Source organism: Pollicipes pollicipes, unplaced genomic scaffold (assembly GCF_011947565.3).
Source record: "Pollicipes pollicipes isolate AB1234 unplaced genomic scaffold, Ppol_2.1 Scaffold_6138;HRSCAF=7277_pilon_pilon_pilon, whole genome shotgun sequence".
NCBI classification, from domain to species: Eukaryota; Metazoa; Arthropoda; class Thecostraca; order Pollicipedomorpha; family Pollicipedidae; genus Pollicipes; species Pollicipes pollicipes.
In genome coordinates, this window is record NW_023596818.1 from 6,213,458 (window position 1) to 6,279,455 (window position 65,998).

At 62.1% G+C, this 65,998-nt stretch overlaps 1 protein-coding gene across 1 annotated transcript; it reads right to left on the reverse strand.

Moving 5' to 3' along the window:
• Positions 1 to 10,525: 10,525 nt before the first annotated feature.
• On the reverse strand, positions 10,526 to 58,028 carry LOC119105918 (Krueppel-like factor 6). Its single transcript, XM_037229478.1, has 3 exons — positions 57,899 to 58,028; positions 31,005 to 31,554; positions 10,526 to 12,267 (listed from the first exon to the last, which is right to left on the reverse strand). Exons 1-3 carry the CDS (start codon positions 57,998 to 58,000, stop codon positions 12,083 to 12,085), a joined length of 837 nt encoding a protein of 278 aa, XP_037085373.1. The 5' UTR covers positions 58,001 to 58,028; the 3' UTR covers positions 10,526 to 12,082.
• Positions 58,029 to 65,998: the final 7,970 nt, after the last annotated feature.

A 65,998-nucleotide genomic window follows, 5' to 3' on the forward strand; every position in this document is an offset into this window, starting at 1 on the left:
GAGAGAGAGAGAGAGAGAGAGAGAGAGAGAGAGAGAGAGAGAGCTGCCCACGGGAAGAACCATTACCCGAAGACTTCATTGATCACGAGAACAGTGGCAGTACTCACATGCTCACTCGCCAACGCTACAAAGTTAAGAGACGCAGTGTATTGACACCAGGTGAGTCATGCTGTTTCATCGGTTTGCAAGCAAAGCCTTCACCTGGACCATATTTTTGTTGTGACTTGGCACAGCACAGGTTCTATTCCTGACTTGGTGTAGGCCAAGGGTCAAAGGCCATTATTGATATCGCCTGTATGGAAAGCAAGCACGTAACCTTATGCTAGAAATCTAACCTCTCGAACATTTCAAACCACCCGCTTACCGATGTTGAATGCACCTTGATTTGCAACCTAGAAAGCTATCGCTCTATCGTGGCCTCCGGACCTTTCGAGTCGTTAGAAGTCTCAAACGAACCTCGAGTTTTCCTTTACCAATCAAGCCCGCGGTCAGCACCACTGCAGTGAACGCTTCTGAGCACCTCATGGGCTACGTGTGTTTATAGGGTAATCATGGCATTCGTTAGTCTTCACTTAAGCAACGACCTTACGCCACCAAGCCACGCCCGCAGCAAACCAGAATCCTTTATCTGAATAACTGACCTGACAATTAGCCCCAGGCATTATACCGCCGTCAGCTTCAGCCTCTAATCATCAATTTCTGAATTGAGTGCCGGATGAAGAGCGGGCCCCCACATCCACTCAATATCGACGGAGGCCATTCAGTACTAGTTTCCGGAGCTCTTCGCAATCGATAGCGGGCCGGCGGCCGGCTGTGACCTCTGACCCCGGCGGGTCAGTGCGCAACTGGAGGTCATGACCCGCCGGCGCCGGGCCGGAACCGCTCTCCGATCGGCAGCCGGGCCGGGACTGCCCCCGCCGCGAGCTGAGAGTGGACCGTAGTTCCGCTGCGGGTGTCGCGACGGCGGCAGGCACGGCAGCCGCGGCCGGGACAGCCGGCCTGGTGCCAGGCCGGCTGAAGTGACCTGAGCTGACCGCGGCTGATCCGACCCGGCCTGCCCCTGGCACGACTAGATCGGATGATCTGGCCTGACCTGACCTCGGTTGACCTGAATTGACCTGTTCTTGGCTCGCCCAGGCCGGCTGACCCGACCTGGCGTGGTTCTGGCACGGCTAGACCGGCTTGTCTGGCCCGACTTGACCTCAGCTGACCCGACCTGATCGATCCTGGCATAGCCAGACCGGCTGACCTGACTTGACCCAACCCCGACACTAACAGGCCGACTTATCTGCGGTGATGAGGACCCTGATCTGATGCGTACGTCTTCACAGCTACCGATCGTTAACTGTAACGTAACGAGCCAACGTGCCTTCTCAGAAAGTAGAGCACAGCCTTTCTGATGCGTGTCACACATTACTTGAATGCCGTAAATCCGGGAAGCTCAGTAATTCATAGCGTAAATACAATTTTCGAATTCACGGTAGCCAAGTGCGTGCAATACTGTCATACATTTATTGCGATTTCAAAGGAAACCTGCAGATATAGCCGCCATAAAAAGTAGCGCAGAACTTGAGCTTCCTCATGCATGGCACATCTGAGTGAAGCGAACAGGGGAAAGAGAACGCATTACCGAATACCGGGTGAATGCCTGCTCGGACAGGAAAGGCGTCAATGGCGCGGTACGTGCACTACTTGAATGGCATGCAGCGCATACGGTGCCGTCTAGCGGACGGAGTCTAAACTATGACTGGAATTCGATCGCAGCCGAGCACCGTGCGCAGCGTTTCGCCCATATCTGCTGACAGGCGGGTGCACTACGCGCCGCCGGCTGTTCAGGGCACGTGCGCGGATCGGCGCACGTTGTCGGCGCGTGTCCGCGCAGCACGTGCGCCGCACCGCGGGTCAGCGGCGCCGCGGACGGTGGCCGTCCGATGCCGGGTCACGCCGCGGCGGCCGCGAGCGGCGCCGCCACGCAGACCGCGAGTGCAACAAGACAGACTCCCCACGGGCGGAGAGGCATGGTGTGGCAGGCCGGGGGTACATCACGACAGACTCCCCACGGGCGGAGAGGCACGGTGTGGCAGGCCGGGGGGTACATCACGACAGACTCCCCACGGGCGGAGAGGCACGGTGTGGCAGGCCGGGGGTACATCACGACAGACTCCCCACAGACGGAGAGGCACGATGTGTCAGACCGCGGGTACAACAAGACACACTCCCCACAGACGGAGAGGCACGATGTGTCAGACCGCGGGTACAACACGACAGACTCCCCACAGACGGAGAGGCGCGTTGTGGCAGAGCCCCCGCAATGCAGTGAAGTACAGCGCGGCTGATAAGACGACGACGGGCAACAGCGACAGGGGTGGGGAACACAGCACAGCACAGGTCGCGTTCGGGGGGGGGGGGGGGCAGCATGGCAGAGAATCGCGCTTGGGCGGACGAGGAGCACGAGGTCTTCATGCAGTTCCGGACTCCGGTGTTGCAGAGCCAGACTCCGACTGAATGCCATCGTCTCTCACCGATTGAGTGGCGCGGCATCAAAAGAGCCGACCGTTGGGAAACCAGCAGACTCGGTCAGAACTGCAAAATAAATCAGCAGCACGTCTTAGTGCCAGTGCAGCCGCGAGTGAAACCTGGGCGAGACCGGACGATTACTGTATTAAACCGCGGATTTATTAAACGCGCCGGCGAATGGTGTATGACATAATAATGCGGTGACCCGTGTCTGACGGGTCAGACCGCCCGACCGCCCACGTGGTGTGTGGCCCGCGGCCTCAGTACCCTCCCAGTACATGGTGCACAGCGACCCGGTGGGAAAGGCACCAGGCTTCATGTGCGGGACCCACGAGGCCCATTCAGGCAGGCTCTTTTGTGTGATTTGTCCTCGTTACATGTAAAGCGCAGATAGCTGAAAAAGTTCAGTGTTTAGGACGCTTGTACCGTCAGGTGATTAGCCTGTCAATTATTCCACAAACGGGACCGAGATAATTTGGCGGTGGGGGTGTAATGGCATGTCAGCATTGTTGCTTACAGCTGAATCGCCGTCTATCTGATCATTCGGCGTGCCAGAGTGGTCTCAGTATCCACAGAAGCCCTCAGATCAATGTACGTGCTCGTTAGCACGTTGTTTGGTTACACCTGACTGCCCAAATATAACCAGCTGTTCGTCATGCAGATCATTTACGCTCTGTTGCACGCGGCCAAAGCGTTGCTGCGCCAAATCGCGGTTGCCGTAACATGGTGCAGGTCGAGTGGCACGCAGATGTGCAACACGTATAGCTTATTTGCAATGGCCATATGCAAGCATCACTCTCCTGCATACTGATGAGCTGCACCATGAAGGACGGCCGCGGCATTCCGCGTAGTTTGAGATGTTTGCAGGCTGTACAGACCATGCAACATATGCATGGATGTATGTGCATTACGCCGTACCTGCCAGCGACGAGGGCTGACTGTACCACCGCCTGACCAACTCTATCGCTGTCTTCCCTGATAAGAGCACTTGGCCATCCACATCACGTGATGCGGCACCTTCTCTTATCGTGCGATACATTTATTGAGAGCTCGCGGACGATCGGTCTCAAGCCACTCCATTGCGATGGAGTGGCTTGATGGACCTTTTCACGATGCATCGCGGCAGATGTCGGTAACCGGTCCCCATTTGCGGTGCCGTCTACACAGTTATCACGTGGGCTAGCGCGTGCCCGCTCACAAACTGCCGCGCTCCATCCCCCAAGCGAACGTAATCCGATCCGTACACACGTGCTGACAAATCCAGCTAATGTCCTCCGCGCAGTTGTTCCTGTGGTGCTCATAGCCACCTACCGGCCTCCGCACCCGGCCACCAGAACTGTCGATTCAACAGCTGATGGTAGATGGCTCAGCGCTCCAATGTATACATCGCCGAGGATGCGTTCGCCGCGGGTGTGTGACGACGAAGAGAGAACCTGACAGCCCGAACACGGCTCAATGTCTGATCACGCCCCACTGAGGACTAAAGGTGGGACTCCGTATATGCGCCTCGTCAACGCTGCGCATGGCGTGATGCACGTGAGTCCGTTGCCAGACCTCGTCCTTTGTGCACCATGCCAATGCAGGCGCTGGTGGCTGCCTGTCATGTATCCCGAAACGTCCTCAGTTTTTTGCTCATCGAAGCAACAAGCGAGTTCTTACCAGTGGCTAAGAATGTCCGAGGGGGGTGCGCATTGACTCAGCGTCTGGCCGCGACCGCGGCAGGCCAGTTCCGCCGGCGTTTTTGGCCAAACGAGCGGCCCGGATAAGCCGTGCATTCCGCCGGCAGACATGCCTGCATGCCTGCCCCTGCCTCGCCCGTATATGGCGAGGCTCCTGCCGTAGGAAGCACGCCGCCGCCGTATCAGTCGGCCTGGTCTGTGCGGCGTGGTCTGGCCGGGTCTGGTGATGTCTCACAGGCTGGATTGGTCCTGTGCTGTTGGGTCTGCCCAGCATGTAATCGTCTGCAGTCCACCCCGCGCCAGACACTCCGTCTGCAGTCCATCCCACACTAGACACTCAGTCTGCAGTCCATCCCACACTAGACACTCCGTCTGCGTCGGATCGTCCGGCCGCGGAACCCCCTTCGCACCAGTGCAGGGGCGCGGCTGTCGGCCGGCGTGTTTCTCAGCGGCAGCTGGCCGGCTCGGCCCGGCTGCAGCCGGCAGCTGGCGCTCCTCAGCCGCCGCCGCCGCCGCCCAGCCCCGCCGGCCGCCGTCCAATCTGCGCTGTGTTTGACAGCATCCTGAGTGGACCATTGCGCCGGAGAAGTGGCCGAACATTGAGTGCATGTGCGGCCTCGGCCTGGCAGCCCGCGGAAACAATGGAGTCGAACTAGCGCAGCTCGCGGAGCTCATCCGTCCCGAATGTGTGCGTGTCAGGAATATTGCGGAGTCGGGCCGCCGTGCTTCGTGATCCTACCTATGTGTTAAGCTGGTCTCCGACTTGCGCTCACTATCTCCCTCTCGCTTCCCCATTTCTGTCGAGGTGATGGAGCGTTGGTCGTGCTTCCCAGCGATGCGTTTGCAAAAAATTTCTAACGGACTGTACGTGCTGCTTGTATATGACACCGCTAATTCAACATACTGGGACCTTACGGCTGCTCGCTGAAGCAACAGCAGGTACCAGACTTGTGCTCCATACGGGACCGATAGCACGTGTGTGTCATTTTGTCCTCAACGCCTCGCAGACCGGAAGGTTCGTTGCCTTCCGGTTCGCGAAGCGTTGACTGCGAAATGACGCACACGTGTTATCAGTGCCGTAAAACGCGAAGGACTAGGCCAGGCCAGCGGCGATGAAAGGTTTCTGTACAGGGAGATGGAACATACTGTCTTTCTTGGTTTTTCCAGAGAAGGACTGCCTTAAGTGACCTGAGATGATCCGCTTCGTCCTCCTCTACCCGGACCTGGAATGGTTCAGTAAAACATTGTGGTAACACGGACTCCTGCCGACGCCGAGCACGAGTCTCCTAGGTGCAGCGCAGCATTTCCTTTTGCATACTAACAACATGTCTGACGCGACGTAACGCTAATAAGGTTATAACGGATGAAAGTGTTCCGTCACGTACATGCTAGCAGAACATCCGATAATGGAGCCAATGTTCTTCGAGAATCCAAGAAGCTGACTGATCTCGGTGGTCAAATCTGGTCTGTACCAAAGAAGGTTCACGTCACGGAAGGGTCGGAACAGACAGCTGTTGTCCGGTTCGTTTCTTGACGTCGCTGCATCCAGCGCCGGCACGTGTGCATTGGAATGGGCCTACGGAACATGGCCTCACATATTTATAAACATCCCAGGAATGCGAACGATTTCCGGTTGAATCCCTGGAAAGGTCTGATTCTACCCTCCCGCAGTGTTTTGCATGCTACTGCTATCCTTCTCACCGCAACGCCCCGAACCCTTGGAACTTGCCATAAAATCGATTTAAACGCGATGTGCAAAAATTACAGCAAAATGGGGCCGGCAGGGGCAGTGGAGGTAAACTGCCGAGATTGAAGTGTAACAAGCGCAAGTTTGTATCAAGTTTCGCGTTTCCGTTATATTTCAGGGTAAAATGAAGATCGCAAATTCACTCATTCAGTCGTATCTATCGAGAGGTAGCGCAGAAGGGGGTAGGGGAGGTGGCCAGTTGCCCCGGAGATTTAAGGAGACCTTTGTACCCAAACTGAAAAGTTCGCAGAAAAACATATGACATTAAAATTCGTGGAGGGTCAGCGACCTACCTGCCGAGTCGCAGAACAGCGTCGCATGTCCAACTCCGTGGGCGAGCCAGTGATTTCATCAGCCTGGAGAGAGTCAAACTTCCTTGAATCCAGCTGAGTCATGGAGTCATGCGGCCGGCCGTGGGCGGCCGAGTCGGTGATGTCAGCAGCGGGCGCGCCGAGTCAGACGTCATTTGTAATCCGGCTGGCGCAGCCGAGTCGGATGACATCACCCAGGGGTGCGGCGCCACAGGGGGGGGGGGGGCGAGTCATCGACTCACCTGAGCCGCGGGCCGCTCCTCTGAGGCGGCGGCGGCGGCGGCCGGCGCCGTCACGGCAGGGGCGGTGGGCGGGAGGGCGGACGGGGGTCGCCTGACGGGTCGGTGAGTCAGGCGCCCGGCGGGAGCCGGTCAGCTCCTGACCGCCGGCACTGAGTGAGAGTGACGCACCGCCGCCGACGCGCCGATGACGCCTCCACGGGCCCCACTGAGCCAGTCTCGGAGTGGCGCCGGCCCGCAGTACTGACCGCTGGCACCGCTTCCCCAGCGGGCCGCAGTCGTGCGCACCCGCTGGGGAAGCGGTGCCAGCCGGGTCGCGCCAGGAAGGGAACAGGCGGCGACATAGGGGCCGCCGCGTGCGTCATGGTCTCACATGACTGTGGCGGAGGTCGAGACCGGTCGCTGGGTTCATCTGAGGACGACCGGCGTCCAGCTTGCATGACAGAGAAGCTGCCTTTTTGTGAGGTTCACAAAGGCAGCGGCTCGGGGGAGTGGAAATGCTACTCACGTTAGCAACGTCTCGCCGCTAATTGGACCAAGCGGTCAGCGAGACCACTTTGTTCAGTGACCAGTTGTGACATACGCACTCCGTATATGCAGGTGCATCCTGCCATTACTTTTAGTAGCATTTCCGTGGTAACACAAACATGTCAGCAGATACGCTTTTTCGCGGGAGCGGCAACTAAGGCGTAAAAATCTACCTGAAGCTGTCTTACCCACTCACTTTCTGGCATATTGCAGGGGATCAACGGAGCGGTACGCCTGGCACGGGAACAAAGGCAATTTCTCTTACCGGCGCTCACCGCAGCGATGAAATACCGCCTGCAGCTTAAGCATTTTTTTGCGCGCTGTTTTTAGGGCTAAGCTAGCTGAAATTACTTTATTTTTCAAACCCTGCGGCAGATTGAAGCTTCTACTCATGACGTCTGACGATGTGATCTTTCTACTCATGACGACTGACGATGTGATCTTTCTACTAATGGCGTTTGATGACGTGATCTTTCTACTCATGGGGGTTAACGACATGATATTTCCACTCATGACAACTGACGACGCGATCTTTCTTTCATGGCGATTGGTGACGTGATCTATGACCCCTTTCACGAAGCCGCACAGCTGACTTTCTGCTGAAAGGTGACGAATAGCGCTTGTTTCTGGTGGCGTGATATTGTATGGTTAGCAGCTTCGGCTCCTGCATGGGGGCCCGGGTTCGAACCCCGGTGGAGCCATCACTCCTGCGCGCTAATATGGTCTCTTCAGCCGCTAGAGGTCTGTAAAGGGCTGCCCGATGACGTGCGTCGCGCCCCTTTCTACTAAATGCTCTTCGAAGACATTTTCCAGGCTGTTCCTCGTGACCCTATCACTCTGACGTGCATTACTGTCGCTCAGACTGATTTGGCAATGTCCTGTCATCCAGGGTCAAGCTAGGTAAAACATTTACTTTTTTGACCAGATTTAGCCTTTTGGAGGTGATGCGATTCAAACCCTAGCGATGTATAGCCTAGCGTATATTTGAAAGCTTTGGAAAGCCATGCTAACACCACTTACCTAGTGGCGTGGCTTGTTTAGTTCTTGTTATAGCTAGACTAACGAATACTGCATTATCCCCACACCGCAGTTGAGCGAGCTTTTTCAAGAGGTATTCCAAACCCTTCCTTTATGATCACAGCGTACTAAATTTTTGACATGATAGGGAGTAGCTACGAGGTTCTAATTTTACTTGTAGGCTTATTTGACATGTCAAAGGTTGCATTCACCGCTTTTAAGATGCACCTAGCCGATAATGCTTCACGAGAGCTATGTTATGGAATTTTCCCCGCGGCTCCAGCTTGCTTGATTTTTAATAATCTTAGGGTGTCTCGGAGGCTCACTCTTGGAGCGAGTTAGCGAAAAACAATAAACATTTTAGTATCAGGCCTAAGGGAACGCATGCTGAAAACTGCGCCCGGTCATGGCAATTGACACGGTGCATAGTTCCATGGTCGTTGCCATGGCAACGAGACGCACTAATGTACACCACAAGAAAGCGTGCAAACTTCGACAGACTAGCTGAATGGCCCGGCGGCTTTGAGTGGGAGCCAGCATTGCCTTGTGGTTAACTGGTCAGATGGAATGGATTAAAACTTGACGTAAGTTTAGGCGTCTGTAAACTGGCAACCGGTTGGTGATGGGCATGACCACTACTGGAGGCCGTGGGGATCCAAACCCTAATGCCCTTTTGCAGATTAAGCCCCTGTTCTTTGCCATATAAAATTGTATGCGAACAAAATCTGAGTGAAGTCACATTTGAGGTGTGGTGTCGTTCATGTCGAGGGTGTTTATTACAGCAAAAATACTTCAGCTGTTCGGAGCTGACTAGGGCTAAAAAAACTAAGATTCAGATCCAGCCTTTTTGCTCGTTTCAGGAGGAACCAAATAAGAGCAGTTATGTTAGAAAAATCCATTTAAAAAGAGACCTGTGAAACATTCCTCCTTTTCAGTCCTGATCCAAAAAAAAAACAGCGGCTTATTTGTAGTGGTAACCGGTTTTTCTAACCTTCCTGTCACGAACGGCTTGTTAAACTCAGCCATCCTTGAAGCGCAAGGTACCACGCAATCCTCGTGGTATCTTATCTGATGCCCTATTGTTTGTTTGATTTTCTCTGTATCGAGCGGTATCTGTCCTCTAGCACCGTGTCTCCAAGCCCCGGAGTTCGCGAGAACCGCTTCAAGATACCGCGGTCGCCAGAACGCGATAGCTCCAGCCGATATCTGTGTGAGGCTGCACACTTGTGCATGACTCACGCACCGATCCGGGGGGCCGGAAACTAAAGAAGAAGCACGGCGCGGCGTGCCTCGTGTGAGACTACTTCGATTGTTTTACGGCGCGTATCGTGCGTTGGGTTCATGCTCGGCACCAAGATCCTGATCATGCTCGGCACATGCAAGTTGCGGTTGGGGAAGCGAAGTCGGCTGACAGCGCGTCCCACGGCGGCGACGCCGCGGTCCCCAGGCAGCACCGAGCCGGCCTCCGCGAGCGGTCTTGTGCGGACTGTGCGCCGATGTCACCCCTCCCCCACCCCCGTGGTTGTTCGGAAGCTAGGGCTGCGGCCGCCCCGCATCAGCGGCGCCCTTCAGAGTCGCGCCAGCTGACGATGGTACACTGGCCGAACCGGAGTCGCTGTGTCTCGCCTCGTCTCCCTCACTGGAGAGCGTCCCGTCTCCTTCCCTGGAAAGCGTCCCGTATCCTTCGCTGGAGAGCGTGACATCACCTTCGCTTGAGAGCGTTTCGTCTCCTTCGCTTGATAGCGTCTCGTCTCCTTCGCTAGAGCGTGACGTCACCTTCGCTTGAGAGTGTCTCGTCTCCTTCGCTAGAGAGCGCCTCGTCCCCGTCATACGATAGCTCGAGCCCTCGGTGTACCCCGGAGACGATGCTAAAGGCGGATGGCTCGGCCTGATGGGTGTCGGGTTGAACAGAGCCACCGCAGGACAAATACTCTAGCAATGTCACTTCTGCGTGGATGACATTTATTCACGTATCTGAGATGCGTCACTTACTGTGCCAGTCCGCTGCTAGTTTGGACTTTTGAACGATAGTGAGCAGTGACGTCATTACAGCTGTCGCCAGTCCCGCCTCCTCTGTCCTCAAATCGCAGATAAAACGCATCGGCATCACTTTCGGATTTATGGCTTTGAAGATCGGCACAGAAGGCATGTCCGAAGTAGACCCAGATAGACTGACAAGCGGGTAAAGCTCGGCAATGAACGGGGGGGGGGGGGACGGCTGGGTGGGCGGGTGGGTGGAGAGGGGGTAGATGTAGAGAGAGGGGCGGAATCACATGTGACATGGAGAGAGAGAGCTAAGGGGCAGCAAGCGTTAGAACACCAGGGGGGGGGGGGGGCTCACGTGTACATGGCAAGAAGACTCAGCGGAAGGCGGGGGAGGGGGGGAGGGCGGCGGGGGCTCAGGTGTGAAGGAGAGCGGAGAGACAGACCCGCTCTGCAGTTTGAGATCAGCCGAGCGGAGGATGGGACCAGCGGTAGGAGGTTCGGCCGAGCTCGGGCTCGCCGTACGCGGCTGGGGTCCGCGCCGCCCTCCCCAAAACACGGCCGGCGCGGCGCCCCGTCACGTGACGCGGCACGAGCAGCAGCGGCACACACACACTCACAAGCACATAATACACGCGTCCCTTGGATTCGGCGAGACGTGACAATGCGTCAATGGATGAACAATGGTTGATGTCTAGACAAACGACTCGAAATGCATGCTGAATGTTCAGTGATGGTGATGACACGTTAGTCGCATCTTAATTTTCTACAAACGCAAAGGTTTCAACCCTCGAGGGCTGACAACATCACGTTAAGCAAGTGTACAAATTTCACAAACACCCGAGCCGGAAAAAAACACCTAGCTCAGCTACCTCCATATACGAATCCGTAATCCGGTATGGTACACACATAGGCGATTTCCACGTTGCTCAGCAAGGTGCCACATAAATCAGGAGCACCGACATCACCAAAAACCTCCAAAAACCTGGTCGCAAGCCACCGATTGCCAGAAGTGAGACATCGCATTCCAATGGAAGCGTTTCGTGCCTGGTAAGACAACATTTTGATTCAGTCACAGCAGCAATTGACAGCGTAAAGAACGCAAATGGAAAACAGCGATCAAAATAAGCACACCAGCTTCGTTTCAAGATCAAACATCAACAAAAACAATTGATATAAATGGGACGCAGAAGCGTGACACTACTAGCGCACGACCAGCGTCGGACGCACGCACGCACGCACACACGCACGCGCCCTCGCCAGTCACTGACGCCCCAGAGGGACGCATCCCATCACAGTTTCACCCCGCCGCATCCGACACAGTCGGCTAACAGGCAGGTTTGCACTTCATGTTCTTCCCCCACCACCGCCGACTTTTAAAGCTTCGCTGGCTTTGAACCATGAACAGCACGCGGCGGCAGGCGCATCGCGGTGACCTACGCACGTGCTGCCGTTCGTTCGGATCTCCTGAGACCGCACCACCAGCCGCCGTCTGCACCGCAACCGCCAGCGACTCATTCGGTGACAAGAGGACAGGAAGGCCTTCTACGAACATCCGTCTGCTTTGGTCTATTACAACTTTTTTAAAAATTTAGTGGAGCTGGCAGAAATAATGACTGGTCGGCGGCCATATGGTTCGTCGATGGATGGGGTCATGGTAAATCGGTAAACGTTCGTGGAACATTGGGAATTTAGGTACCAGTGGAGCAAATGAGTAATTACCAGCCACGACACGACTTGATGAATGTGGATGCGCAACTTGAATGACAGAAGTCCTCTTTAAACTTCGCAACTTCCCGAACGAAACTTTCACGAGCCGGCGAGCGCGTACGCACACGCACACACGCAGACAGACACACAAACGGGTGCTGGCGGTCCGCGGACATCCGCGGCGGACTAGCTGTAGCTCACACCGGCGCCGTGCCTCGCTGGCGGCCCGTACAAAAGCCGGCGGCGGGTCGGGGTGTGGCCCGGGCCGGGCCCGCCAGCCGGCGGTGGAATGACAGTGGCAGTGTAGTCCCTGACGGCGGCCGACCGGCCAGACGGCGCCGGCGCCGGCGATCATAGCTCGGCCTGGTGGCGCTTCATGTGCAGCGCCAGGTGGTCCGACCGCGAGAAGCACCGGTCGCAGCTGTGACACTTGAACGGCTTGGCGCCCGTGTGCTTGCGGTAGTGCCGGGTCAGCTCGTCGGAGCGGGCGAACCTCCACTCGCAGCCCTCCCAGGAGCACCGGTACGGCTTCTCACCTGCAACAGCGCAGACACGGTGTCCAGTCAGGTCAGGTCAGGTCAGGCCAAGTCAGGTCACGGGACGCCGCACATGGTGGGCGGCGCGGGACGCACATTAGACCAACGACCAACAGACATCACCAGCAGCAGACAACACGAGTCCCCACCTGATCTCAAAAAGCGCCAGAATTAAGTCCAGCAGCGCTCAACAAGAAACCCGCGGGGTTGAAGCCGCCTCCAGGTCCGCGATGAAAGTACAGCGGTCGGATGCTATGCAAGGAGGCGGCACATCATGGGCAAACGTCAGCAGAAGCGACGACGCTTCTGAGTGGATTTGGACTGGTCCACGTCGTAACGTGCGCCACGCTGTCTGCCGCGGCACGATGCTGTCACACAAAAGCTCTCCAAGGCACGACGCCCGCGGGCTGCGCGGTCGAGGCCAAGACAACATGACGTGGGACCCATTGTCGGGCCGGCCTGGGCGTCACGGACAACCCCAGAGCGTGACCCGGCGACGCGGCCCGAGCTCGGCCGGGTCGCGGGAGCCGGGGTCCGGCGGCGGCAGCTCCGAGGCGCCGCCCGCGAGCGGCGGCCGCCGCCGCCAATCACAGCCGCTCGTAACAATCACACTGACGCCGCGCGCCGGCGCCGGGGGCCAGGCGGCGGCGCACCGGGCGCCAACACCCGAAACGCCTCCCCGGAGCTGGCGGCGCGAACACAAACAACTGCACCATTATCTATCGGCGGGAGTGCCGTTTTAATTAGCGGAGGCGGAGCCGGCACGTCGTCGTCGAGCAAGGCATTTCATGCAGATGAGAGGCAGTGAGCGCCGTCGCCGCTCCCAGCAGACGGACGCCGAGGCAAAATAACGCCCCTCCCGCGCGGCACCGGGAAATGCCCTTGTATGGGCCTTTTATGAGATGTGTTCGGCGCATAACAATGAAGCAAGGGGAGAGAAAGTAGCGGATCTCTCTCGAGCTTTTTGTGCGCCCGCGCCGCCCGAAACGCAAGGCCCCTGTTCGACCCAAGAGCAAGGACCTGCGCCGGGCCGCTATCGGGAGTCCATCCGCCTGCGACCCGGTGTTGCAAGAGACCGCTGCGGCGGACGCGACACGGGTAAAGGCCGCCTCGGTTTTAGCACGAACACGGAGTCTCTGTTGTCGCCGGCACCGCCGATCGCGGCTGGCACAATGGGGGTCGAAGAGGCGGCGGACGGGACTCGGGCGGTCGCATTCCACCACGTAACGGTCCCGCAGGGCCTCATGCCTACGCATACGTGTTGGGGGCCGAGTGGGCGCGCGTGGCTGACGAGGGGAGAGTGGAGAGAGGGCGGGAGCCGGAGGGCGGAGGCGGCCCCTGCGGAGAGCCGGCGAGAAGCTGTGACACGGAGGAGGACCGACGAGACGCGATGACGAGAAGACGAGGACGACACCGGACGGGACGCCCGACCCTGACGAGACAGACACGCCAGACAGATCGCCAATCGCCAGTCAGAGCCGTTTGTCACGCCAAACAGGTAAGATCGTTAGCATCTGGACCGACCTGGGCTGTGTGTTCGGACGGCGTGTGGGCTGGGTTCCGGCGCGGACAGGACGCACGCCGGCGAGGTCGGCGGGCGCCCGCCTGCCGAACGCCACTCACTACAAGACCGGTGATAACGCAGCGGCGCGCTGCCGCGCCAGTTATGGAGCCGTGATGTTTGTCAGGCCCTCGCTGTTCTCCTGATTGTTCCCGAAAAGGTCCGGCGACCGCGCGCGGTTCTGGGTCTCCGTTGCGCCAGATCGTGACGCAACGAGGCAAAAATGGTCGCTTGCTTTGAGGAGTCCTGGGTCGTTGCGTTGCGTCATAGCATCGCAACAGGGCGGATGCCGCGTGCGCATCTCAGATAAGACGGCATCAGCGCGGCCAGCCAGCATGTGGCCAGGCCGTCACAGCTTGCTTAAGCCTGAGGATGGCGAGCACAGCTCGGTCGCAGTACCGAACCCTGCCGGCTGAGCTGGTGAGGTGCGGTCACGGCGCTCCGGCGGCGTCCGACCACGGCCGGAAATGACCGGAACAACTGACCCGGTGACGAGCGCTTGCGAGAACGGTCGCACCGATTCGGTGACATTGCCGCCGCGCCAAACGGATGCCGTCCGACATGAGGCACGCTGAAAATAATGCACTTGCAAACCGCTTCAACGCGGTTAGCGGCTCATCAGTATACTAATGGCAATGCTCACGGTCATGCAGCCGTTATTACCGGTTTGGGACGCAACATCCGCCAACGGGGGCGCCATCAGCGCACGCACACGGACCGCGGCCTACATTTTCGAGGCCGCCGCCGGCCGGGCCGGGGCGCTCCTAAAAACTGCCCCTCCGCTGTCGTGCCGCAGAGCGATTTGCATGCCGTTCAGCGGCCACCCTCGTCCGGGCGCGGCGGCGGGGGAGGCGGCCGCCCACCGCCGGTGCATGCATCAATGAACGGGGCCGGCGCCGGACGCGTGACGGGCACGACAATCGTGACACCCCTCCCCCTCCCTGCCGCCGGCGGCGGACGCCACCCGTGCACCAAGCGGCGCCCCGCACCCCCTCCCCCCCGCGGCCCCGCGGCCCGTCACGTGACCCGCCGCGGAGTGCCATGAGGGGCGGCCGCAGACGGCCGGCCGAAGGTCGGGTCGCTGACCCCGATGTGGGTCGGGCGGCGCGGGCGGGGTGAAAGTGAAAGGCAGCCGCGGGTCAGCCGGCGTCGGAGGCTGCCAGACAGAGGATGCACGCACGCGTCGCGTCCGGCAGCGGCGCCCATTACCGGCCTGCGCTTCGCTCCCACCGGCCGCCGAGCGCCGGCCAGGCCCACCCGCCCCTCCCCCGCGCCGGGGGACAGTGGCGACGAGCGGCGATGGGCGGCGCAGCGCCGTGGCCAGCCGGCTACGAACAAAAACGCAGGCGGCGCTCCATGGCCGTATAAGGCGAGCGCCCAGGCGGCCCGTGAATCAGCTGTTCGGCCCTGCACGCAAGCCCTCACACGTGCAGGACGTGCGCCAGTCCCCTCGCACTGGCGCTTCTGCTGATGATGAGTCACCTGCGGGGGCGCCGGTCCTCCGCGGAAATGGGATCAACGCGTACGGACGCCTGTCCCAGATGCACCGGCCGCAGGCCGACAGATGTTCTGATAATGGTCCCGACATCACGACAGCGTTTCTGGGGTTCCAGTGGGATTCCAAGACTAATTCATGATCCCAGAACGAACGTGATGGTCCTGGGACCGCGGCCTGCTGGGAAGCCACGAGCCAGCAGCCAGCAGCAGCTGGGAAGCCAGCAGCAGGCCGCGGCCTGCTGCTGGCCTGCCTGCCGCGGCCGCGGCCGGCTCGTCGTCCGCGCCTTGCCAACTACGCCAGACCTCAGGGCACCTCAGGGCGGCATTCCCAAGGCTTAACACTCCGGGCTGCCGTTTAATTATAACCACATCTGCCGGCAAACTCTGAGCACCCCCCACGGGCCGCTGACTACTTAAGAGTACTCCAGCCGCTCTCAGCACGCTGTGGGCCCTCTTCGGCGTCGTTTACCGCCGGAGGAGGCGGCCCCGCCGCCGCACCTCCGACACCTCGGCCCGCCGCGGGGCCCGCTCGATGCACACAACGGGAACAAGAGTTTATGACCGCATCGGCAACGGCGATGGCTTCATCCCGGCGGCGGCCCCGACCAGCCGGGGATAACCAGCCATATTAACGGGCGCTGTTTACTAAATGATGGCCCGAGGGGAGGCTAGCTAACAGCCAACTTCCTGCGCCTCCCGGCGGCCGGAACGGGGGCGAGAGCCACGGAAAATAGCGCCTCCGACCGCCGCGCTGGGAGCCAGACAGACGGGCGCGGATATGACCCAGGCCAGGCGCTACGTCGCCATCGTCATCTACGCCGTCAACGTCATCATCCAGCCATCCAGCCGGAGTAAACCTCGATCATCTAAAAAACATCGGGGCAAAAAGATAATACGGCATGTGCACGACAGGCACCTGAAGCGACAGCGCTTGGGCGAAGGACAAGACTTCGTGCCGCGCCGTTTTCCAGCGGCATTTGCACAGGGAGTACAAACAGTGGCAGCCATTGTTACCTCACTCAGGCTTTTGTAGCTTCACTTAAGCTTTTGACGACGCCTGCAACAAAGGCGGCCACTTGTGTCGTCTCACACGCTCACTGTTGTGGGGGAAACCAGAACAGAGGCGGCCGTGAGTCGCAAGCAAACAACCCCGCAGCTGGAGCAACCATCTGTCCCTGCAAAGCATCACGCCATGCAAGGCAAGCAGATGTCCCTTCGTTCGCCACGGCGTCTTATGACGTCATTTCAGAGCAGTCTTGTTCGTCGGCCCGCTCGGAGAAACAAAAACAAAGGCGGTCGCAGATCGCGAACAAACGACCCCGCAACTGAAGCAACCATCTATCCCTGCAAAGCATCATGCCATGCAAGGCAAGCAGGTGTCCCTTCGTTCACTATCGCGTCTCATGACGTCATTTCAAAGCAGTGTAGTTCATCGGCCGGCACCCAGCGCTGAGACGGCTGCTGACTTGAGCCCCTTCCCCCCCCCCCCCCCCCCACGGACGGCGTGTTTACGTATGCTGCATTCGGCCAAGACAATCAGACGCTACCGACCGTGTGATGAGCAGGGGGGAGGGGGGGGGGGGTTGTCCGCCGCTCCGACCCCGCAGCCCGGCCGAGCAGGGTACGCCCGACGTGCGCGCCCGACGCGCACGACCCAAGACGACACGCCGCCGAGGCGTCGCGCGCAGCTGACAGAAGGAGACTCTGGCACTCATTCATAGGATTCGTGCAATTTGCAGCGGCATTGCCGGCCGTTCGGTCGCGAGCATGACTATAGAAACGCAGCCAAGCCTTGTTGCCAGGCTGGGCCCGGCCTGCAGAAGCCGCCGCGAGCTGCTGACCCTGAGGTGACCTGTTCAATCAGGATAAAAGCCCCAGAAGGCCGCCTGGCAACACCCGCCGTCCGGACGACGACTTCGACGACTTCGACGCGGCTGCGGTCCGGGCTGCACTCCGGCAACCGCCCACACGCTGGGCGTCCAGTGTCATTGCGGTGAAACCACGACACCAGAGACCAGCGAACCCACGTGACACCCCCCCCCCCCCCTCCGTCCTCCTGGCCCGGATGCCCCGGTGCAGCAGTCGTTCCCGACCGCAGCGACCAGCCGCTGTGTAGGCTCGGCGCCGGGGGCTGAAGACAAGCAAAACCACAGCGCTGCGGAAACGAACGCGGCGCGCGGCGCGGCGCAAGCTATCCGCGCCGGCGCACAGTCGCCAGAATGCGGCGCAGGCGGCTTCTGCGTCGCCCGGCTGACGTCACAGCTGCCATATTCCGTGACAGCGGCCAGATAAGGCCTGACTCACTCGCCAAACCCGTGGCGGCCGTGCAGCGGCGCAGCCTTGGCGCGCTGATGTCATGCCGAGCGAGCCGGTTTGGACCGGGCGACCGCCGCTGCCGCCGCCGCCGCCGGAAGCGGGAGACAGCGCGGACGGGGCGGGGGCGCCGAGCCGGGCCGCCGGCCGCGCGCGAGCGGCCGCGGCAGGCGCGCCAGACCGCGCTCCGTCACGGAGAGGCGGCGTTCGTCTCGGCCCAGGTGGCTCAGCCTGCGCTGATGGCGGCACCGCGAGCCGCGGCAGGGTCAATGGGGTGAGATGGGGTGACAGGCTCGTGGGGTGGGGCGACAAGCTCCTACGTCAGGCTCCAGAGGAGCTGGGGAGTGAATGAACACTCGGTGTGACCTCGCCACATCCCTCGGAGTCCCGTGACAGGACGGCATCTGGGTGAGTTAAGGAAAGACAGGTGCGTGGCGCAGCATGAGCAGACGCGAGCATGGGCCGTCATGCCCAAACGGCCAAGGTCGTGTCCCAGACATCTGCATCGTCTTGTACTTTCAGCTCGGCAGTGTCATAACACGCTGGGTGACTTCGCACAGAACGAACTTTCTGCCAGCTCCATCTTTAAACGATTGTTACGAGCCATTCCGCTCGTGTTGAATATCTAATCACTGAAGTACGGAGCTCTTTCTGGTTTCGCTTTCAGGCAAATCCATTTAATTCCTCTCCAGCTCCGTCTAAAAATAGGGAGACCGTAACAAGGTTATTTCTAAAATGGATTTCCACGGTCATTGATGAACTCATTAACTTCCCAATCCTAATGGCGCCTTTCCGTCTGTTCGGCTCGCCGCCGGCCGACGGGGCGCCGACACTGATCCGGGCGAGTCCAACATCGCCGACGCGAGGGGCGGCCGCTCCCGTGGGGCAGGATATCGTCGCCCGCCGTTAATTGAAAATGTCGCAGACGGTTGGCCAAGTCGCACAGGTCCGTCGGGTAACGGTTCTGTGGACAAGGGCTTTGTGCCGTAATTTTTGACGTGATAGGAACTACCCGATTCAAGAAAACCTCCAATTGCCGTGCTAATTACACGAGACAATGGATGGCGTAAAAGACACCCTCAGAAAACCACACGCATGCCGGAGAATGGACAACGCCATTATCAACGCCCTCGCTCTCAAACGCACACGCACGCAGGCTCCAGCGACGCACGCCCAGTCTATAAATGCAGTGCGGTGCATTCACAGGCACGACACACACACACACACACACACACACACACACACACACACACACACACACACACACACACACACACACACACACACACACACACACACACACACACACACACACACACACACCACACACACACACACACACACACACACACACACACCGCCATCATGGCGGTGCCAATGAATAGGATTTACACACAGCAGGTAACGTCAAACGACAGGCTCTCCTGGGCGGCCCCAGGAGCAGGCTCTCCTGAGCGGTCCCAGGAGCAGGCCCTCCTGAGCGGCCCCAGGAGCAGGCTCTCCTGAGCGGTCCCAGGAGCAGGCCCTCCTGAGCGGTCCCAGGAGCAGGCTCTCCTGGGCGGTCCCAGAAGCAGGCTCTCCTGGGCGGTCCCAGGAGCAGGCTCTCCTGGGCGGTCCCAGGAGCAGGCTCTCCTGGGCGGTCCCAGGAGCAGGCTCTCCTGGGCGGTCCCAGAAGCAGGCCCTCCTGAGCGGCCCCAGGAGCAGGCCCTCCTGAGCGGCCCCAGGAGCCGGTCCTGCCCGCCGAACGCCGGCCCACTCAGATGTCGCCTCGAGCGATGGTCGGGGTCGGTCGCCCTCTGACACGGCGTTGACATCGAGGGGGTGGTAGATGATAGCAATTCTGGAGGCCATTGCCATTGTCAGCTTTTGCGGGGGGGGGGGGGGCAGTCTCCAGGTAATAAGTGGAATCAGCCTCATTTGGGGAATCATCCCGCTCCGCTCACCCAACAAGAAGTTATCCTCAAAGCACTAGTCAGTTTGTCATGACTCGCCGAACACACGCGACCGGAGCCCACCCCGGAACACTCCGGGTCAGCCGGGTCAACAGAGGTCACGACTCGCAGGTCGCTCGAGCGGAGACGCTCTCTGGACGGCTGCCGCCTCCTCCGTTACCCGCGGCCCAGCGCTGCCAGATCCCCGCCGGATGGCCGTCGGCCGCGGCCTCCAAAGCTGCCAGATCGTCACTGTCCGCGCTGCCAAGCCCGGCCGGCAGAGGTGCCGCCCCGGGCGCGTCGGCGGGGCGCCGGCCGCCGCGTAAACAGAACGGATCGGGCTGCGGGCCGCACAACCCGCCGCCGCCGGATGTCAACAGGTGACGTCAGAGCGCGACCGCGCGCCCCGCGGAGGCGCCCCCATCCCGGGCCACGCACTCGCCAGCCAGAACAGCGCGCCACGCCAATCTCGAGACCTCGCCGCGCGCCGCGTACAGATGCTGACACTGATCGACTGGCGAGGAGGGAAAGTAGAGCGGGCCGACTTTCCTTATGCTGAGCGGAGAGGAAAGGTCTGGGGTCGACCGCGTCGGCGCGCGCCCCGCCCCCGTCCCGTTCTCAGATCTCGTCACAGATACGCGTGATGAACGCCATTGCCGTGCGAGGCCGCCTGGGGTAGCCCCTCGCAGTGCCAGAACCGCCCGCAGCTGCCGGGGCAACGAGTTCCCCCCCCCCAAGCACCTGCACGTGCAGTGCTACGGTGGCGTCTGCACCCCCCCCTCCCCCATCACCAGGGGCATTTCCGTGCGGCTGGGTCGGCCCCCAGCGCCAGTGACCGCGATCGGACGCTTCGACGGCGGAGAAGCCCGGTGGAATCGCCACGACAGCAACGCTCCGCCAAACTCCCTGCGGACCGCCGGTGCCGTGCCCTGCCTGCGGACCGACGGCGCCGTGTCCCTTGTGCCCGGCAAAATGATCCACTGGATCCGATATGCCACTAACTTTCCGTGCATAGCAGCTGGGCGCCCCTGACCAATTGGCGATCTTCGCCGCGGATCAGCGGGTCCAAGGCAGGGGAAGCACGACCTACCCGGCTGGGAGAGGACCCCTCCTGACTTCACCGGTCGAAAACAGATCTCCCAACTTCCCGGTCGGAACAGGACCCCCAACTTACCCGGTCGTGAGAGAACTCCCCGCACACAGAGTGACTTCTAGCAAATTAAGAAATGAAAGGTGAAAAACGTCATCGAAGGGACGCTGAAGATAGGGACATCAATGGAAATTACAAACAATTGTAATCGTTGATAAATGCCGTTTACGTACCACGAGAGAGTCATTACGCAAGACTGCACTGGCACCAAAAGCCCAGACTCAAGACACGGTCGCATAACAACCTTTTACCAGAGCATATTTCGTGTGTTTGCTGAGTAGGGCCCCTTTTCGGAGTCCCTGACCTCGACGCCAGCGACAATTGCCGCCGTCCTCCAAAGCACGTGCGCCTCGGACAAGCGACTAACCCCTGTCGCAACCCTTTCCGGTCGTCCGAAATGCACCGGCGCCGGCGGAAGTCACGCCGTCTGAGAATGAAGACCGTCACTGTTGCTCGCAGAGCGGCACATGACGAGGACAACACTTTGACACACATAACTGGCCGGACGCCGCTATCTGGCAGGCTGCCGGAGACCCGAACCCAATTCCGGTCCGACAGTCAAACAGTGAACTCCTTTCTGACAGTCGAACATGCCATCCGCGATGACGACAGCGCGAGAGCGGCGCGTGAGGCGAGCTCAACTTCAGGACACGTGACAACTGTCGCGCGCCGTCAATGAGCCCACGTGACAGCGGGCCGTGAATCGGCGCCGCGTGACCTCGGTGTGCGCGGACGCGGACGTGGCCTCCGGGCACGGCCGCCTGTCGAGGGCCTCAATGGCCGGTACGGTACGGTCGGCGTCAACAACACTGTTGAGCGGCGATTAGATTGGGACAATCGGCGCGATCGGCAGAGCGGGGCAGAGCGGGTCGACCCGACCCATCCGTACCGGCCGGGGGGATGGGGAGCACTGAACCACTAGTACCTCGTTCCAGCTGGGTCAGGTCACACGTCGCCACCAGCCCCCCCCCCCCCCCCCCAGCGGGGTGCAACGAAGGCCACCGGCACATCGGCCGGCCCCGAACTCTCCAGCACCAGCTGGCGCCGGAGTCGGCGCCGCCGCGGTCAGCAGTGCCCCCGCGGGCCCGTCGGTCGGCCGGGGCCGCGGCCCACCGGTGCGGGCCTGCAGGTACCCCTCCCTCCGTCTCTCCCATGCTGTCCCCCAGCTGGCAGAGCGCGCCCTCCCGTACGGATCCCCAGCGGCCGGGACGGCTCCACGTGCGCGGTCTGCTGCAGAGGGAGGCCAGGCCAGGCCGGCCAGTGGACAGGGCGGCGGGTACGGCACATCCGGGGCCCCTCCTCCCCCCCCCCCCACCCCTGTCGCTGCTGCTCGGCTGCCAGTGGGCCATCAGCGCCAGCTGTCTTCACCGATGCCGCCAGGCCACAGCGCAGGCCGTGATACTTTGCACGCAAAAGGAGGCACGTGCCACGTCGACGGCCTGGAGCGCATCTGAGACGAACCCGCATTACGTCAGAGCATGCCAATTTAAAATGTACCACAAGACCCGAGCATAATTGAAGAAAGAGTGACTTGCAAATCCATGTGCCAAGTTCAACACGCCTTGATGCGGCACAAGGGCATACACGGACCTGAGGTTCGCCCTGGCAAGGAATTGATAAAGGGGTACGTCGATATCGATAAAGGGGGTATAATCGATAAAGGGGTACGTCGTCAAAATGCGGATCTAAGGATGTGTGTGTGGGGGGGGGGGAGGGGGAGGGGCGCTCTCCCCTTGGCTGGGGACGTCTCTCCAACAGCGTGCCGCACATGACTCGTTCCGACACATGGCTACACGGCTATCCGGATGCTAACACTGCTTGTCGCCGACTGACGCAAGACCACGGTGCGAAAACAAATATCACCGTCACTGGAGGCTGGCTGCCGAGCCATGCCGCCACCAGTGCAGAGGACAGCGCCGCCTGGTGCGCCAGCATCCCCCGCGGTCGGCTCTCCAGACTGACTGAGCTGGGCGACGGCGGGCCACGTCGCCAGAGGGCCCCGTGCGCATCCGAGCATGGAAAACTGCCGCAAAAACTAGCCGCCATCGGACAGGACGTGGTGAAGAGCACGACACGCTGGCCGTCGTGCGATGACTGCATTAATTCAATCGGTAGATAAGTCAATATCAAATATCCCTTAGCAATGTTTTCACCCCCAACTGCCACATTGATCCAGTTCCCATTTCCTTCTTCCTTCTTTTGTCTTTCCTAATCTGCTCTCACGCATTGCCACGCGATGCGTGACGGTATTCCTGGTTGACCCATATCGTTCGGGGCGGGCCGTGCTGTCGTCAGCCGTCGAGTGCCTTTTGACGCTTCCTTTCACCCTCGTCCAGACGCCGTCGCTTCCTGCTGCGTTCTCCTCGCCTCTGACCTCCAGACCTGGCTTCGAATCATCTGAAGCGAACATAGCGTGTCCCAAGGCTACCCTCGGCAGTTCACGGGCTGCCACGCCTGAAGCTGTCTCTGCAGCTCATACCTGAGCCCCATGGGTCATGGTCATGGCTGGAAGCCCTAAAACCTCCACGATCCACGGCTTTCCTCAAGTGTCCAGTGGTCCGACGCTGTCTGCATTCAGCGCCACCTGGCCTGCGATAACCTGACGTTCAACCCTGCCCTCCCATGGCCTAAGGCTCCATCTGCCCTCCCATGGCCTGAGGCTTCCTTCGCCTTCCCTAGCTTGAGGTTCTCCATATCTTCCCCTGGCCTGAGGCTCCCTCTGCCCTCTCATGGCCTGAGGCTCTCCATGCCCTCCCATGGCCCGAGGCTACCTCTGCCCTCACATGGCCTGAAGCTTCTTCTGCCCCCACATAGCCTGAGGCTCCCTCTGCCCTCACACGGTCGGAGGCTTCCCCTGGCCTCCTATGGCCTGAGTCTTTCCTGCCCTCCCATGGCTTGAGGCTCCCTCTGCCCTCACATAGCCTGCGGCTCCCTCCGCCCTCACACGGCCTGAGGTTTCCCCTGCCCTCCCATGGCCTGAGTCTCTCCTGCCCTCCCATGGCCTGAGGCTCTCCATGCCATCCCATGGCCAGCCGACGGCCGTTCGCCGCCAGACCAGACGCGATCGTGACATTTTATAGCCGGCGACGATCGATGCCGGCCCAGCCGCCCGTTGCCAACGGGCCAGACAGAGCGGCCGGAGCTCACCCCTCTCTCTTCCGCCAGACGCGGCCATGGGGCTCTCTCCAGGTGTCGATCTCGCAGCGTCGCAAACGGCGCCCGTCGACAGACAAAGAGGCGACTATCTGGCCGCCTGGACGGGAGCGAACAGCGCATACCGCGGGCGAAACGGACAGGGGGACGATGCATGCACACGCAGGGACTAGACGAGAATAAACGCGGAGTAGCTAACGTATACCAAGACGCCCATCCCACTGAACTGGACCCTGAGTAGACGGAACCTTCTGCCGCCGCGTCAGTGTGGGCCGTACGCGTCCGCGGAAAGAACCGGATAGAACCAGATAGCCCAGGAAAGAACCGGATATTTTGATCAGGAGCAGGATCTTTTTGTGACGGCAGGGCACTGCACTTCCGAATGCCATCAGCCTGGAGTTCCCCCGGGTGGCAGAAACGCGGCGAGACAATTCTGCCCGCCTGTTTTTCATAACAAGAGGAGGGGACGTCGGAGAGCTCGCCGTCGGTGCAGAACAAACGAGTGCTGGGCGGACCGGCCGTCCACCAGGACGTGTCGCCATTCTTGTGGAATTAGCTTAACAGGCCGGAGAAAAGGCACCAATAAAACTAATGGCGCGGCGAGTTTTTTTGTGGGCCGCGGCGCCTCGACCGCCACCCCGGACGGGAACAAAAACGCCCGCCGGGCAGCCCGCAGAGCAGATGGAGACGTCGCGGTCGTCAGGCATCACCACCTCAAGTGCCTCCTTGCGTCACCGATGACAAGCCTCTCCGGCAGAGCTGCCACTCGCGGTCGGGCCCTCGCTGCCGAGCTCGAGTACGCTGGACAGCGACAGGGGGACGGAGGGAGGGGGTACAGACGGTTTTGTTGCCCGGGGCGATGAATAGATGGCGGCACCCGTATCGGGCACGGAACTTCATCTAAAACTTCGCCACGCTCCAACAACCCCATTAAAGTGGATTGCCGGGAAGAAGCCTTTCGCAATCTGGCGCACCGCGCGGCGCTGGAAGCACGCCCTGAGGCCGCGCCGGGGGAGGAGCTATGACAAGCTGTCATAGTGGCGCCGACGTCCGCGGGCGCAGACCGGCAGCCCCGCATTCCGAGAGGTCAAGACAGCCACAGCCGACGACTCGAGACAAAGGCGGGAAGCCCTTTCAACTGTTGGCGGTGTCACGGTTCGACACCGGCGGACGAAGACGGAGCGGGCCTTGCCGAGGTGATGGCGCGCGGCTCAGTCCCGCGCGAGGCAGCACACGGCTGACCGGCGCCAGGTCACGCAGGGCCGGGTCACGCCGGACAAAGCCCTCACTTCACCGCCGGCCAGGTCGGCAATTGGCCAAGGTTTAGCCGTTTTGAGTCTCTCGCCGTGCATCGACTCGGCGGATTAGCGACGGGTTCGGTGTAGGACAAGCTCCCGGCAGGAGGGTTCAGGCAAAGCTGCACCGGCTGAAGACCGAGTCACGCAATGATTGAAACAAGGCAGGGAGGAGGGAGGGCGGAGAGGAGGGAAGACAGAAGGCGTGGACGCGGGGAGGCGGTAGGTTGGGAGACGGGAGGTGGGAGGCGGGTGACGGGGCGACGGCAACCGGATAGGTGGGAGGCGGGAAGGAGGGGAGACGACGAGGAAGGGTACCGGGGAGGCGAGGAGGCTGGGTGGCGGCGCAGCAGGAACCGGATAGGTGGGAGGCGGGAAGGAGGGGAGACGACGAGGAAGGGTACCGGGGAGGCGAGGAGGCTGGGTGGCGGCGCGGCGGGAACCGGATAGGTGGGAGGCGGGAAGGAGGGGAGACGACGAGGAAGGGTACCGGGGAGGCGAGGAGGCTGGGTGGCGGCGCGGCGGGAACCGGGGAGGTGGGAGGCGGGAAGGAGGGGAGACGGCGAGGAGGGGTATCGGGGAGGCGAGCAGGCGGGGAGCGGCGCGGCGGCGCGGCGGCGCGGCGGGAGGCAGAGAGTCAGACGCCTGACCTGCCGGGCCAGCCTGTCCGTCCAGCGCCCGTCCGGCGGCGCCGGTTTGGCGGCGCGGCGGGAGGCAGAGCGACAGACGCCTGACCTGACAGGCCAGCCTGTCCGTCCAGCGCCCGTCCCGCAGCGCCGATTCGGTGGCGCCGCCGTCGCCTCTGCAGCTGCCGTCACTTGCCAGCCGGCCGTATGACGTGGCCGGCCGGCCTCTGCCGGGGCAGCTGCGGGCGGGCCGGCTGCCCGGGCCGGCCTGCAGCGGTGCCCCCGGCCGTCCGGCAGCTGTTCGGGCCGGCCGGCCCGCCCCCACACACAAACAGAGGCGGTCGCCGAGGACCGCCGCCACTCGAGCCAAGTGGCCGGCCGGCAGCGCGGACAAAGCTGGGAGGAGGACGGAGGCCGAGCTTGCCGCCCGCCGCCGAGGAGGGAGGTCAACACGGACCCAGGCGGGCGCGGCCGACGGCTGGGCCAACACTGCTCACAGACGGGCTCTAACTGACGGCTGGACCAACACCGCTCGCAGACGGGCTCTAGCTGACGGCAGGACCAACACTGCTCACAGACGGGCTCTAGCTGACGGCTGGGCCAACACTGCTGGCAGACGGGCTCTAGCTGACGGCTGGGCCAACACTGCTGGCAGACGGGCTCTAGCTGACGGCTGGGCCAACACTGCTGGCAGACGGGCTCTAGCTGACGGCTGGGCCAACACTGCTGGCAGACGGGCTCTAGCTGACGGCTGGGCCAACACTGCTGGCAGACGGGCTCTAGCTGACGGCTGGACCAACACTGCTCGCAGACGGGCTCTAGCTGACGGCTGGACCAACACTGCTCACAGACGGGCTCTAGCTGACGGCTGGGCCAACACTGCTCACAGACGGGCTCTAGCTGACGGCTGGGCCAACACTGCTGGCAGACGGGCTCTAGCTGACGGCTGGGCCAACACTGCTGGCAGACGGGCTCTAGCTGACGGCTGGGCCAACACTGCTGGCAGACGGGCTCTAGCTGACGGCTGAAACAGCGACGTCTGCCGCCGGGCTCGGTGTGTCGCGCGGGACGGGGCCGGCCCCCAGTGACCAAGTTCCCGCTACCAGCAGGGTCGATACAGAATTTAGACAAGCCTCACAAACTCCAGCTGCAGAGTCCAGGTCCATGAACTTGGACTCCGGGCAGCAGGCGGACAGTCAGGATTGATTCCAGGCAAGGCTCCGCTCGTGGCACTCGGCCGGCGGTTGACATTAGCTGTGCATAACAAACCACTCGACTATGGCGAGTGTCAAAACTGAATCACCGCTGGGATGTCATCGAGATGAGTATTCGGTGATGAGTAGAAACAGAGACACGATTCACGCGTTTGCGCTTTCTGGGAATGATCCGAGATAATTGGTATTTCAAAGTACACTGATGCCGGAGGAGTGCGGTCTCCAGTCAAGGATGCGCTAAGCTTGATTGATTTAGTGCTACGAAAAGGCTGGCTGGGATACAAACCACGTGAACCTTGCACCATTTTGTGGTAGGCGCAGATTTCTACGATTCAGTTTCTTAGCACAAGTACTAATTCCACGCTGCAAGACACATCTTCCTGGTCACCCCGACATCACCAATCATGAGCAGCCCACTTTTACGCCGCTGTCAGACCACCTCCAATGGAAGAGCTGCACGAGGCCAAGGGGCGACGCTGCGCCTGGGGAGGGGAGGGGAGGGGGGGGGGGGGGAGCGCGGCCGGCCCCCGTGACGCACTCGTGTGATTGGATGGGGGCTGGCGGGTCGGTGATGACTGTATAGAGGTCCGCCGACCTGCCATCTGTCGTCGTTGATGGATGCCTTGCTCGGGATAGCATTAGTAATCATCAGGCCGCCACAATTTGACACCGTCCGAGCATGCGGGCGCCGACCAGCACGCCATCCCATCATCACCCCAATCGGGCCGCGGGCAGGCTCTTCAGCTCTCTTCTCACGGTTGCTTTATGCAGAGCTCGCCGCTCCTCCGTGTTTCCGTAGTTCGGCGCCGCGGCGCGATGAATGATTCACGTGAGCGAGGGCCGGACCGGGCTAATTCCGCGCGACGAACGCCTGACCCCTCCCTATCCCATCCCTCCCCAGGGGAGAGAGGGGGCCGACAGCTGCTCGACTCGTCTCGAGGCCCGGCTGCGGACAGGCGGCGCTGAAACACGCGACCGCCGGCCTGCTGAATCATTTCAGCCTTCGCGTCTCATTAGGGCCGCGCGGCGCACCCTTCGCGCCGAATCTCTCGGCGCCGGCCGAAACGTCAGGCGCGTTTTTACCGGCGCCCGCTTTACACCAACACGACGCGGCACGTGCACGGCGCGCACGTGTTGGCCTTCGTCGGCCGCGCCAGCCGCCCACCCGTCCGCGGGAGGGGCGCGGGGGGAGGGGATCGGGGGGGGGGGGCATGACGAGGTAGACAGGGTGACGCTGATCGGCAGGCAAACAGAGCGACGGCCGGCAGACGCTGCCGCCGCCGCTCGGCACGCGCCGTCGCAGCTCTAATTGCTGGTGCGGGCGGCCGCCGGGCAGCGCCGCAATCTCCGGACGGCGGCGGCCGTCGGCCGCTGGAGCTGACGTCCGAGGCGATAGCCGGGCCAAGCGGGCTCGTAATTCGGCGGCCGATTACCGGCCGGCCGGCTCGCCGAGAGGTGACGATAAAGCGGCCGGCAGCGCGCGCTGACACAAACGGGCCCGATATGGGGTCGACCGGGACCGCACTGTCGCCGGCCGGCCTCTTCAATCTGCGTAAAGAACGGGCCACGAGACCGCCCTGTCGCGCGCACCGATAGCGGAGGCGCGGCGGCGCACCGGCCGACGTCCCCGACCCCTTCGTCTGGTTCCGGGATTATCAGAGGTCGGTGACGTCGTGTCCAACGGTTCTGACGGGGTAGCATGAGAGCCGCCTCGCTGCGGAACCCACGCGGCGAGTCGCCACAAGCCCGCCCGCGAGTCGCCACAAGCCCGCCCGCGAGTCGCCACAAGCTGGCCCGCGAGTCGCCACAAGCCCGCCCCTGCGCTGCCGCTGGCGAGCCCGCCCCTCCTCCGCCTCCTCCGCCCTGAGCCCTCCAAACGACGCCAGCAAACGGCGCCGAGCAGAAAATGTACGCATGGAAAGCGCCTTATCGCGGCCGGCTGCCTCGCGCTGACAAACAGCAGACGGCATTCGCTCCACGGCTGCGGCAGTGAGCCGCGTGCGGTTGCCATCCCCCGCCGCCATTTACCATTGTGCTTCGTTTGCCGCCGGCCGACGTCACTGATAACGCCCGGGAATAATGTATAATAACAGCACATGCGGGAGCCATGCGGCCGTAATTCCATCAGCCGATGTCTGGCTCCGAGAATGAGACAATAAGAGAATGGGCTCGCACGCGCCGGCCGCTCACACATCCACACGGCGGCGGCGGCGTCGGGATCGGGGGCAAGAGTCAAATTCGCGAGATCCGCCCCTGACTGCGAACCCGTGCAGACCACGGCCGCCGGGCAGCGGTGGCGCCGGAGAGCTGAGGACTTGCTGCCCTCGCTCGGCCCCTCCGCGACCTCGTGAGTTCGGTCGCAAGGCACATTTTGGGTTCCGTTGTCACCCGGAATTCCACGCCCCGATTTCCAACTAGGCGGCAGCCAAGCCAGACCGCTTCCACGAAGCGGCAGTCGTGCGGACCGCCACACGACAGCCACGGCAGCCACGGCAGCCACGGCAGCCACGGCAGCCACGGTAGACTTACGTTCCGCCGCCCCGGTCGGTCGCGGCCTGCCCAGCCGCCGCCGGGGCCGCCTGGCGCCTCCGCCCCGGCTGCGCACGTGAGACGAGACAGCGCTCGCCGGCCGCAGTCCGTCTCTCCGCTGGCAGACTGAGCGGCTGCCGGCGGCCGGCAGGAGCTCGGCGGCAGGCGGCGGCCGCACGTGAGGTCGGCGCTACCGGGGCGGGCGGCGATCGGCGGCCCGATCTCATCTGAAGCGCGCCCCGACCTGTCCGCCCCGCCGGAACGGATGGACGCGCCGGCCGGCGAGAGCGCGGGGCGGGGGCGGCGACGGGCGCGGGCGGATCCGAAGCAGGAGAGGGGTCCGGCGGCGGCGCTCCGCCCCAGGGGATTGCCGCTGGCGCGCCGCCTGCCCGGCTGCCAGGGATGTCACCTCAGGGAAGGAGAGGGCACAGGGACCCTATCAAGTCCTTGATTCGACATATCTTGAAGGCGTTCCTCACTCTTCTGATGGAGACTCAAGGGTTGATTCAATGGGAGGAACGACGTGATAAGCTATCGCAAGAAAACACCGCACGTCAGACAGCAAAAATCGGATGAGGGTAGGTAGAGTGGGAGAGTGTCTAGCAAAGCACCTCGAGAGTACCTACAGAGGAAGAGTACGTTCCCGGCGATGTGGGAGAGCAGGGAGCAGAAACAAAAACAAAAGATGGCGAAGAAGTGCGCATGTAAGAGATAAGAGACCGCACGCAAGAGGGAGGAGATCACATGAGAGAGGCCCAGAGAGGAGAGGACAGTAAAAGAGGTGGAAATAAACAGAGTGCGCGCGGCGCTGCCGAATACACTTGCACCTTGTTTACGTCCCCCCACGGCAGGTTAAAAATACCGGCATCTCCTGTCAGCACCGCGGTATTGCGCGCGTTCACAGCCATAGTGAGCCCGGGGTCGGATGACGCGTTATTTGGGGGCGCGCGCGCGCCGGCGGCAGCGGCGGCGGCCAGCGACCCTGCAGCGCCGCCGGCTATTTCTGCGCCGGGCGGCGTCCGTGTTTACCGGGGTACGGCAGGCCGAGGGTCGACGCCGGAGGGGAGGCCCCGCAGCCGGACACGACTCCCACGGGAGCCGGCGCACTCGCCGGCGACGCTCCACCGCCGCGCGCCGGCGCCGCGACAGCTTTGTATGGAGCCAGCAGCTGCCGGCTGAGATATAAGATCCGACGAACGCGGCGCGATGTCCGAGAAAACGGCTGATGCAGCACTGCGCGGGGAGGGGCAGCACGTGCGTGCAGCTGGAGTTTGCAGCCCACGCACAAAGGGAGCGGACTGGATGAAGCCGTGCGTAGTCGGCCCCGACAGCTGTATGGCAGTGATGACGAGGTGGTGTCGGAAACCGATGGATTCGCGGGCCAGATATGACTGCCTAAAACATACACCTTTCGGGACTCGGTGTCAAACGACCGCCCCTGCCACTGCGAGGGTTCGCCTCAGCTGACCTGTGTGGGTGCGCTGGTGGGCCTTGAGGTGGGACGACTTGGTGTACACCTTCTTGCAGCCGGAGAAGAGGCACTTGTGTATCCGCCGCTTGCCGTCGGGCGACGTGTCGACGCGCAGCTGGCGGCCGTGGCCGGCCTTGAGCGAGAAGCCCGGCAGGCACGAGATGAGGCCGCCAGAGCGCGACGTGAAGCGAACCTGCAGCGTGCCGCGGCCGGCCAGCCGCGGCCCGGCCGCCGCCCACTCGGGACTGGAGGGCGGCGTCAGCGAGGCCAGCAGCCGGCCGCTGGCGCCCGAGTCGCCGTACGCCTCCTCCGAGTCACTCTCCGACTCGGACTCCACCTCCTCCGTCTTCATGCTGGCCGTCTCCCAGTTGGCCGACGACACGGACGACACGCTCAGCGAGTCGAGCGAGTCGCGCGACGAGAACAAGTAGTCGCTGTCGTCCGCCTCCTCCTGCTTGATGCGCGGCGAGTCCAGCTCGCTGGGCAGCTTCTTGAACGACTTCAGCTTCGGCTCGTCCTTCAGATACTTCTCCATCTCATAGCACGTCTGGAAAAAGCAAAAAAGTAAGATGACTCCGTGGACACAACAGCTGACCAACCACAGAAGGCTCTCAGATTTGAACGAAGAACAAACTAAGTGGAACTGCTCATCCGGTGACGCAGAGCGGAACATAAAAGGAAGTTAGAAGAAAACTGTGACAATTATTCGCAACACCAAGTATGCAATAACCCAAAAGCAGATAAGCGTCATTAGCAGATTGAAATCGAAAGGATCGTTACGGACCTTTTAAATAAGATAAAGATATTTCTAAATAGCTGCGAACTGATTCATAAATGTAGACACCAAACCGCTGCTAGCAGGCTGCTGTCGCTGACCCAAATGTAGCCGCCCGCCGGAAGTTTGATGGCTGCCAACTTGACAGGCGTCAGCCAACTATCAGAAATGTCTGCCGATGCTGCAACGCTGCGTCGGCACCGCCAGAAAGCCGGTGCCTTTGTGTGGATGTCGGCCATGTCAGCTGGCAAAGTTTTTCATGGAAACTTGTGACGGACACAGCGGCGCGTGAAGGCGGGTCCGCCGAAGCCGACGCAGTAATGGACGGACCGATCTGCTCCAGTACCGACGGGGTCACGGCACCCGGTGACGCCAACAGACTCCTGCTGCTTTGTGATGTTTGCTTCATTTCATTTGCTCCTGCTGCTCAGCGTCTTTTACTTCGTTTGGTTATATGTATATATATATATATATATATATATATATATATATATATATATATATATATATATATATATATATATATATATATGCACATCGTTATATATGCACATCGTGGGTCTAGGACTTGGGCGCAATGGGGAGGATCGCCTGGCACGATGTCGGGACTGACGCCGGCAACACGTGGACTAGCATCATGGCGAAGGATCTCACTCAAGCCATGCTGCCCATCAAGGTCAGGTAAGCCTGATTTACAGCCCGGCTCAGGAGTGATGGAGTCGTACTAACCGGCACACAGCGGCCAACCGTCTCACTCCGACGCGGCAATGGTCCGGTATTTCTCCCCACGGTGGGAGCAGCGACAATAGAGCTTGATTCACAGCACCAGCGGCGCCATACATCGTCTGAGTGACACGGTGATCCCGCCGCTTGATCCAGGGCGGCAGTGACCAGACATCGCGCGCGGCGGCGGCGGCGACCCCACCCCGCGCCCCGGCCACGTGTCGGCGGCCGTGCCGTGCCGAGTGGGCGCCGGCGCCGGTCACTTTGCGTTAGCGGCGCCTGGCCGGCCGGCCGGCACGTGCCCGTCAGCCGCGCCGGCCGGCCCGACCCGATGGCGCCTCCGGTTCGACCGGCCGGCCGGGGTACACCGCCGCCGGCCGCGCCAGCCGAGCCGGCCGCCGGCGCCGCCGCCCCGCCGTCCACTCGCTCGGGCGGCGGCGCGACTCCCGACACCTGGCTTGCCGACCGATTACAGAGCGCCGGCGCCACGGCAAAAACGACGCACCGCACTCGAGCTGCGGCGCAGTGCGGCGGAAACGGCGTTTATGCCGTCCGCGGGACCGACGGCCGGAACTCGCGCACAATGCCGCTCCAGGGTAACTCGATGGCAAACAGGTCCGGCCGGGCTGGAGCCGCAGCTGCTCATGCGATGTGGCTACAGAAACCGAGCATAACACTTCCAGTACAAGATCGGCAAGCTGCATACCGTAAGATTAAAATATCCAATACGCAAACAAACTTAATAGGAACATGATGGTTGCTGTTGCTATCATTGGTGATAAGCGGTGGACTCCACAGCTGAGGTCATACGGCGCTGCCTCTCGTGACCCTGGCAGGAAGGCCGGACACCGCGTGGAATCGAACCCGAACCTCTGATTTCTCAGACAGGCAATACAACCATCGCACCACCAGAGCCCTGATAAACTGATGGACATCCTCTGCTATTGTTATGTAGCATCGGGCACCCTGATGGCATCTGATGTTCAGTGAGCAGAAACTATCCCTGATAGCCCATCAACATACGGACCCTCGACGATTTTCGCACTCATAGTAAAATGCCACAGGACAGTGACTCCGTTGTGTTCAACAAATATAATTCGCTTACTACATTTGTCTGTGCATTGCGTTCATTCCATAAGGTCTAGCTCAGATCAGCACGCAAAAGTAATGCATCAACGGCATTGTATGTAACACATCAACGGCTTCAACGGTAATGCATCAAGGATCAACGATACCCATTATTTCATCGATGATTTCCCCCTACCCAGTCGTCTCCAAGACAATGCTTACAGCTAACATACATGGGGTAGTAAAGCACTCAGAAGTTCACGGATGTTTGGGCGGCGTTGGCAGGGTGACCATCTCAAACAATTGGATGCTAGGCATACAAATGCGCGCACGAAAGCGTAGACGAACAGCCATTAACTAAACTGTCCAATGCCAGGAACCTTTCAGTGGCACTATTTCATGCAAGAGCAGGCTGGAACTCCGCAAAACCAACGAGAAACAGCGCCAGACGGAGCGGTGCGTCCGCCACCATTTTCCTAACACAGCTCTGCCGAGGGAGGTGGGAGCGGGGTGCGGATGTTCACCACCCAGATCCGACGCCCGAGGCTCGTAGGAAGGTCACTACCTCACTCCAGGGCAAGGTGACCACCCTCAACCACCCGCCGAGAGCCGACCAACACGGCCCGTCTGGGCGCCCCCTGCCGGCCGGCGCCGCATCAGACCCCTCCCCGAAACTGGGTCGACACAAAATCAATAAATTGCCGGAGAAGTTGAGGATGATTGAGCAAACAAATGCGCGGGCGAGTCGGCGGCGGCGGCGGCTGGCGCGCGCCGCAGGCGGCCGCGTCGGCGGCCCGTCGACAGCGACTCGAAGGCGGCGGGCCGAACGACGCGAACCAATCCTGCCGACCATCAACAATGCACGAGCGTCGGCCGCGGCGCCCCACGGTGGCATTCGCTACGCGCCGCCCGGCGGAGCGCCGCCGAGGCGACGGCGCCACTCAGCGGCGCGGGCTTCTAAAGAGCGTCCTGCGCTAGGGCCGGACGACAGGCGCCGACTGGCGATCCGCCCGGCGGGCGGCGCCGGCGTCCGGGCGGGTCACTGGCGTCGCGACCCCCTTCGCCGATTGACGAGTGGGCGGGACTGGACGGGTTAAAATTACTCAGGGGAGACCGGTGACTTCCCCGCGCGCCCGACTGGCCCGCCCAGCAGTGAGGGCATAGATGGGAAAGTGGAGCCCATCCCCGAGGCTTCGGACCTGACCGAACGCTCTGCGGTCCGGAGGGCTGCAGGGGATGCACACGCCCACCTAACGTGAATATATATATATATATATATATATATATATATATATATATATATATATATATATATGCACTCTGTCGCCACTCTGTTCCTCTCCAAAGTCGCACATTCCAGTGAGGAGCAGCCGTGTCGGATTGCCGGTCTGCGGCTACTGGAACAAGCAAGCCGCATACCGACACGCCACTGCGGTCGCCGGCGGCTCACATAAACCACTGCAAGTTTCGCTCCGCGAGCCCCGGCAGCGCCATTCCCGCCGCGTCCGCCGCAGACACGTCAAACGCCCGCAGCACGAGCACGACCGGCTCTTTCCCTTCCGTCAGCTTTCTTCACCGGCCGCCGAGCTGCGCGCTGCGCGGCTGCGCGGCTGCGCGGCTGCCCCAGCTCAGCCCGCCGGGGGAGCGCTCCAGCGACGCCGCCGCCGCCGCCCCCCCCCCCCCCCCCGCCTCTTCCCACCCGTTCAAGCAGCTGGGAGCGTCGCCGGCGTCGCGGCGGCCCGGCGTGGGAGCGGCCGGCCGTCGGCTCCCAGCGCCGGCCGGTTCACCGGCCGCCACGCTGGCCACCCCGCGCCGGCCGCCCGGGCCGCTCCGGAAGCGACGTGGCCGCTGTACGGGACAGGTTGACGTCGCTCGGGGACCGGAACACCGCACGCTTCGCCCTCCCGCGGTGCTCGGTTTCGGCGATATTTCACTCACGGCGAGCCGGAAGGGGTTTCCCGAGTCGATTACGTTTGCAGCGTGGTCAGCCGGCTGGCAACGGCCCGCTCAATAATGGCCGCTCTGACAGAACTACCCAATTCCAGCGCGCCGCTCGCCGCCGGCGCCGGCTATCCCTCCCCGCGGCTGCGCGGCCAGCTCATGTCGGCGCTCCGCAGCTCGTCTGTGTCGGCGCTCCTGTCGGCGCCCCGGACGGACTCGGTCAGCGGCACCTGGTGACGCCACGAGACCCGCACCCGGAGCTGGTGACGTCCCGGCAGCGGCGCACACGCCGCCACCGCTCCGCGCCGAGTCCGCGGCGATGCCCCCCGCGGGTGGACGCCACACGGCCGCTCTGAGTCTGAGATTTTCGTGCTGAAGGCACGCGGGCAGCAGCTCCACGGCGCGCGTTAAATCGCGATACAATTTCGCAACTGATTGTGAGCTCGACGCCGATGGTCAGTTGCGACCGAGCCGTCGCTGAACAGCCGACAATCAGCGATGACCACAGGCGTCGGCCGCGCCAGCGATCAAAGGTCACCTGCCCGGCGGCGATGGCGGCCGGCCAGGCCTCGCACCTCACCAGGGTCAGGGTCAGGGTCACGGACCGGACGGGTCCGGCGGGCGACCCCGTCAGCCAGCTGGCGCGCCGCCGGCCGGACTCGGACACCGCTGCCGGGCCGTCACTCACTTCAGCCCATTACATGACGCCCACGCCGGCGAGCGACGGAATGGGTTTTGATAAGGCGCACGCCTGACAGGACACGCCTGTTTACCCAGGGGGCCCGCGATGACAGCCGCTCTGCAAGTCATGACTGTGTGCCCTGCGTCATAAAGATCCCCTAGATTAAGTTCAAGGCTGGGAGCCAATGTCAGCGTATATCATGTTGCAAGAGAAAGCTAGATGATGTGTCGATATTTGACTGAATGCGTGGGAGACCCTGCTGGCGAAGCGGGCGGCTTTTGAGTCAGTGTTTCTCCAGGCGGTATTCTGGTCAAAGCACATGCTTCAGCGCCGCGTGAAACAGCACGGAAATTCATCTGCAAACGCTGCAGCGGCGGTCCGACTGTTTATTTTTTGCATGTGCACGCCCGCAGTCCAGCCCCGAACTTGACCAAGGGCGGCCGGCACAAGGTTGCTGCGGCCGGACGTGGAGGGGCCCGATGAAGTCACCACCCACGTGAGGTCACCACCCACGTGCAGCTGATCTAAAAGTCTGAAGAGGCGCCTGCGAAGCGCCACCGGCCGATGTCGCGAGGTGGCGCGGACGGCGCCGCCGACCGGCGCACTGCAACCGGACACGTTCATAAAACACCGCATGCGACCTTGGCACTCCCACACACATAACCGGCGGTGGTGCCTGGCGCACGTATTCGGGGCGCTCGCGGGCGCACGCAAGACACTTATCGGTTGAGGAAAGGGCGATGTATGGCGCGATGCACGCGGCGGACCCCTGCACCGTCGCTTCTATTACAGACACCTGCCGTCTCATCACCTAAACGCTCGTCGCGTCCTGCGCTCTAACCCACCAGCACCACCGCCACGAGGGACGGCGGCGGCGGCGGCGGCGGCGGCGCGCCGAGGAGCGGCCGGGGACGGCGGCGCCGCGCCGCCCAGGTGTGAGGCGGCGTCACGGGGCGCTCCCAGATGCACGCACGTCGCGGGCGCGCCCGTGAGTCAGCGAGCAGACGGCGGCGGCGGGAGGCGGCCTGCTGAATCACGGCCGGTCATCGATCGCCCGCCGCCCGAGACGCGTCTGAGTCACGGTCGCCGCCGCGCCCGTCACGCTCCGCACGCCGCGTGACGGGCGCGAACACGGCGCCGCACGTGACGCCTCCGGTCACGGCGCCGCACGTGGCGGGCGCGAGCGCGCCGCGGCAGCGCAGCACGCCCGGCGGCTGCGCGGGGCGGCGTCGGTCTCCTCCGGCGCACTCCAACCGCGCTCCCGCCGGCCGCAGGCAGGATGTACACACGCCGCAGCACGCTCGCAGCGAATCGCGAGACGGAAGCGGCGTCGAGCCTCAGCCGGAAGTCGTCGCTGGGGCCCCGACCGCGGCAGGAAGCGCACCGTCGGCCGGTCCGCCGCCCGGCGCCGAGTGAAGGCCCCCAGCGGCGACGGTCACCGGCCACCACGGCGCCAACCGCAGCCACGGACCAGCGGCGAGGAGGCTGACGGTCGCCGCTGGGATGGCCTAACCCGCCAGGTGACGCTGCGAGGGCGGCCGCCTCCCGATGAGGCGACGCCGAGTGCCTCTCGACGGTCCAGGCCTGGCCACCAGCGGAGAGAAGTGCAACGAGATCGCGCGGTGGTGTCATGCTAGAATATCAGAGTAAACACGGCTTCGACCCGCCAGCTGCGCCTTCACCGCTGTCGCCTCGCTGGCGGTGAGACACCGTGCCCGGGGCCAAAGCAACAGCTGGCACAGAGGCGCTCGTCGGCGGCCAGCTCCTTGTCCCGTCGTGTTTTTTTTTTTGGGTAGGGGTGGGGGATAATCGTTGAGTTTTGACTCGTCTCAGATCAATGATTGTAGTGAAAACTCATGCAGCCTGGTGTTGCCGAGTTATATTTGTATCCAGGTACGGTGTGGAGGCACTGCCTAATTGCATTCCTGCCTCATATAGCGCCAGTGTCGACGGCGCAGTATTGCATGGATCCAAACGCAAGCGCTCGTTGTAAAAGGCCAGCTGCTTGCCATGCATATGAGCTTCGGCAACCACCAACCACACACCATGTCGACGCCAAAACTAGGGGACCTCATCCACACGAAGCCCACGGCCCGTCCCCACGAGAACACTGAGCACCGGGCAGCGACGCACCGTTCGCCGACAAAACGACCCGTCGCGCCGCGCGTGTCTGGCAAATACCGCCGCTGGATAATGGATTCGACGCCGCTGCAATGTCGGTCACGGGCCGCCGAAATTGTCCGGCTAATGGTCCCACGGCCGGCGCAATCACACCGGCTGGCGGCGCCGCGTCATAAGTGCTGAAAGCCAGGCGCCGGCGCTGAGCCGGCGCTTGAGCGCACCGCCCGGTCAGCTGGCGGGCGCGAGCTGCGGACGGTGCCGGTGCGTCGCCCGCGCGCCGCCGCCGGCTGGACGACCTTGTGACCTCCAGACACGACGGACCCCGCCGCGCGGATGGGGGGGGGGGCGGGGTGGAGCGTGCTGACGTAGAGGAAACGGGAGAGGGAAAGGAAAGATGGGAAGTGATAGGGGAGAGATCGTGGCTGCTCTTAATGAACTCGAGGGGCGTTTGCCGTCCGAAAAAAGCGTGCGTCGTGTCTTGGCTAAATCTAGTTGGCTAGAAGTATCAGTTGAGTCACAACGAGTTACGCATTTCATTATACACAATTTGATAGTTAAGTCAAACGCTGGAAACGGGCTCAGGGTGATAACAGCCACAGGTAACAATTCGTCGCCGTTGTGTACACAGCGACTCGACCTTACGAACCGGTTTTAGAACGGTGAATGCGGCACAATCTTCTACCCCTAGGTGTGGCACCCATCCAGAGAGGCGACTTGATCTGACATGGCATGGCCGAGACAGCTTCACGACGCATTGAATGACCGCTGATGGCAGACTAACGCGCGATGGGACCCGATAGCGCCGCTGCAGCGCCGCATTGCATCAGGGCACGCCGGGCGACCGGAAGGGGGAGGGGACGAATGGCGACGCGGCCACGTGCGTGGGTCGCCAATGGAAATGTGATGTCTGCTGAAAGCGCCGAGCGCCGAGTAGGAAATCCCGTCGGTCAGCATCTGTGCCAGCCGCGGGCACCGCAAGCCCGTCCGGAAGCGCTCGAATCGCAATAGCCGGCGGCGGCGGCGGCGGCGGCGGCGGCGGCGGCGGCCAGCTCCCTGACGGGGCGCGGACGGCACGGGCGGCTCGTGGCGGCGGCCGGGCGCCGACTAACGCCACCCATTCATCAGGCCGACACTCCCTCCTGCTGACAAACGTGCAGGGAATGGCAACAACTGCACCCGGCGCGGCCGCCGCCGCCGCCGCGCTCTGAGAGCGGTCGTGTTCGGCTCCGAGCTCGCGCAATGAATGGCGGCGCTGGAAGGATTTGGAAGTGCAGCAAACGGTGCACAGTTGTCGGCAGGATGGGCCATGACTCACTCACGTGGCGCCTAACCCGATTTCGGCCGCGGATGCTGCGCGATGACTCGACGCGGCTGACCTGCCCGCGACGTCTTCGGCAAAAACGAAAACTGGTGGCGGCGTTTCCCACTTACCACATTACCCATTCCGACCCCACACGGACAACGCTGTGGCGACAGCTGTCGCGCGGTGGAGGTGTCCCTGACCGAGTCCCGCCAGTCCCCAGTAGGGTTACAGAGGAGGGAGGGGGGGGGGGGGGGGTGCTGCTGCGGCGATGGCCCAGCCGGGCCTGTCAACAGCCCTGTTTGCCGGACGGCTGAGTGATGCCGACATTACGCGCCGCTCAGCCGTGCCAGCGTGACGAGTGGGTCGCTTCACCCGCTAAGTGGCGGCCGGAGGGCGGCTGGCCCGCTCCGCACGTGCCCGCCGGCGGCAGAAGGTCGCCGGCCGGGCGCTCGCACCCGCCCGCTGGCCCGCTGCCGTGCTTGATTCTCAAACAGTTTGAAAAAGACGTGGTTAACATTTTCCACGCGGCACGCGTGACATGAGTGCCGCCGCATCCGGAGAGCAGGACAGCCACTTCAATCACAGCACAGCTTTGCGATGCTTCGATTCGCGGGTGGTATCCCTAAATCACCTTCCACTTCACTCAACTACGCTCATCCCACACTAAACCCTGCTTATCCGTGTTGTAGTAAACCTGTCAACAAACAGAGACCGGCTACACAACTGGAGAGCAGCGAGCTGACTCATGCAACACAACCCCATAAACACCGGCGTGGAACGTCCAACAGGCTGCATAGCTCTATTCCACCTTCCCTGGCGAGCCGCCGCGCCTCCCCGACTGTCAGCTCGGAACGGCTTTGCTGCCCAAATCTGCGGAGCCATTCCATAAACGTGTTATCCTTTTGTTTTCGAGACGTGGAAATCCATCTCCCGCTAACAATTCCCCCGGCACATTGATGAATACGATTAAACTGTCAAGAGGAATTTCACCGGCGAATAATTGGACTGTGATATCATGTCACCGATGGTGGGCACCCCAGGGGCGCACAGGCCACCGCGCTTACCACGAATCCAATCAAATCAGCCCCGGGGGAAGGCTCTTCCAAGTGCCGCTATCGATCCCATCTTAATTAGACCTACCCCTAAGCGAAATGTTAAAAGACGGGATGCAAAAATTCGGCCAGGAACCACTTTTGCGGGCAGGAAACGGACGCCGGCCCGTGCCACCGCAGCTTCAGCAACAGCGAGACGATCACCCGATCTATCCCGGGGTGTTCCCCCGCGCCGGTCCCGCTCTGAGCCCGCTGGTGCGGGCTCGCACGGCGGACCCTCGCGTCCGGACGGCGCGTGCCCCTTCGGAGCGGTGCAGTTTTCGCGCCGCCACACCAGCGGGCGGGCTCACCGGTACTGCCAGCCCGTCTCAATGATGCAGCGGCTCCTCGGAGGCCCCACGTCCAATCATGGCCTTTAACAAGGTGGATCAAGGCCTCAGAGTTTGACCGCGCTGCGAGGCGGGCCCTCAGGGGCCACGCGCCTCCCGACAGCGGCGGAGTTCTCACCCAGCTATGGAAAGCATGGACAAACCCGCGCCTCTAGCGCAGGCACGATGGGAATAGAGGAGGGGTAATGGGATTGAGCCCTCAAATGTCTTATCATTTAACATACGCCCCTACGGGCTGAGCCTGGAAACAAATCACAATAATGACTGTGCCGCCCCTTCCCCAACTTGAGAATGCCTTGCACTGTTTGCGTGAGTTGCAAGCAGTTTTGCATTGCTCTCTTGGGAATGACTTGCACTGCCTCTGCTCAGGAGCCGCGCGCCTTTCACAGGCAGAGATTTCGGCCCAGTGCAGCAGCGGTGCTCCCAGGGGCGGCGGTGGTAGTCGCCAGCCGCGCTCCGTCCGTCGGCCGGGGCGGCGTGGGAGTGCGGTGGCGGGGCGGCCACGGCCAGCGCCGGCTAACGGTCCGCTTCCCAGCCGCCCGGCCGTGGACGCGGACGTGGGCGTGCCGTGGGACGACGTCCGCGGACGTCAGGACGACCTGGCGGGCCCAACGGGGTAGCCGACCGTGGCCCTGACCTGGCCATGCGTCAGGTCAGGTCCCAGGTCCCCGGCGGTGGGGACCTGGGACCTGACCTGGCAAAAGTGGGGAGGATCGAGACACGGCAGGCTGGTGAGACGGCCGGGTTGCATTGACGCCAAGCCTGGGTTGTATTGACGCCAAGTCTGGGTTGGACTCACGGTGAACAGGGACAACGGCCAATAGAGCCAACAATGCGTCGTTCACAAGTCGCACAAATGCAGGATCGAATGTGCGTCCTTCAACAGCATTGTTGAAGGACAAACATTCGATCCTTCATTTGTGCGACTTGTGAACTTCAACACCAGTCCTCCACATCACCGCGCAGCCCATAGCATCGGATCAGACAGAGGACGCATGGAAAACGCATGGACGCATTCCGTTAGGCGCGATCGCATCCGCACAACTAACTAACCGCCCGGCGGGGCAACACTTTTTGCCGCACGTTTTTACACTCCAGTTACCTTGTAATGCGTGGTTTTTACACCGAGATGAAGTCATCCCGAAGAGACAAAAACGAAGCATTTTGTTTAATTACTTCCGAAGGTAACGTTCACGGGCAAGGCCGCGTCCGCTACCGTGCGGTCCGGGGCTAATCGCTGGCGCCACTCCGCGTGGGGCTGCCGCCGCGTTTAAACCGCTCGCATTCCGCACAGGGTCACACAGTCGATTCACGATACAAAAACTACGGCAAGCCTTACAAACACCGCTTCTTAGCCGCCTCGCGTGAACACGTGCCAAAGCCGGGTGTCATTTTCGGCGAAATAGGCTCGCGTGCCGTCCAATCTCCTGGGAGATCCGATCTCCTCGGGGATCTGCTAAGCTCCTGGCCGGATGTGCGTACCGCTGCAGAGAAAGAACGGCCGTAGCCGGCTGTCAGTCTCCCTCTCCCCTCCCCTCGCCGTGCGTTGGCAGCCGTGACCTTGCCTGGCTCAGTCCGCCGTGTTTTCGACGGCGTCGACACGTCTTCCGCCCAAGGTCGACCTGCGCATTCCGCGCGCTCACGAGCACCACGTCACCCCGGTGACATCACCGGCTCCGGGATCAGGCGACCATCGGAGCCGGCCGCGCCGCCCACTGATCTGTGTGGCGGGAGCTGCGGGAGCTGCGGGGCCAGCGGGGCCAGCGCGAGCTGCCGCGGGCTGGGAGCCGACTGGCCGGTGCCCGCCGGACGCCGCGCTGTACGGCGCCGGCTCGCAAGCTCCGCCGCGTGTTTACGCGCCCGGCTCGGCGCCGCCGCCACAGCCGAGTGACTCACCGCCGGTGACCCTACAAGGCGGAGCGCCGGCCGGCCTGGGGGAAGGCGATTGGGATGCAGAGCAGCTGCCGCGCCGGCCCGACTCAACCCCCGCCTTAAAAGGCCTCCCCTGACCGGACTGGCAACGAAGGCGGTCTGGCCGCGCTGTGGCGGCGGCGGGCGGCAGGCCGCTCCCCCGAGCCGGCGGTGCTTGCCGGTCAGCGCGGGGGCATGCTGGGAGCGCCTGAGAGGCGCGGGTCGAGGACCGGCTGATCGCCCGCTGGACGGAGCGCCGCTAGGTCTGAACTTGCCCGAGCCGCGCAGCAGGGGCGTATGCTCCCATTCAGGTGGGTGTCGCAAGCTCCAGGCTAGCAGGCCCGCTGCTCACAGCAGGCGCAGCGAACCCTCAAAACCATGGGATCCGCCACCCAAAAGCTCCCAAAACACAACAAGTAACGAAGAAAAATAGCTAAGCATATAAGAAAGCGGGAAGGAAACTGATAAACTCGGGTACCAGAGGCGTCCGGCCGCTGCAATGCCGGTACAAACTAAGCTTACCAGCCACCAGCGAGGAAAACGTGCAGGTGACGAAACTGGTGCGACGAGCCGGGCTGGATTCCACCCCCCCCCCCCCCCCCCCACCCCCCTCCCCAGCATAGTCCCATCGCATTCCACGACGACCGCTCTACATATGCGACGAAATATCAAGCCACAAACGAGTTTGAAATTGGGACTGGGCCGGTTTCCTCACTATGACATCTGGATCAGACTTGCATAATTCATTAACCGACTGGTATCAATGCACAGCATATGCTCCACATGAGCCAAAACACCACGCGGCGGCCGGCGAGACACGCCGCGTTCTGACCGCCAAATCCGACCGCTTCTGGTTGGTACTAAGCCGACGGAATGCGCCTTCTGCTGAGACAAACGGCCTCAAACGCCGGCGCCTGCGCATGGCAGCTGCGGTCATTAGACCACTGGGCCACATACACCAGCTGGCATTTCGCCATGCGCAGCGGCCGCCAGCAGTGGCGTTTTCAGAGCAATGCTCGTTGAGGAGCGCCGCGGGCGGCGGTACTGCACCAGCGGCAGCCCCAGCGGACGACGGTACTGCACCAGCGGCAGCGCCAGCGGACGGCGGTACTGCACCAGCGGCAGCCGCAGCGGACGACGGTACTGCACCAGCGGCAGCCGCGGCGGACGGCTCCCGGGACGCTAGGGGGCAGCGGGCGGCGGTACGGCACCAGCGGCAGCCGCAGCGGACGGTGGTACTGCACCAGCGGCAGCCGCAGCGGACGGCTCCCGGGACACTAGGGGGCAGCGGGCGGCGGTACTGCACCAGCGGCAGTCGCCGCGGACGACGGTGCTGCACCAGGGACAGCCGCAGCGGACGGCTCCCGGGACACTAGGGGGCAGCGCGCGACGGTCTACCGGACGGGACGGGTCCCGTACAGCACGGCCGGCAGGCGCCAGGGAAGACGCCAGGGAAGACTCCAAGGAACGCTGCAAGGAATACTCCAAGGAAGACCCCACGGAAAGTGGTCAGACGCAGGAGCTGGGGAGGCTCTCGGAGGGAGGCGTCAGGACGACGGAAGAGGGAAGCATCGGTCGTGTGACAGGAGACGCCAGAGGATGCGCCAGGGAGAGGCGCCAAGCAGGGCACCAGGAAGAGCCAGCGGGGCAGATGCCAGCACCCGGCCGCCCCTTCGGCGGCCGCGGCCGCAGGCGCCGTGACCGAACCTCTGACCACAGGGCCAGCCGCCGACCGGCGACGCCGCCGCTGGCGCCGGCGGGGTGCGCCAGACCCGACACGTGTGCGCCATTACCGCCCCGGCTGCGGCGCCCTCCCCGGCCGAGCCGCAGCTCAACGCGGTGAGCGAGAGGCGTGCGTGCGTCACGCGACTGCGGAGTCATGTGGCACTCCCAGTCCGGCGAAGAAGCGCGATGGGTCAAAGAGATGCGCGCACGTTATTGGCTCACAGTCTCAATAGAGGTGACTGGCAAGTATGCAGAGGACCGTGACACGCGCATTTAGTTTCCGCTGAGCAAGGCCGGAGAGGACCCTTGAGTCTTCACACCCCCAAGCGGCTTGACTTTTTTGCTCCGGTCAAATCAAACCACGGCATCAAGGACGCTGAAAAGCACCACGCCGATGAAGGAGACATCGCATACACACAGGACGGAGAGGCCCGTCGGCCCGCCGGCCCGCAGTTCGCAGTCCCCAGCCCACAGTTCGCAATTCCCGGTTCTCATCAGTCCGCAGTTCTCAGTCCGCAGTCTGGCCGTGACAGAACAAACTGCGGCCACATAACACACGCCCCATGGCGTCGCCAGCTTCCATATCGCCTCGGCTGTCGCATTCTCGTCCTTTCAGCGCCTCCGCCGGCCTCTTGTCACAAGGAGCGAAGACGGCGCGTCCAATGTTTATCTTCAAATACCGGCCGACAGACGGGTGTCCGCCGCTTTGCGTGACACGTCCTGACACAGCAGCGAGAGGACGCCTGTCGCGCCGCGGCGCTGGATGACGTCAGCACAGACGGCGGCGCGGCGTCCTCATTCCCAGCCACGGGTCGCCGCGTCGCGTCCCAGGACTGCGGCGAGCACGGCGCCACGAGGACGCCGCCAAAACCGCCGACGGGAGGCGCGCTCGTCAAGTTGTCGCATAAATCAACTGCGCTAGGCACTCAAGTCGCGCCTCTACAAGCCTCAAGCGTAAACTAAGCATGTTATCGTCAGTCACCGTTCTCAACTGCCCGAACCTTATATGTGCCGGAATTTAAAAGAGCTCGGTGGCATACGTGATCGCCCAAGGAACCTCTGTTGTCCAATCGTAGCATTGCCAGGCCTTACGACCCTCGTCCCACTGTGGGAGGGGAGAGGCCGGGGGACCACTTCCCGGACGACAGGTACCGGCGGCCTTGGGATGTTATTGACCCCACGCACGGTGCGTGGCCGCTTCAGACAGCGTGTCTGGGAGGGGTGGGGGGGGGGGGGGGGGCTCGGAAACCTCGCCTGGACAGGCGGGGAAACAAAGAAAACACTGGGCGCAGATCTGCTCTCATTCCTCAGAGCTTAAGAAAACAACACTTGTTATACTGAGCAGTTGTCCTCAAGCATGCAAATGAAACGGCGCCCCGCTTCTTCTGTTTACTTTCGACATTGCCGGAGGGCCACTAGCCGTCAAGTTTTCCAATTTTCATAAAACGCCGCCGCCTTGCCTATGTTGGGGACCGCCTTATCTCCGACTGAGAGAGTGTTGTGATTCATCGTCAGCACTCGAGCCGTAAACGAAAATCGATGGCCGGAGAGGGAGGTGATTATGACTGCTCCAATCGGGAAATGGCCGGGGCTTGGCCGAACGGGGCAGGGCGCAAGCAGAAGAAATCACTCAAGCACCAAGCCCGACGAAGACGAACGGAGCACTTCGGTCCACCCCGGCGCACTTCGGTCCACCCGACTGGACTGTGAACGAACTGCCGTCGGTGCAGTGGTCCATCAGTGCGCTCTGAGAGCTCGGCTCCGCTACCTCAGGCAGGCTGACCTGACACCGGGCCGTCCGCAAGGGCCCTCCGTGGTCGGAAGGGGCGTCGGACGGAAGGAGCCCCGGGCGGTCGCCGACCCGCGCACATCGCGCGCCGCGTCCAAGCAGGATGATGGCATTGCTGTCTGACACAGGTGCGGCCCAAGGGCACCGCCGACAGCCCGCCCTTACAATGTCCGTCCCACGTTACCAACAACAGCGCGCTGACCCACTCCGGTGACTCACTCAGGCGGCGGCGTCACCTTGTGTGGCGCGCTGGTGTGGAAGCGCGCGCCGCGTCCATTGTCCGCCGCTGTTTGCACAAGTGGCAGAGCCCGCCGACCTAACTTGGCCGGCTCAGCGATCGCGGCTGGAGGGGCGCGCTGCCGCGTGCAGCAGTGAGTCAGTCCCTCAGCCCCAGTCCGGGCACGGCGGCTGCCGGTCGCGGACACCTCAAGGACGGCGCGAAAGCCGACGAGGCCTTGTGCACCTTGTCACTTTATCAGTACCGGCCCACCTTGCCACTCTGCCACTACCGGTCCTCAAGGTGGAAGGGACGATCCTCTTCCAAGCGCGCATTACTCCGATTACTTCGAGTGTAACTCTCTCTTGATCACGGCGAGCGAGATTTCCATCGCACATTGCGGCAGATGAGCGAGACGACGACGGGCGGCGAGACTCCTCCAACACACGCCCTGCAGGCGCGGGGTGAGCCGGCCTGCGCGGCGCTCCTGTCTGATGCATCACGTGCTGGGCGGCGAGCGTCAGCAGCTACAGGCGCCGGAGCTCGCGCCTCCGCTGATCAAAGCCCAATGTGAGCCGACTCGAGCCGGCCGAAATAGCTCGGCTGAGGTGAGCCTGTCCATCCAGTCAGGGTCGGGAGCGGGGCGGGGGGAGGGCGGGAGGGGTGCGTTCTCGTCCGAGGCTGACGAGTCACTGGTCGGCCCTTGAGGCGTTCCGCCTGGGGCCGGCCACCAAAACTGTTATCACTGGGTAACAAATAACGTTAATGTTACATGTTATCACTGGGTAACAAATAACGTTAAATAATGTTACAAGTTGGCTCAAACGGCCCCGTTTAGTTCTTCGCTGCCTTTGCGATACCCTAATAGTCGTTTGGTCTTCTAAGTGTGTCGCAAAGCTACAACAAACTAAATTCCACCCAGCGCATTCCTTCAAGCGCTCAACAAGTCGTCTTCAGCAGGAACCCTCATCCTTTGGATTATTTATGCCCATAAGTCAATACTTTGTATGCCAACCCTGTACGCGTCAATATTCACTTCTGAAGCGCCGGTAAACAGCGACGTGCTGCGTCGACCGTCAACCGGCCGTCGTCAGCCGGTAAGACGGCCTCGTCAGCCGCTCAGACGGCCTCGTCAGCCGCTCAGACGGCCTCGTCAGCCGCTCAGACAGCCGTCGTCAGCCGGTTAAGACGACCGTCGTCGTCAGCCGCTCATACAGCCGTCGTCAGCCGGTGAGACTGCCGTCGTCGTCAGCCGCTCAGACGACCGACATCAGCCGGTGAGACGACCGGCCGCCTGATCAGCATCGACGGCCGGTGCCGGAGGGCCAGCCGCCCGGCAACTCAACACGGCCCGCCGTCCTCCATCGAGCGCGGCCCACATTAGCACGCTTCATCCGGCTTCGTTAACTGCGCTGAGCTGCTCGGTGAATTTTTATCGCCGCCATCATCGGTCGGATATGCGACGGGGGACTGCTGACGAGCCGAGACGGCGGCTCCGGCGCTGCGGCGCGACCGACGGCCGCCACGGTGCCCCGGCTCTGGCGACGGCAGGGACGCGGCCAGGTCCACTGTCTAGGCAGCGTCCCTGCCGGCTGCCACCTGCCTGTGCCCCTCACCGGGTCCGGAGGGCGCTGGCTGGGACAATGGACATGGCGAAGACGGTGAGGGATGGTTGGGATAACGGACATGGTGAACACGGTGAGGGATGAGTGGGACAAAGGACATGGTGAGGAACACAGTGAGGGATGCCGGAGACCGGGGAGGGGTATATGGACAAGTCAGGGGAGCACCTCCGGTCGAGAGTGTGACTCCGGGAGGTGGGGTCAGGTCAGCACCCCGGACGTTTGGCATAGGTGGGTCAGTCAGTCAGGGCGCACCCTGGCCCTGGCACACACACACCCCAGCCGCCTGGTATGCCAAGAGACTGGCTTGGCCGCTACCGACCCCCCTCCCCCCCCTCTGAGGACTGCTCAGTGTCGGTGACGTCACGCCGACTGTGATATCGGTGGGAGCCATGACGGGACCGCCGCGGCCGCTGTCACCGTCACCCCACTCGCGGTGTTCCTCGCAAGGTCAGTGTGAGGGGGGGGGGGAGGGCAAGCATGTGTCACGCCTTGTTTACGGTAGCTGACTTCGGTGGCCCACGCCGTGAATGACAGGTATGGGGGGGGGGGACGCCATGCTGGCGCGTTCTGCGACATTCTCACTGCGGCGTTCTCAATGGGAGGTTCTTACTGGAGCATTCTCATCGGGGCGTTCTCATCGGGGCGTTCTCACCGGGGCGTTTTCACCGGGTGCACTGAGCCACTCCGTGCGTTTAGTCTGGCGGTGACCGGACGCCTCTGAAATAGAACGTTGCCAGGGCAACCTGCTGCCTGCATTTCGTGCATAAACACCGAGACCAGCCGATGGCTGGTTTATTTATTAATTCGCACGGCGCGCCGCGAGCTGTGCCAGCCATGCGTGGCCTGCTGGCAGTCACCACCGCCGCACGTCCGCTCTATGGATGAGTCAGGGCGGCGGGAATGTGCTGAGCCTGCTGGGCGGGCCGGTCCGCGGTCGCCCGCCCCTGGTGAATAGCTGCGCGCGACCGGCTTACCTGGCCGCTGCGGCCGCACGAGGCGACTGCACGGGAGCCACCCGGGACGCCCGCAGGCCTGCTCACCTGCAACAACAGAGACGCAGGTGTTAGCTGGGTTCGCTGGTGCGCCGGCGGCTGGCGGATGGCGGCTCACCCCAGACGGCTGGGAAGGGCCGCTGTGCCCTGCACGCCGTCCGGGCTGCCGTCGGCCGAGCCTGCCTCAACATCCGCCGCCGCCGGCAGCCGCAACCCAGTCGAGGGCCACTGCGCCGTAATGCGCGTCGCGGGAGACGGTTCGATCCTCGACCAGCGCATTGTTTTGTGGTTGGGCGTGACGGACAGCGCGAGCCACCGGCGTGAGACAACGGTGTGAGCGTGCCGCATCAAGGCATCAAGCGTGTCCGTTCGTGACAATCCACGAGGATCATAATCATATTTGAATTTTCTTAGGATATGATGATGATGATGATTTGGGTTCTTAGGATATGACATATTTCAATTTCACCCTCCATCTCTCGCTGCTCTTTCCCTCGCCCCTCTCTTTTTCTTTCCACATCCCTTCCCCTCTTTCCCTGTATCCTCCTCCCTTCCCTTCCTTTCCTCCTCTCCCTCCCCATCTCAGCCTCTGGAAGCCCTCACTCCGCACTCCCCTAAAGCCCGCTCTTTCTTTGCCTCTGGCAATCCTCCGTCCGACGGTGTTTAGACGTCTAGACGACCGCCGGGTTTTGGTCGCGTGCCAAGCGCCGGCCCGACCCCATACATCATCTGCCAACAGCGAGACCGAGCTGGAATTATGCCTCCTCCCGTTGCCTGCGGCCGGGATTCTGGGACTCTGCGGAGCGCCCGTCTGGGTGCCCCGGTCCAGGAAGCCAGCGCGGGGTGCTGAAGAGTTCAGCTAACAGCTCATCCCGGGCCCCAGGAAACAGAAAGAGCGCGAGTTGGCGAGGAGTGTGTCGGAGCGGTTGACCGGGTGCTAATGTCAGTGTCTTACGCCCCCCTGCCAGCGGGTGGCATATCACTCTCGTCAGGGACATGAATTGGTACCGTTCTCCGTGTTCGACGACTATCTTTACGACCTGTGCTCGCGTCGCCACGATCAGCCTGTAAAAGCCTTATTCACACGCCTTCACGTCATTCCCGAATCCGTCGCGTGAGACCCCCCCCCCACCTCGCCGCGTTCGCGTCCCGGGCCACCACGCGACGACCTTGGCCGGGTATTGGCGACCCTTGGGTTGGCAGCGGCCGTGATGGGATCACCGATCCCCAGGAGCCAGGGCGGCCGAATCCCAGGCGGACAACTGCAGAAGGCTTACCGACGGGTCCACGGCGGGTCAGTGGGGCCGCCGCCCGGCCGTGACCTCCCGCCCCAGCGTCAATAGAGTCGCCGTCCGGCCGTGACCTCCCGCCCCTGGGTCAATAGAGTCGCCGTCCGGCCGTGACCTCCCCGCCCCAGGGTCAATAGAGTCGCCACCCGGCCGTGACCTCTCGCCTCAGGGTCAATGGAGTCGCCGCCCGGCCGTGACCCTCCCGCCCCCAGGGTCAATACAGTCGCCGTCCGGCCGTGACCTCTCGCCTCAGGGTCAATGGAGTTGCCGTCCGGCGTGACCTCGCGCCTCGGAATAATACACAGAAGCTTGCAGAGGCAACCGAAGCAGGTTGGCAGCGGTAGCCTCCCCCTCAACCCCCCCTCCCCCAACCTATGTCAACATATTCGTGGACTATTATTATGGGAACTGTTGGCATCAACTTCCCGGCGATTCATGGAAAGAATCAACGGGTTAGCTCCGTGTTTTCCTCTTCATCTAAAAAGACACACGGGCGGTGACAGATGCCGCGTGTCCGTGCCGCGTATAGCAGCCGGGGGGGGGGGGGGGGGGGGGGGAGATAAATGTGGGCAGCTCCCCCAGACCTACGTCCGGAAATTTGTTTGTGGAGAATATTTGTATTAGCCCTAAGGCGGTCAGGTGAGCTGAGGGGGAGATGAGGGGAGGGAAGAGGGAGGGGAAAGGAGGGGACGGAGCTCTCAACGGCACCGAGGCCGATGTGGGGCTGAAGGCTGCCCCACACATTTGCCCACGTGTCTTTGAAACCGAGCCCGTTCGTCAGGTGACTGAGGTCTGATCAACCGCCGCCTACCCCAGCTCTTTTCAACGGGTTGGCCCCCTTCCGCTTGTGAAAATGTGCTACCTCAGGCCACGTGATGGTCCGCTGCTGGGGTGACACGCACCAGATTCAATCAAACGATCCGCTCCAGTCGCCGACTGTCCACACTGCCGCTGACAGAGGTTCAGCGCATTTCTCAGTCGGGATGCTGACCGTTGTGCTGAACAATACAATACATGATGAAATATAATGAAAAACATAAAAATAATACAGTAAAATAATAAAACACGATAGTTACCAGCCAGCTCCACCATCTCTGTGTGCAGCTAAGTTCGCTTGACACAAATGCGTTTGAAGTCCGGGCCAACCAAGCTACAGACGTAGGCAAAACGGGCAAACTAATGCTTCTCAGCAGAGGGACCAACTTTAGAAGGAGGAAAACAACCACCAAAAGGTGTGTAACTGTGAGACAAACTTAGCCGTACGGCTATGGTTTTACCGGACGGAACGCGACAGTTATCTCGTCTAACCACCCACAGACTGCTGACACCCACCCACAGACACCCACAGACACAGACTCAGACTCAGACGGAGACGCTAGCGCGATCAGAATAACACGCCGGACAGGCCGAGGAGCAACAACGAAAAGAAAAAGTCGCCAGCGGAACAGAGAAGGCCGACCACTCCGCCCTCTTTTTCCGTTAGGTCACGTCGGCGCAGGCCACGCCAGCCTCGCCCGCCGCGACACCACCGATGACCGCAGTCTGCGAACGCCTGCGGCGAACGCAGGGTTATAACGGCCTTTAAATAGCCAGCGGGGTTCGAGACTCGAGTAGTCAGGGCACGTGCCGGGCTCCCCTTCCCCAGGCCGGCACGTCGCCTTCCCTGATTGTCGCTATCGACTGCCCGGTGACGGCGGCTGAAACGGGCGGCGGGGCCGCGGCAGACGCGACGCGCAAAGTTTGGGGCGGCGGGCACGCGGGGCGGCACGGAGCCGGCGAGTTTGCGGGGCGCCGGGCAGCGGCGGTGACGGCTCGCCCAGATGGCATGGCAGCGACAGACGAACAGTCGGCGGTGACGGCAGCGGCGGTTGACGGCTCGCCCAGATGGCATGGCAGCGACAGACGAACAGTCGGCGTCCACATCGCCCTATCTAATCAAAACAAACACACCACGCCAATAAGGCAAGTGCACTGTGTTTTTTTGCGGTTGTTTCACCGGTGTAATATCCGAAAATGGCGGGGAAGGAAAACACACAGGGCGGTCAATTCCAGCTTGAAATTATCTGGGCCTGGGCCGATATTGGCGTTTACCAGCGGGGGAGCGATCGGCCCCGGCGGGGTCCCACCCCAGGTCTAACGCGCCGTCCAAATACCTACCGGCAATTCCCCTCCTGAAATAGCGGCTGGCGTCGCCGACGGGCGCCCAGCCCGGGGGCGCCAGAGGGCGCCCTCGCCTCCCCTAGCAATTACGCCGGCGGCTGCGGCCGGCCCGCTGAATTATTGAGCTCAGGTACACCAGCTCCCGGAAGTCAATTTCTCAGGTGACGCATCCACCCGAGGGCCCGCCATCCCATCTTATTGGATTGAAGCCGTTGACTCTAAGAATTCAGACCGGGCGACGCTGGCTGCTGGCGGCCAAAACATGACACGCGGACGGGCACCCTGACGAGCTGGGCGCTCGCGGCCCGCCTCGGAGTTAGCGGAGCCGGGCTCCGCCGTTTTCTGGCGCGCTCGAGGCCGCAGCGAAAAAGGCGCGGACGGTGCCTCAAAGGCTCGGCGCCACTGGGCTTCCGGCGCTGCTGCGGCGCGGCGTCACGCCCGGCCGGCCAAGCGTACACCGCGCTCGGCCCTGCGCAGACGGGGTAACAGCAAGAAAAAACGCCAACCCAACAGCTTACCGCCCGCTGTGCGTGACGTTTTTTGTGTATTTGCGTTTGAGCACCAATGAGCGCTTGAGCTACTTGGAGCTAAACGGTCGAGGTCAGACCAACAGTTCACACCCTCATGCTCATTCCGTCAGAGACACTACAGCGCCTCGGAGGTTGTCCCTGCAAGGGCTGGGCCAGACGATCACGTCCTGCCCAGACTTCCCCTCGGGGGCATGGTGGGAGGGGGGGGGGGGGCGCCGCCACACAGCTGTCTCCGGGAGCTGCAGCACTCCGCCTAGCCAGCCCCAAACAACAGACCGAATTCTGCGTATCGATTGCGGCGCTTCACCAGTCCGCGCGCCAGACAGTGCTGGCGCCGGCGGGGCGGTCGCGGCCCGGGCCAGACCGCGTTCCAGGGGCGAGACCGGGGGGGGAGGGGGAGCGGAGTGGTGGGCTGCTCGCCTGACCCAGTTTGGCGGGGCGTCACGCCACCGCGACGGTCAGGGGAGGCGGCGGCGACGGGTGGCGCCGCCCCAAGCCGAGTCGGGCATCCCCAGTGTTTCCCACCGTCGGGGGCCACATCACCGTCGCCTGGCGGCCGCCTGGCCGCAGCCAGACGCAGGCAGAGGGGGGTGCGGGCGGCAGAGCGAGGAGGGGGGGGGGCGGGGGCGCCGCCGCCGAGCCTGGCGTGACGCCTGCAGGTACCGAGCGCACGCCGCCGCGTGCCCAGCCGACAATTACACATGGCTGCAAGCGGGCCGCTCCGCGCACGGCTCAGCGTGAGCAGCCCGCGACAGCTGCCGAGAACAGACGACGGCGGTCGGCGGGGCCCGTCGGTGAACAGGTGCGCGGCTGGCTGTGCTCCGCGCTCTCCCGCCGGCCCCCGCACCGGACAGGTGTGTGTGTGGGGGGGCGGCGGCCGGCTCGTCCCTCAGAGCGGCGGCGCCCCGCGCAAAAACGGCCCGCCCGGCCGGCTCCTCCCATTGAGACGCCACTCCGGCGGCGGACACGCGCCGCGGCGCCGCTCTGTGGCATGAGGCGAGCCGACCGCCGGGCGCGGGCGGCACGGCGGTCCCGCCCGTCTGCGGACCTGCACGGAGCCGGGCCCCGGGCGGCACGGGAGTCGGGCTCCGAGACAGTGATCAGCCGGACCCGGAGACGGCGCCGAGTCTGGAGTATGGAGTCTGGGACCACCATGGGACCAGACGGGACCACCAGTCCCAGACGGCGTCGGAGGCTGATCTAAAGGCAGGCCGAGACAAAACACTTTTTATATCTTTTTTTTTTAAAGAGATATTTCAGGAGGGTAAACCCCAGGGGACGGAAAACCGTATATGACAGCATTGATGTATGACCAAAAACAACACGTACAGGCACAGGTGGTCAACGACTTCCCGGTGATAGGGGCTGTGAACCACTTAAATGACTGTGAAGGTGAGCGCACAATGGTGTGATTTGCAGTTTGTAAACTACGCAGTTATTAAGCATTTAAGCATGTGCGTGCAGCTCTACCCATCAATGAAGGACCCTTAACATATGCAGCAATGCGTCGGAACGCTCCAATCTGCTTAAGCCATTCACTGCTTCCTAATTAGGCAGCGCATCTGTGTTCAACCGTAATCTTCGTCAGGGCCAGAAGAGATCAGCCTTTAGCGCACCGCATGAATCCGAGGTAGGTACACGTGCGAGTTACGCAGACTGTGTCAGGCCCGGCAGCGGGCCACCCGAGGACGGAAAGAACCCAGCTCCGCCCTCACTGGATGCCTGGCTCCTTGTTTCCACCCGGGATGTTCGTCCGCCCGCCTGCAGCGCTAGGGGCCTCCCGAGGCGCCGGGAAAAGGATCGATACACCTTACAGTCTGCAGTACACCAGGACTGCTAGCCCCTGAAGCACGCTGTCCTTCAAACGCCGCGGCAGACGTCGGCGGCTGCAATACACGCGCGGATGACGCCCAGGTCCAACAAGTCTACGGCGCCGGTCACGATCGCTCCAAAAAAACCGCACTCAAAAGCCGTCTTGGTCTGCGCCCAGCTCACAGGTGCGGCTTCTGCCACGCCCAGCGGCGGCTGACGTACCCGGCCAGGTGGCGGACCGCGGCGCCACGCGGCCGGCATCTGGTGTCGGCCGCCGGCGCCCCGGAGGACACGCCGGCGGCGGCCAGGAAGCGGCGCGGGGGTCCCTGCTCCCGGCGGTCGGCGTCGCCGCCACCACTTTCGCCGCCCTCAAGGTCAGGCCGCGCGCGGCGTCCCCGGTTGCGGAACGCTCCGAAATAACCAGCGCCGCCGCCGCGCTGCCGACAGCGTTTCCCACGGCGCCGTTCGGCCCGCGCGTGGCCACGTCGGGACGCGCTAGAGAGGCGGCCGTCGCGGTCAATACGGGCGCCCGGGCCGGACGAGGGCAACGTCTCCCGTGACATTTCACGAGCGCAGGCCGGCGGCGGGCCGGGAACACGGCGCGCGCGGGCGCGCCGGCCGGCCGCCATCTCCCCGGAAACGGCAGCGCGCGCCCCCCGGAAAATGGCGGGAGTCCCCCCACGTGCCCCGTTTGAAATTGTACAGCCGACCAGCGGGTCCGCCGGCGCCATTCTCCGCTGTAATGACCGCCGCCCCGGAGCGGCGGCTGCCACCGGGGCCGGCTGAATGCCCGTAGTGATCCAGATACTGTGCGACCGAACGGGCCGGCGTGGTGGCGATGCCCGTTGCCGTGGCAACCCACATCGCCCCGCCGGATCACCTGCAGAGCAGCCCTGCATGCAGCGTCCTGTTGGTGCCAAACGCAGGGCTGTTGGCACGTACGGTCGCGAGCGGCAGGCTCGCCGGACTCAGGCAGGAGGGGGCGTGCCCACCGGTACTCTGTGAGCTGCTCCGAAAATCCCACAAGCTGCGCCGGAATGCCTCCCTCGTCAGGAGACGATCGTCACCGGCACCGGTCAGCCATCTCCACCAGGAGACGATCATCACCGGCACCGGTCAGCCATCCACACCAGGAGACGATCGTCACCGGCACCGGTCAGCCATCCACACCAGGAGACGATCATCACCGGCGCCGGTCAGCCATCCACACCAGGAGACGATCGTCACCGGCACCGGTCAGCCATCCACACCAGGAGACGATCGTCACCGGCACCGGTCAGCCACCCCCACCAGGAGACGATCGTCACCGGCACCGGTCAGCCATCCACACCAGGAGACGATCGTCACCGGCACCGGTCAGCCATCAACACCAGGAGACGATCATCACCGGCGCCGGTCAGCCATCCACACCAGGAGGACGATCGTCACAGGCGCCGGTCAGCCATCCACACCAGGAGACGATCGTCACCGGCAACCGGTCAGCCATCCACACCAGGAGACGATCATCACCGCACCCGGTCAGCCATCCCCACCAGGAGACGATCATTCACCGGCGCCGGTCAGCCATCCCACCAGGAGACGATCATCACCGGCACCGGTCAGCCATCCACACCAGGAGACGATCATCACCGGCGCCGGTCAGCCATCCACACCAGGAGACGATCGTCACCGGCACGGTCAGCCATCCCCCACCAGGAGGACGATCATCACCGGCACCGGTCAGCCATCCCACCAGGAGACGATCATCACCGGCACCGGTCAGCCATCCCCACCAGGAGACGATCATTCACCGGCGCCGGTCAGCCATCCCACCAGGAGACGATCGTCACCGGGCACCGGTCAGCCATCCCCACCAGATGACCATCACCGGCACCGGTCAGCCATCCCCACCAGGAGACGATCATCACCGGCACCGTTCAGCCATCCCACCAGGAGACGATCATCACCGGCACCGGTCAGCCATCCACACCAGGAGACGATCGTCACCGGCGCCGGTCAGCCATCCCACCAAATGACCATCACCGGCACCGGTCAGCCATCCCAGGACTGGACAGGGGATCCCAGGACTGGACAGGGCATCCCAGGACCGGACAGGATGTCTCTGGATGGACCGACGTGGATCGATAACGTCATACAGCCGCGCAGCCACATGTGGAGACCGCGGCGGCCGCACGTGCGTGGGCTACACGTGTGTGCGTGCGTAGTCACAGGTGTGCGCGTGCGCAAGACCCGTGAGCGCGTGCGCATGTCACACGTGTATACATGGGCACGGAACGCGCGTACGAATTCTACCCGTGTGCAAGTGAACAGCACGCACGTGCTGGGCACACGCGTGGTGTCTGGGCGGGCAGACGAGGGTCCTTCAGCGCCAAATTTGGCACTTCATGAGCGCGAGAGATTCTCACCGGCAAGGACGGGAACCAGATGTTTACCAGAGATCAACCTCGCACTGATCGCGCTTGTTAACCTTCCTTGATTGCCGACAATTCGCCAACTATTTCAGAAAAGATCCAAGCCCACGACACGGACAAAAGCCGCGAGCCGCTGTCGCCCCTCTCCCTCGCGGACGCCAGTTCCAGGTCTCCTCCCGCGCGGACCCAGCACTGGGGACGCCGAGGTGCCCGGCTGCTGCGGCCGGCGGGCAGCTCCCGAGGTGATCCCAGCCGCCATGTGTGCATTGTGTGGGCTGGCGGGCGGGAGGGGCGATCGCAGAGGGACGCGGCCATGAATACAGATGCGCCGCGCTCCTGCATGCAGCATCTCCGGAGCCGGCGGCGCCAGACCCACCTGTTGCCAGCGCTCCTCCAGCGAGCAGGAGGAGAGGAAGCAGCCCTTGTCTAGGACCAGCTTCAGCTCCTGGAAGATGTTGCCGCTCGGGTACACATCCATGGCGACGCGCAGCCGAACCCAGCGAGGTGCTCCGGCGGGCGGGGTCACAGCATTCCACGCACGCGCCCTCAGATGTCAGGTCACAACATCCAACACCGGCGCTCTCTGACGTCAGGTCAACAACATCCAACACGGGAGCTCCCGGGCGTCAGGTCACAACGTGCCACACTGGCGCTTCGCGAGGACGGGCCAGAACACCTCGCCCGACGCGGTCGGGTCTCTGATCACAGCATTCCACAGAAGCGTTCCGACAGCACCTCACGCGCACCATTCCACGCTGCAGCCCGCTGTCGGGTTTCGGACCCACAACTCCCCTCCGGCGCGTAACAACTCAAATGCCGCCGCGGCAGTGCCGTCCGGCTCCAAGCGGGGCTCACGTGCACTGCCGGCGGCGACCAATCGACCGTCATGACGTCATGTTCCGCGCCGTCTCTCCGCCAAGCTCGGCGCGCAGCTGCGCTACGTCATGCCCGGTACGGGCGGGCCGTCACAACGTTGCCTTATATGGTACAGGTCTGGCGCGGCTGCGGGACTAGGGCGCAGCTGGGTCTGTTGTTGTGTCGCGCCGGGGTCGGGGCGGGAGTCCGGTCAGGTCGGGACGGGCGCTGCGCCGCGTCAGGCAGGGGGTCACACAAGTGGCGCGGGTCTCAAACCACCTGTCACGGGGCTGCTGCGATGGCCGGAATGTCGCGTGCGATGACCAGTTCACATTCAGCTCCGAAGCTGATTGGCCGCTGACCTCGCATCCTCCGCCGGCCATTGCACGGCGTCGCTTCGGCATCGCAGCAACGCGCAGCAGGCGGTTTGCAACAAACGCGCGTTGTAAACTCAGATCAGGACGAGCAGCCTCACGAACACCGTGACACCGTCGTCGCCGCCGGCAAGGTGAGCGGCAGGCGCCGGCTCGGTCGGCGCCTAGCCGCCCGCCGCCCGCCGCCAAAACAACCGGAGCGCGGCGGGAGGTGCGGCCCGCGCTCCTGCCGGGCAGCCGCCGACTGACCTCCGTCGACCCGCGCTTCCTCAAAGATCCTTGTGCTGAGCGCTGCTGTAGACCTGGCACGGGGAAGAGCCACAGGGCCGGTCACAGGTTTTGCAGGGAGGGTCGTCACCCACTTTCGGTGGACCACAGCCACAACAATTTTACATTTTTTTAGGATGGTTCGCTGATGGCTCACGGAAATATCAGTCTGAAGGAGGCCAACATGTTGCGTCCAAGACTACTGCCCGAAACCATTTTGGGTGAAGTGCGCCAGCCTGTACGGCTAACATTCATTGGCGTCGAGAAGTTTGCCCGGTGGTGATGCCATCCTCTGACATCTCTTTTTTCTTCTTCCCCACCGCAAAGCTCGCCTGCACGCACCGGCTCTCAAAAAGAGCCGGTACCCGTGCCCAGAGCGGGCGCGCACGATCCGCCGCACAGTTGGCAGCGCTCTCCCGGCCGGCACTAAACCGAGACGGCGAGCGATGAACCGTACTCGGCGTTGCTGCCGCCGGCGACGGTCATCCGTCTTCGGGGCGGCGGCGAGCGTCGGATGAAAATAATCAGCGCCCCGTGATTTACGAGCGCGCGGGTCATGTCCGGAGTCCCGAGCCGGCCTGCTGAATCATGCCTTGCCGGCTGGGCGGACGTCGGCCCCGGTCGGCGAGACGGGGCTGTCTCGAGAGGGGGGGGGGGCACCAGACACGCCGCCCCAGCCCCCGGGCGGTGTCGCGCACCGGCGTCGACGCCCGTCGTCGCGTGGCGCGGCTGGGTCTGTTGTCGTACATTCCGGCCGCTGGTGAAAATGCCGCCACGCACGTGGGGAGAGTTGCGCCGATGTCAGCGGAAGTGGCGGCGCGGCGATGCTGGCCGAAACACGGCGAACCGCGCCGTGGTTACATAACGCCGAGCACGGCAGGGTTTTGGTGGTCTTCGGAGCTGCACCGCGGTCACGAGGGCAACGACTGGCGGATCGTGAGTTCGTGGCGCGGAGGAAGGCAACGGCTGTCGTGGAAAACACCGCCGACGGACTGAACAGCCAGCGGGCGGTGGGCGATCCGTGGGGGACAGTCGGGACGGGGTGGAGGAGCAGGCGGTGCGGCGCCACGCGCTGTCAGCTGTGAGAAACTCCGGTGCAAGACCTTGCAGCCTCCCAGCAAAGCGTCGTGGTCACTGCGGCAAAGCTCAACCTGTCAGGGAAGTCGAAATCCGGCGTGGAATGTCAGTTATGCCGACGGCTCCAGGCTGGATTCCATCGCCGGCGTGGTAAGTCACAACAGAGCGGTGATTCTGGAAGATGATTGAGTTCAGAGAACGGAGCAACGGTGCTCAGTGCCAGCTGCCCAGCCCGGCGATGTAAAGTGATGGGAATCAAGAAATGACTGGCCGGGCCTGTAAAAGGACCCGGGTTGCAGGCGTTACCACACGGCTGCACGATTTGGCGTCCAATCCGCCGATCAGCAGCCAGGCTGGCGGGCCGACGGCTGGCAGCCGGTCGGCGCCCGTCTCTGCAGCCCCAGACAGGTCGCGCCTTTGATTTTGCCAAGTCCGGAAACGCCGAGCGCACCGATCTTGCCCCCTGCACCGCGCGGATTCCCGCGAACTGCAGCGGCACAGGAGCGCGCGCCCGGCGCATCGCCGGAATCGCGCGGCGCTTACACGAGCACGCTCGCGCCGCGCGTCACCGGCGGGGGCCACCGGCGGGGGACAACGGCGGGCGCCACCGACGGGGGCCACCGGCGAGCGCCACCGGCGGGGGCCACCGGCGAGCGCCACCGGTCCGAGCGCACCGAGCACGAAGCGCCACCGGACAGTCACCGCCGCTCCTGCAGGCCCCACGCCGCGCCGGACACGCCGACAGGGACATCTCTGATCGCGGTTTTCGCGCGGCGCGGGGCGTGGAAGAGGCCGCCTTGTGAAAAAGCGCCGAGGAGCACTGCAAAGTCCTAACCAGACCCTACCAAGCACCGTCGTAGTGTTGCCGCAACCAGAGCCGATCGATAGCCTCACTTTACGAAAACAGTAATTACGTTTGAACGGGTCATTAGGTTGGGCGTTATTCGTTTATCGGTTCATAAAGCCTCCCTAGCGATCGTTCGCGACCGACCCAACATTAATCGTCTGCATCCCATTGACTCTCACGTGACAGGCATTAGCTGGCTCCCGATGGTCTCCGATCTAGTCCTCAGAAAGTCATCGATGCTGTTTGTTTGGCAAGGCGACGCGTGAAGAATGGAGGTGATCTGCAGTGAAAGGGAGCACTACTATAGTCATCTAGCGTCGAAATATTGAACTAAGACTACGTTTCCTTAGCACATCTCGCGTTTTCCATTTGTGAAGCGCACGGGCCTCTGTGACCCCTGATGATGGCTGGAGATCGCTCTCCGAAAGTATGTGTATGGAAGGGGATCCAGGGCCCATTGCCCCAAGCCATTGGGGCCCATTTTAGCGTGGAACAGGCCACCCTTCCCGATTCAGAATACCTTGGCCCTAGACCAACTTATTTCGAAAGAGAGAAACATAACGATAACGATCATATTTTTACATATTTGATAACGATCTGATTTTTTCTTTTTAAGATGCTATCTAATGCATCTACATGGCTGGATTTTTGGAATCACAGCTCACGCTGAGCAGTGTTTGTTGTGTGAGCCCCAGCCCCTTCCATCCGATCGCGCTTATCCAGTCCAACAGCAGATTAAGTGGCGAAAGTTTTGTTAAGTATTTCACTCGCTGCGGTGCAGGATTCGCATGCCGCTCGCGAACGGCATTGTGCGCACAGGCGGAAAGGGGCGCGGCTGCTGTCCGTCGTGTATGGCGCGGGCCCGGCTGCACCCGACACCTCGGGGTGGTTGGTTCGGAGACCTGTCGCCAGGCGGCCGTCACCCGGGCTTTCGGCTACGCCTGCACTGGAGCCGCGGCCGGCCGCTAGGTGGCGGAGGCAGCCGCACCAGGCATTCTAGGTAGCGCAGCCGAGTGCCGCACACTCGCGAGGAAGCGAACGTGTCCTCCAACGGACCAGGGCGCGTGCGATGTGGAGCACGGGGAATGACCTCGGGGGTACTTCGTACCGTGGCCTCTGTGGGATTGGTTCCTGGGGATGGGCCGAAGGTGGGACTCTGCGGCCTTTCTGGGTGGGCTTCCATCTATTGTTTCCACGACTGCACATCGCATCCTGTTTAGTATTCATAACACGGGAGCAGGAGTATTCATCGGCGCAGGAGGCCCGCTGGCTGGCATTCGAGCGCCCTGTCCACGAAGGGCCCGCCCCACAGAGGCTCACGTTTTTAAATGCGTCCAATGGTCAACCCTTAGAACCCCTACGAGCGGGCACCAATACGGCCCCTGACGACACTGGGGAACGCCTTTTCCCAGTGCCACCGCGTGTGGGCCCTATGGGCCCACGCGCTGTCGGAGGGGCCTTTGGTCGGTAAGAAGGTCTCGAGCGGCCAAAAAGACCTGAAGAGCTAATAAGACCCCAAGTGTCCAGAGGGCCGCGGTGATTCAGCTAAATGTTTCAGGCTTCAGGCGACTAGACAGGCCGCTGCACGGCCAGCGGATCGTCAATAGCCGTATGAGCATTGACGTCACTTCTCCACTCACTTACGTGACCTGAATGAGCTCTGAATAACTAAAGGCGGCCATTGGTGGCCGGTGTTACCCTGGGCGGCCGGTGCCCTGGCGACCGGTGCAGCCCACAGAGTGAAAGAAACACCACCGGCTGGGGAGATCCCATGACCAAAGGGGTCCTCAGCGGCCAGAAGGACCTGAACAACTAAAACGGCCTATGACTGGCCTGATGTGCCCTAGATGCACAGGGCCGCTGGCGGTCAGTAGACCCTGAGGGGTCAGAGCCCTGGTAGTCCCGGGGTCCCTTGGTGTTCTGGTGAGACGTTGGAAGTCCAGATGGCCCTAGGAAGCTGTAAAGGCGCTTAAATTACCAGCAGCCCGGGTGGGCAGAAAGGGCCCACCGAACTGCTCGAAAAGAGCCGGGGCTTCCAACTGGACCCACCGCGCATCACGGGGAGGCGATTTGTTACGTCGACGCTTCTTATTTGGCGAATAAACTCTTTGTGCGCTCATCATTAAACACAGTCATTGTTTCCTTTGCGGTGCTCGAGCCAGAGAGTCCTTCGAATGGGCCAGTGCACCACCGCACCTACCTACTTTGGACCCCCCCGGACGCCCACATTTTAAGTTTCGCGGGGCCCGGGGGGGGGGCGTCTGGACCCCGCGAACTTCACAGAATCTCCAGCTATGCCCCTGATGTAGGGCCCCTCATTGTCCCAGGGGGGCCTGACCAATACAATTGCCTTATGACTGGCGTGCGCGGACCTCTGCCTTACCAAATCACCAGGGCCAGTGCGTAGTACCAAGAGCGCTCGGAGTTTGTCCAGGATGGGTGGGGCTCAGGGATGCTCTGAGTTTTGTCCATAGGTGGGCTCAGGATGCTCTGAGTTTGTCCAGCATAGGTGGGCTCAGGGATGCTCGGGTCTGTCCAGGATAGGTGGGGCTCAGGATGCTCTGGGTCTGTCCAGGATAGGTGGGGCTCAGGGATGCTCTGAGTTTGTCCAGCATAGGTGGGCTCAGGGATGCTCTGAGTTTGTCCAGCATAGGTGGGCTCAGGGATGCTTGGTCTGTCCATAGGTGGGGCCAGGGATGCTCTGGGTCTGTCCAGGATAGGCGGGGCTCAGAGATGCTCTGAGTTTGTCCAGCATAGGCGGGGCTCAGAGATGCTCTGCGTTGTCCAGCATAGGTGGGGCTCAGGGATGCTCTGAGTTTGTCCAGGATAGGTGGGCTCAGGGATGCTCTGCGTTTGTCCAGCATAGGGGGCTCAGGGATGCTCTGAGTTTGTCCAGCATAGGTGGGGCTCAGGGATGCTCTGAGTTTGTCCAGCATAGGGGGGCTCAGGGATGCTCTGAGTTTGTCCAGCATAGGTGGGCTCAGGGATGCTCTGAGTTTGTCCAGCATAGGTGGGCTCAGGGATGCTCTGAGTTTCCAGATAGGTGGGCTCAGGGATGCTCTGAGTTTGTCCGCATAGGTGGGGCTCAGGGATGCTCTGAGTTTGTCCAGTATAGGTGGAGCTCAGGGATGCTCTGAGTTTGTCCGGGGCTCAGGGGCGCTCTGAGTCGTGTCTTTCTATACGGCACTGTAAGCCTAGTGCACAATTTTACGAAGGTTGGAATGGATCGAACCCCTGTCCGCCATAGCACAATAATTATGTGCCTTTGAGCCAGGCTCCTGCTAGTAAAATGGCCCCTATTGGCCTAACTGACTATTCGAAATTTCCGGTCTGACTGACATGGGGTCCTCAACGTTCCAGGGCCTTCAATCAAGGCAATAGGCTCTCTGGCGAATATCTAAGGCCCTTATCCGCAGAGCCGAGGCCCTCAACACGATCTCCAGCCTTCGGGCCCTTGATCGCTCGTCCCGAGGGGCTCTTCGAGTCCCTAGGGACATGCCAGGAAGGTGGGGGCCTCTTGTGTCCCTCTGCTTGCGCCCCTTCTACAGACAAGTAAGATGTTCACAATATCAGACCCTCCTCAACAGCGAAGGCTTCAGTTACTGGAAAAGAGATGAAGCAGTTCTTCTTACAGCAAGGCCACAGAAAAGTCCATTCGTGACGAAAGAGGAACGTCAGCACCGGAACCAGATACGTGCCTAAATCTCAAGGGTGAATGTGAGGCCCCATTTGGCTCCATCCGGAAAGGATCATGGGATTTTTCGGGTCATAGGCATTATATCTGGCAGTGGCATTGATCCCTGGTAACAAAACCCTTATGTGACGTGACCCTCTTGACCCTTTAAGTGACGCAAGGTTCACCCGCGGCCAGGGGCGGCGCTGCGGAAGAGAACAGCTTCGCGGGAAGCCCGGCCGACGAACCCGGGCGGTTTTCGGCCCGCGACGCGGCTCAGGTGGACCGCCACAGCATCCGCCGAGCCGCCGGACCAGCCGCCCCACCAGGGCGGCCGTTTTCTGTGAGGTAACGGGTGGTGATGAATCCTGGGCTACGGCCCAATCTTGCTGTTATATCGGCCTCAGCAGCAGCACGCAACAGTGGTTATAGACGTTTCGTTTTGTTTGTGACTGAGACGACCTAATGCTTCTGAGGACGAGCTGACGCCGCCTGGCACTTCGCCGATGACGGCCTGCACAACGGTCCGCGCCATCTGGAGCATGAGGGCCTCTGGTTCCGGGCCCATCCGCCCGCGGGGTCGGCCGCCGAGGTCGGCCGGTCGCCCCCGACCCGGTGAGTGGCCCCGAGTTCAGCGGTCTATGACGACAGTGATCGACAACGGACGGTCTGCCAACATGTCCGTAACTGCCGCTCGCGAGGCATGGGGACCATTCAGCCCTCAATCCAAGGAACCTCGCGGGGGCTCTCGCGCTAGCGTGGACTGTGTTTTGGTTAGTTCAGCAAACCCCGGCAATCCTCCTGGCAGTGCATATGTCAGAAATCAATCTGCGATTCTGACGCTTTCAGTTATACCGCGTCAGGCCTGCTAGATATTCACCTTACTCAGAAGACTGCCTGATTTGTGCAACATACATACATACATACGTACATAGGTACATAATATGTATGCATGTACATAGGTACATACATATGTATGTATGTACGTATGGATGCATGTATGTATGTACGTATGTATGCGTATGTATTATTTTACTCTACTTTGTATTACTTAATTCTCTATGTATGTATTCATTATATTAACTTGAGCCAGACCAAGTAAAACCAAGTGGTGTGAGTGGGACAGAATTCTGATGGAAAGCCTGGTGCTGATGTCTGATATCGTGGCGGAATACTTTATTCTGTGCATGACTGATTGGAAATGACCGCTGATCACGCATTCATAGGTTTTTGATGTCTCGTTTTAAGTTTCGCACCTTTGATTTCGCGGGATAGTTGAGGTCATAGATTCCTCGTACAAAATCACTTATATATTCGTCAATCTCTTTACGCAGTCGTCATTGGCAAGACCTTATAAATTAGACAGTACTAATAGCCTTATTC

Bases quoted from the DNA above. Each gene is read 5' to 3' on its own strand.
- LOC119105918 (XM_037229478.1), bottom strand. From the start codon at position 58,000: ATGGATGTGTACCCGAGCGGCAACATCTTCCAGGAGCTGAAGCTGGTC. The intron at 31,555-57,898 runs GTGGGTCTGGCG...TGCTTTTTCCAG, and splicing joins TGGAGGAGCGCTGGCAACAG to ACGTGCTATGAGATGGAGAA. The intron at 12,268-31,004 runs GTCAGCTGAGGC...GCGCTGTTGCAG, and splicing joins CCACCAGCGCACCCACACAG to GTGAGAAGCCGTACCGGTGC.